A 72,089-nucleotide genomic window follows, 5' to 3' on the forward strand; every position below is an offset into this window, starting at 1 on the left:
GTATGTCTTTAATTAAAATGTATGTGATTTTGTTTAATTTTACATTTTTATTACACGCACATGGTCTCCACTTCTAGGCTCTGCCTATGTTCTTTTTTCCTTATTTTTATTTGTGTGTCCTACATGTAATAACATTAAAAGAAAATGGTAAGCATTGTTTAAGCTTGCCAAGGCCAGACACACTGGTTTTGCCAATGCTTGTTTTTTTTGTAGGTGTAGTATGTTAGATGTTGTAACCTTACATTTTTTTTAACCTGGCTTTCCCATAACAAATTTATTATTTGTATTCTTTAATGTACATGCTACAGGAGATTCAATGGTTCTGAAAGACTATAAATGTTCTGTACAGACACACTTTTTTTATCAACTTCAAAAGGTGAGAGGCTCAGAGATTACAACACATCTCCTCACAAAGGGAAGGAAAGGAAAGGAGGGGAAGGGATGTACAATGGATAAGCCAGGAAAAATACAAAGCAGTAACAGTATAAACCATAAGGTGTAGAAGTCTCTTAATTTCCCATACTTGGAGTACATCCTTGGGAAGAAAAAGCACATATGGATAAAATAGAAAGGCAATAGAACACATAATTGATACGCCTTATTTAATACAATAGTCTTTTATCCACCCAGGCATGGACATGGTTCTTTGGGATCTCCTAGGAGCAATACTATCCCTCTCACCCCCTTGGGCATCAATATCAGAAACATTGTCGTGCCTATGAGGGACAATTTTGTCAATGCTCAAGGTTTGCCCATTAGCAAGGTGTACTACATTTCTGCCCACTTTTGCTACCTTGATGGGTCCTGAGAATCTTGTAGCCTCCCTCCTACGTGGTTTGGGAAGGTCCATGCGAACCCAATCACCTCTGAACGTGCAGGATTTAACATGTTTTGATACATCATACCTGTTTTTGTGCTTGGATTGGTGATCAACCACCCTTTTGTTAATCTCGTCACGATCTACTACACATGTATTTTGTCTTTTCAAACCTGGAGGAGAGAGTCTGGTTTTGGGGACTCTATCCTTCAAGGAACTTAAAGGGGAAACCCCTGTAACCATATTTGGGGTTGAGCAATAGGCCTAAAATGTATCTTGCAAAGCATCTTTCGCTGAGATTCCCAAGATCTCCGCTCGCTGTAGACACTCTTTGACTAAATGGTTCATGCTTTCCACTCACTCGTTAGCCCGGGGACAATATAGAACCGTTTTGTGATGAGTAATGCCCATTTCAAATAAGAATTCTGTCATGTTTTCATATGTAAATTGTACCCCGTTATCTGTAACCAGGATGTCTGGGATACCTTCTTTGAAGAACACGTCCCTCAAAAAGCAGATGAGTACCCTGGTGTTTATCTGGTGCACTATCCCATCATCGTCGCCAGTGTTACAAAAAGAAGACGAAGCGCAGTAAGGTTAAGAATCTTCTTTATTCGTTCCTTTCACCATCACAGGTTCCAAGCAGCTGGAGTCAGCTGTGGAATGTTCACAACACTTAGGTCGGTATATACCAAGAGGTGGAGGGAAGGGGGGTGGCTGGGCATGCCAAGTACAGATTACAACAGATACATTAAGTACCCATAGCACTGCCCGCTGTCTTTCTTGTAAGGGAAGCAATTACGCTGACACCTGACACAAAAAGACAAGAGCAAGCGGATAAATGACCTGAATTAAACGACTTGGAGAGTACTTAAGAAATTAAATTGTTGCAGGCTGGACTGGCAGCTCTCTCCCAGCCAGGCCACATTACAGCAGCTGATGAGGAGTTTTGAGCCTATGGAGACAGGAGGGGTCTAAAACCCATTCAGTCAACTGAGTGTTGCAACCAGTGGCGGCTCCTCCGCTAATGTAGAGGAGCATCGCCCCACTGCTTAAAAATAAAAAATAAAAATGATAATAACGTATTGTTATTATCATTTTATTTATATCTATTGGAATCAGTGTCGGGCGGGGCTGGCAAGAGGATGAGGAGGAGTGGTTTGCCCTCCTTAAGTGGGCACGACTACTTGGCCGGTCCTCAGGAGTGCTTCCTGCTAGCAGGAGGGACTGGAAACCAGAAGAAGTAAGAGGATGGAGAAGAGGCGGTGGCTAGCCAGCCAACACAGATAAGTCTTTTTTTCCTCCTGAATGCCCCCTGCCTCCACTCCACCCTCAACCAGTGGCAGCCACTACTGGGTGCGGCTCTACTATTGGGGTAAGAATTGTGACATTTAACTCCCCTCATTTATACCAAGAATTCCAATCATTATCCCAGGGGTTGCATTCTGCCAAGGGTAGGTACCACCTTGACACATGCCCTGAATGCCTACAATATGCCAAGAATTACCGCCATTATGCCATAGCGAAGATTAAATCAGCGGTAGACACCAAAGTGTGATGCGCCTTCACAATATGTCTCAAATTGCCATTAGTAAGCACAAACACTGCCATACGGCACAGAGCAAGTGAAACAACAACTCCGACCAGCTCAAAGCTACTCCCCGTAACAAAATTTTGAAAAAGTGGGGATAAACAATATTTACAATAAAGTTTCATACAGATATTAACTAATACAAACATAATAATAACAATGAAACACAGTTCCCATGGTTCTTATTGTTATCTACATACAATATCAGAAACCTTACATAAAACAACGGTACAGACCCAATGTGCCAATGTAACTCTTTGTTAATTAACCTTCCATATGGTCTTAGCAGCCATGCGGGGTGGGCATTATGCCTGCACTTGTTTTTCTAATTGCGGTTGCCCGCTCCGCATGGCTGCGGTATTTAGTGTATTTGTCATTACAGGTGTTCACCCCGTTTTATATTTCAATCCGAGGGAGCCTACCCCTCATTGTCCCCCCAGGCACCAGAGTGGTGCCCTCTCCCTCTCCAGAGCGGACCCGGATGTCAGCAGGCCGCTCCTACGTTGGGGACATGCTTGTTTAAGGAGCTGAGGTAGCTCCCCAGCCCCCCTGAGGTTACTGGGGGCCCGTGTTCCCTCAAAGCCATTGCGCTCCAACGATGGGGGCATTTATTTCCCTAAGGAACCAGAGTGCTCCAAGGCACACACTTGTTTCTGAGCCAGAGGGCTCCAACGCGGTGCACTGGTTATTCCTAGAGCCTAGATGGCTCCCAAAATGCAGCTATGTTTGTTCCACAGCCTAGAGGGCTCCAACCTTTTGCGCAGTTGTTGTTCTGAGGGCCCCTGTCGCAGTTTTAAGTTCCCAGCAGCCCAGCAAGTAGTGGGCAGCTGCACGGTTTAGGTTTTCCTTTCTAGGGACATGTCTTTGGACTCAGGAGTGAGTCGCACTCCTTCACCCCTACTTTGGCCTTCGACAGCTGCGCAGTACTTAGTGCCAGCTGCAGCGTTTAGGCCCTGTTCTTGTCCTCAGCTGCCAAGCAAGTAGTGGGCTGCTGCTAGGTTTAGGTTTTGGCGCAGTGGCACAACCTGGACTCTAATGTGATTTTTGTACTAGAGTGATGTGGTGCTAGGAAATGTATTGAATTCAGTATGTTTTTGCGCAGCCTGTGTTTTATACCACTAAACTGTGGTTCATGATTATGAGGTTATTTTGCATTTCTTGTGGTTATGCTAGTGAGATGATGTCTCCCTTTGTGATTTACGCCCCTAAATGGGAGTTATTCTTAGGAGGCAGGGTCTAATGTGTTTAGACTAGTGAGGAGATTGCCTACTATATTTATACTGGTTAGGCCAAATGTGATTTATGTGTAATGTGCAATGCCTTTATGCCTGTTATGTTATGTTGTTGTTATGATAAATTATTTTATAATGCGCACAGCTACCCAACAAGGGTTTCCCAGCGCAAGCCAACAGAAGCTCAACAATGGTCTGACATTAACAATGTTGATTAAAAAAACAAGTTTTTAATTGTTTACGGGAGTTGGGGAGCAGCTTCTCCCTCCGCATTGCAGCAGGTAAGGAATTCCACATGGAGGGCCCCAGCGGAGAGAAGGATCGACCACACATTCTTGACAGCTTAATCCTAGGAATCACAAAAAGCTCATCCGAAGAAGAGCAAAGTAGTCGAGAAGTAGTCATAAGGGCGAACCAGTTCTTCTAAGTATTTAGGAGCAGAACCAATCTTAATTCTGAACATGTAACACAGGGCCTTAAATTTTATATGATGTTTTACTTTAAGCCAATGCAGTTCTCTCAGAGCATTAACCGTGTTAGACATTCTAGGAAGTCCACATAGAAATCCGGCTGCAGAATTTTGCAACACCTGAAGCTTACGCAATACATCTCTGTTAGACCCCAAAAAAAGGACGTTGCCGTTGATGGAGCAAGGATTCGCACGTAAAGCGACTTGCTCTGATTCAAGAACCTCGCCTAACTTGTAATCATACTAATTCAACCTGTCCGTCATTTATTTAGCGTTTTCCCAACACGCGGGTGTCCCCAGGAGGCTTGCCTGTGTGTCTTTTCATCCTAACAATGCTTGCACTACGGAAAAGGCTGCTTTGCAGAAATCCAGTCTGCGCATGCGTCGGTCATACTCACGTGATGTGACGCACTCGCATTCTGGAGGGACTTTATTGCTCATGCGCACTGTTGCAAACATGGCCGCTTGTCTCTCACCACGCTCTCTGCTTGCCACCGCTGCTTCTGCCTATCTGTCTTTTTGCACTAAACTTTAATGCTATAGATATTATGAAATAAGGGGTGCAGTAAAGTCTATAACGGTATACAGTGTGATCATTTTTACGTATGATTCTAATTTGTTTTCGCTTACTTTTCATGTACCGTGTATCTGGGGGCCGGGGAAAACGGGAGATGCACCATACTTGAAGCTCTTCTGAACCCTGTCACGTGACATGGGAGAAACCCCACTGCGCAGAAGCTAAAACCAGCCAGCTGGCTCCTGAAGCTCGATGCGCCTGAGAACCCACCTCGAAGACACGGAATTTTTCCTTGACTGTGCAACAATGTATCTGTAACATGCTCTCTCTCATTGTCTTCTATATTCCTATGCCTGGGAACGTGAACCCAAGGGGCGGGTATGCAAAATTGAATAATTATGATGGGAACACTGAATTCTAGGAGGTGACAATGACCAAATCACCTCTCCTGACCAATCATAAAGTGGGAAACTGTCACTTGCAACATTTGTGGGTGGTCTAAGGGTCCCCAAACCGTATAACTGGCCTAGTGTAGCTTAGAGAAATTGTCCGACTTGTCCGGGTAGCAGACCTGTCACTGACCCTACGAACTCTATAGGTGATCACTCTTGAGTGCTGCGGAGCACTCTGTCCATACTTTCCACAAACTCCTAGGGGTGGAAATAGTTCTAAGTGCTGGCGAAGCACTTTGCCGGGGAAATTCGAAAACCCAATCGGGGTTACTGGCGGATTACTTGCAGAAAGGGGTAACGCAGGCGTTGCATCCGAAGCTGTGGGTGTTGGTCGTACCTTGGTGAGCCCAGTCCTGACCCAAATCCTGAGGGTATCCTGTCCTGACTGTCCGTGAGCTGTACCTGCTCGCATTCTGGTATTCCATTCCTTGAGGGTCCTTGTCCCCGTCTTTCCAAACTGACCCGTGGCCAGGGTTAGTCCTCGTTCCTATCTAGGTAATTATTAATCTGTGGGTTTACATCCTCCTATATCTCTCTCCTTTTCTTAATAAAGCACACTTGCCTGTGATATTGCTCTATCACCTTTGAATGCAAATTATATACAATGGTTTATTAGAAATGTTCCATTTCTCTCCCTACCTGTAGGATATTATTAAAATGTCGTATTAAATTAGTGTGTTCCATTTTTCCCTTCCCTTTAGCATGGTTGCAGTGAACTTAGTAAGAATAGCATAAGTAGCTTAGTTTAAGTACACAATTTTTGGTCCTGTTCATGTCCCCTGCCCTAGCTTAAACTTATGGTGAACAACTCTGTTCCTACTTCTCATACCCTGTAGTGTTCTCACTTACCCTAATGGTACTTGCCCTAATCCATAGTTACATTGTGGTATTAGTTTTAATGATTGATGTGTTACTTTGTATTTGGCTTGTCGTCTTGGCATATTCATTCTGAAATTTCTTGATAAATCTTTAAAACTCATCAGGTGTCTGTGGTCATTTTACAGTATAAAGTGTGGATGAAGGTATAAAAGTGTATATGAATTCTGCTCCTTTTAGGAATCCTGTCACCTGTCCACTGCTAGCTCCTGGATCCATCAGGAGTAATGTGCCTGTGGTAAGTCAGGTACATGAATAGTAAGTGGTGCGAGAGTCACCCCCCGAATTACTCATAGTAGCATGTAAGAATCACCCGGTTCACGCAAACAAAGTCATTGTATGCACGCCAGGGCCCAGTGCGTGGAAAAATTGGTCAATTCGGTGACCCGAGTGACCTGCGCGCTCTATCAGTAATTTTCTGGTAGCAGAGCTATGGTTAGGACTAGTTAAGCTAGGTAGATAGGATAGTTGATAAACAAACCGTGAAAATAAAATGTGCTGCTGATTTTTTTATGCTGTTTTATTGATTATATTGATTCAAATATTGCGCAATCGTTTAGAGGATTTATATGTATATATAAATGATTTTTTTTTTTTTGCATTGCTGCTATAAGTGTTATATGTGAAATTAATCAAAAGTGTTTGTAAGTGTTCAGTGTAATCCGAATCCATGGGGAAGTATATAGCTAACGGTGAGCAGAATCCGGTTGGCTGTCAAGGTCCCTTGTTATGAGTTATTAGTGCAGGGTTAGGAATACCTGGAAGCACTAATTAGGATCTTTTTGCATCTGAATAAATGATAGCCACGAGTCCTTTTTTATAAAACTTCCATTGCGATATCACCTAGTAAGGGTCACATACGGAAGGAGTAGTAGGGTCTCCGAGGCTTGAATGGTAAGTAAAATAGTCCGCTGGTGAAAGCCTGACTTAGTATATATCCCAGAAAGAAGTGGATGAGTCAGGGGAATAACAGGTTCTATATTACTCGAGTGAGAGGTTAGGCAGAGAAGTCTATCCGGAGTGAATGAAAAGTAGACAGAAGTGGTTTACTTGTAATGAAAGAAAATTTTTCTATCTATTTAGAACACTCAGACACAGTGGCAAACGTTGTGTGTTGTTAACTAAAATTTGCACTCGCACTTTAGGAAAAGTTAAAAGTTTCCGTTACCTTGTGAAGGAGGGAGTCGGTCGAAAGACTGCTCTGACGTCACTCCGTGCCGCGCTGGTATTGGTCAAGACAGTGGGTGTGTAGTGAAGCTGAAATTGTAAGGGAGGGGTGAGTGCTGGAGCGTGAGACCTCGTCTCGCGAAAAGGCCGCGCACCCATTGGACAAGGGCTTTTGAAATCACTGTGTTGATTGGCTGCCGCGAAATAAAAGTCGCGCTAGCATTGGAAGCACAAAGGTAAACAAAATTAATCAGGCCGAGTTAGAAGCGAGTCTGGAAAGGTGTATGTGGTATCCCGAGTTTATACCTAATCCACAGTACCTAGGATTTCATAAGGATCAGATTTTACGAGGTAAACCGCACATGATGTATGGAATAAAAAGAAAATTGTCCTTCACCGATAAAGTAAAGAATTTTTTTAAAACTGACAAGCCCATTAGAACGAGGGAGGGTGTGATCATTCCTCCACCAAATACTCCTGCCTCTTTCATGATGTTTGATAAAGGGTATCATACTTGTATATGGTTAGAGAACTGGGCAAAGTATACTGCAGATGACGGAGTCCTAGCATTCCCTATGGAGGGTACGTTTAATGGCAGAATCCTGTTTAACTTGAGGACCCGCATGAACGAATTACATCCCAGACCCATATTGACCCAGTACGAAGCCCTAGAACAATGGGAAATTGAGGCTTTAGAGAGAGATAGACCCCGGATGGACAAGGGAGTGAGCAAATGGTATCCGAGGGTCCATAGAGAAACCAAAGAGCAGAAAATGAAACAGTGGAGGCAGAATATGATGGTTGAAGGGTTATTTCCCATGATGATATTTCCCATGATGGGAGTACTTGAACAAAAGAAGGGAAAAACCCGCCACTTAATGGCTATGGGAGACTCGGAAGATGAACATCTAGAAGACTTATTGATGAAAAACCCACCACCCTATGTAGCAGAGTCAGAGCCTTTGAGTTCCCCAAACCCGTTTTCTAAATATCCTAAATGTAGAAGGAATAGTGAGACCGATGGAACGGGTACAGATAGTAAGACCAGTGATGGGGATGGATTTTGCAGACCCCATTCTACAGTCCCGAATTACCGTCCTTACGGAGAAGACCCCCCCCGGTTGGTTACTCCGACAGCCCCGAATATTTACCCTACTTTGGTACCTCAAGTATTGCATGATAATTCTGCAGACAGGGCTTTGAGAGAGCGAGAGAAAGAAGCCCTGGCGAAACAGCGAGATGATTTAATTCGGACCATAGCTCAGATACATCCTCATCCAGATTCCCTGACTATCCCAGTAACTATCGGTCCGGCTATTCCTCTGTATGGGGATAGATTGGCCAGTCCTCAAACTCCTGCTATAACCCCGATGGTCCCAAATGCTAGTGTCCCAACCCCGAGAAGAGAGCCACTCATAGATGATGATCAAGAAAGTGAATGTGAGTCGGTGGTTTTGATGGATCTGCCGGTAGGAGGACCTGGACCCAGTGTATCGAGGGCAAGAAGTCAGAGTAGGGCAAAAGAAGTTCTGATTGAGAGCACATCTGGGGTCAGAAGTGCCACGGTAGTAACTCCAGAAGAATTGGACAGATGGACAAAAGAGTTAGAGAAAGAGACCAAACCCCAACCGAAACCCTTAGAAATTTATAGGCTAAGGATCGAAATTGAAGAACTATTGGCCGGAAATGTAGGATTAGACAGGTTAAACTCCTTTAACGAAGAAGAGTTACTGTTTATCAGCAAGAACCTTACCCGAAACACTAGATTACTACATGAAAGATTAATGGACACCGCTGTTGACATGGGAATCGATGCTAGTAAATCCAAAATCCTTCAGAAACCCTACAGAGTGGATTTTTCAGACAAAGACTTAGAAAGCTTGAATGTAGTAGGGAAACAAATCCAGATAAAAGAATTACTGAAACTCCTACAGAAATGGGGGGATGTAGAAAAATGGAAAACCAGATGGGCAAAGAAAAAGGAAGACAGTAGGGCAAAATCCCAAACTTCAGAATTCGTGCTCAAAGAAATAGGTCCCGCAGAAAAATTGTGTCCCATGAGAGAAGTCCCTGGGGGAAAATATGTCCATGTCCCTTGTTCCCGACAAGTTATTGTGTCCTTTACTAATGACTTCCCAAAACTACGAGAGAAGCCAGTCGACTGGTACAGACAGGTCGAGCGCTTCATAAAGGTTCAGAAATGTCTCCTGAAAGACCTGGATGGGTTTTTCGACATTGTAGTACCTATAGATTTATGGACTGAATGCAAAATTGAAATTGATTGGCCCAATGATGAATATCCGAGAGACCCCAGAACCGGGGCTCCCTCACCCGAAGTAATGAGGAAGTATGACCAAGCCATACAATACCTCAAGAAAAAGGTGCCCGCAAAGGAAACCGATTGGACCCGGATAGATAGAACTACCCAAGAGCGCGATGAAACTGTCCACTCCTTTTATGAAAGGTTGCTGCAAGTGTTCAAAACTTACAGTGGAATCGATAATGTGGACATGAAGGACATGACCCATTTCAGTTACAGATTTGTGCTGGGATTAAGGCCTGAAATATCCCAATGGATTCGAGACAATAAAATCAGTTGGCAGGGAAAGCCTATAGATGACGTCCTTAAATACGCAAAGTACTGCGAGGATGAGATAGAAAACAAGAAGAAAGCCCTCAAGGAGAAAGTTATGTGGGCACAAGTGAAGTTGGCCGAACAGCAAGAAAAGCAGTTAAGTAAACTGAATTCTACTAATAATGCCCAGAATTCCAACGCTGGGGGAGGAGGGAAGCCCCGAGTAAAAATGAGTCGAGAGGAGGCTATGAAAAAGTTCCCCTGCCACGGGTGCGGTCAGATAGGGCATTGGAGAGACGAGTGTCCACACTTACAGGCCGGTAATGCCCCTGTAAATGGTTTAAATCCACAGGTGCAGAAAGAGGGGACGAAAAAGAACCAGCAACAGGTAAAGCTACCTCCAGTACCTCGCGCTCCTAGACAAAATTACAAGAATCAGGGTCTGCAGAATGAAAGGGCGGAAATATGGGAAGGAGAGAATGAGAGAAATGCAGCAATCCCACAGTACTTGTTAAACGATTCTTTCCTCTGTGATGAACAAGATTGACGGGGCCTGAGGGGGGAGGATAAGGAGTGCGTGCTTGGCGCCTCCTTACCGGTAGACCAGACTGGACCATACATTGAAGGAAAGGTTGAGGGAAAAGACGTCACCTTTCTGTTGGACACTGGTGCTACCCGGTCCACTGTGAGAACAGTGGATGTTCCTAACCTACCCCTCTCGGGAGAAGCAATCCAAGTAGTGGGTGTCTCCAATCAAATAATCAGTACTCCAGTAACTGAACCCATGGAAATCTCTATAGGGAATTTCAAAGAAATGCACAGATTTGTGGTCTGTGATTCCAGTCCTGTGAACCTGTTAGGACGCGATTTGTTGTGCAAAATGAACTGCACCATCTTTTGCACACCAAAGGGTGTCGAAATTCAGACCCCCGATGAAGATGGCTTGTACAAACTGATGTTAGTGAGACCTGACACTGATATTAAAACCTTGTCCATTGAAGACTTACCTGAAGAGCTGCAATTGAGAGTGGTACCCGAAGTATGGGATTTCACAGGAAAGGATGTAGGCTTAATGGCAAATGTGGATCCGGTTAAAATAGCAATAAAAACAAATGCTGTATACCCCAGAACAAGACAGTACAAGATGAGTGCAGAAGTAAAAGCAGGAGTCGCAATTGAAATTAACAGGTTGCTTGAAGAAGACATTATACAGGAAGTAATGAGCAGTCCCTGCAATTCGCCCATCATTGGGATCAAAAAGCCAAGTGGAAAGTACCGGGTAGTGCAGGACCTGCGCAAGGTAAACCAGATTGTTGTACCTTGCTGCCCCATTGTGCCTAACCCCGCAGTGATACTATATCAGATTCCTTGGAATGCAGAATGGTTCACTGTCATTGACTTGTGCCATGCATTCTTTTCCATCCCATTGCATCCCGAAAGCAAGTTCCTTTTTAGTTTTGAATTTGACAGCCATATCTATGTCTGGAATCGTGTCCCTCAAGGGTACACTGAAAGTCCATCGATTTTCAACCAGATCCTAAAGAAATGCCTTGAATCTTTAGTACTGCCAAGAGAGTCCGTTTTGGTGCAGTACATAGATGACCTTTTAGTGGCATCTAAAACTCAAACTGACTGTGTCACAGACACTATCGCCTTGCTAAATCACCTAGGAAAGGGAGGACATAAAGTATCACCTGACAAATTACAGTTCTGTAAAAACTCAGTGAAATATCTGGGGCACCAGATAGAGAAAGGGATCCGAAAAGTCACTACAGAAAGGATCAAGATAATTAAAACCATGGACCTACCCCGAACTCAGAAAGAGGTAAGAATGTTCCTAGGAGTTGTGGGGTACTGCAGGCAGTGGATTGTAGGATTCGCAGCTTTAGCCAAACCTTTGATCAAAATGACCAAGAAAGGAGTAGAAGACCCCTTCAGTTGGGACAGTGAAAGCATGTCCGCTTGGGTAACATTGCGAAATTGTCTATGTACCGCTCCTGCATTAGGTATGCCCGATTATTCCAAACACTTTGAACTGTTCTGTGACACAAGAGAAAATTGTGCTCTCTCAGTCCTGACCCAGGAGCATGGGTTGGTCAGGCGTCCCGTGGCCTATTTTTTGGCCACTCTAGATCCAGTGGCTGCTGGATTACCTGGATGCCTGAAGGCAGTAGCTGCTACTTGCGTCAGTCTAGAACAGAGTGAGAATATTGTCATGGGACATCCTGTCACCGTATATGTTCCACATTCTGTTGTTATCCTACTGACAAGAACCAAGACCCAGTATCTCACACCTAGTCGGCTGACTAAGTATGAGAGAATTTTGATTGGTGCTGAGAATGTGACAATTTCTCTGTGCAATGTCTTAAACCCTGCAACACTGTTACCTGTTCCTCTGGATGTAGACGCCGAGGATGAAATGGAACATAACTGCATCGATTTAACAGAATTCAGCACTAAGCCCCGTCCTGACATCCGAGAAATAGCCTTACTTGATGGGGATCTTACAATCTTTATGGATGGCTCATGTTTAAGACATGAGAGTGGAGGTCTGTGTGCTGCCTATGCTGTAGTCACATTGACAAACACCCTGGAAGCATCTTACCTATGCGAAGTGAAATCTGCGCAAGTCGCAGAACTCATCGCGTTGACAAGAGCATGTAAGAGGGGTAAAAACAAAAGAATAACTGTATATACCGACAGCCAGTACTGTTATGGGGTTGTTCATGACTTCGGCCAATTGTGGTTACAAAGAGAATTCATGACTTCCTCAGGTACCCCTATCAGGAATGGAAAGGTGGTACAAGACTTACTGGAAGCTATTCAATTGCCCAAAGAATTGGCTGTGGTCAAGTGTGCGGCTCACAGATCCGGAAATGATGATGTGACAGCCGGAAACCGATACGCTGACCAAATCGCCCAGTTTTGTGCCCGACACCAAATGTCCCTCCAAATTGGGTTATGGAGTGGAAACAGCTGCCAACTGATGTTGTTTGAAAATGTGTCAACGTGGGAAGAATTGAGAGACTTACAACAGGCAACAGACAGGGAGGAAAAAGGTAGATGGCGGGCGAACGAATGCAGAGTAAGGGATGATGGTGTGGTGGTAAACTCGACTGGGGTGCCTGTACTGCCCGACAGCCTGATAGATCCCATGGTCAGGATGATACATGAACCAACACATATGGGAAGGGACGCAATGTGTTGTGTGTTTGACAAAGTATTCTATAATTCAAAGTTCAGGAACCAAGCGGAAAGGCTTTGCCAGAGGTGCCTAGTGTGTCAGCAATTCAATGCAGGAAAGAGGACTGTAGTGGAACAAAGTACCATTGGAAAGGCAGCAGGTCCCTTTGTCAGGATGCAGGCGGACTTTATAACAATGCCCAGATGCAAGGGATATAGATATGTCCTGGTCATAGTGTGTCTGTTTTCCAGGTGGGTGGAGGCTTACCCAGCAAAGAAAAATGATGCCCTAACAGTAGCCAAACTATTGCTCAGGGAGTTGATACCTAGGTACGGAATTCCTGAGACGATTGAAACAGACCAAGGTGGGCATTTTGCCAACGATGTCCTAGACGAACTCTGTACAGCATTTAAGATGAAGCAAAGGCTGCACTGTGCATACCGTCCAGAGGCTTCTGGAATAGTTGAACAAATAAATGGCACACTGAAGTCCAGGCTGGCGAAAATGTGTGATTCCTCCAAATTGAACTGGATAGAAGCTTTGCCCCTTGTGCTGATGAGTTTGAGAAGTATTCCGAATCGAAAAACAGGCCTGAGCCCCCATGAGGTGCTAATGGGGAGAGTGATGCGACAGGCATGGGTTACCTGGACACAAACTGCTAAGCATTTCTGATGATTTGGTACTAGAATACTGCAAGCAGCTGGGTGACCAAGTGCGTTCTCTCTCTCACCAGATTGGAGAGACAGCTGACGACTGGCCCAAGACTCCAGCACATAAACTGCAACCAGGTGATTGGGTGGTGTTAAAGAAAGACACCCGGAAGAGTTGCCTTAAACCAAAGTGGGGAAAGCCGAGGCAAGTGATCCTTGTCACCACAACTGCTGTAAAGTGTGCTGGTGTACCGAAGTGGATCCATGCCAGCCACACGAAGCGGGTAACTGGAGAAAACGCGACTGAAGCTGAAGGCAGCTCAGCTGAGGAGACTCCCGAAGAGGGTCCGGATCTCGCTGACATCGAACTGCCGAGCACAAGTCGAGAAGTTGATTGGTTCCCTGCCGACGACCAGGTTCTTGATCCAATACGAACCAGGAAATACTCCTACCTAGACAGTGAGTGGGATAGTGCAGGTGAGACAGAACTAGAGGACGAAGGTCAGGTCAGCGAGACTCACATCACACCTGATCAGGAAGTAGGCCAAGTAGGGACAGACCAAGACATCGATACTCCTCCTGAAACTCCGGAGTCTGGAAAGGGACAGATAGTGGTCAAAGTTGAAGTTCATGCGGAAGAAAATGAAGGGAACGAAGTGCATGAACAGGAGCAGATAGAAATAGATGAACGTGTTCAGGAATCAGAATCCAGATCGCCTGAAAGCAAAGAACACATACAAAGCCAACCTGAACAAGGCCAGCATAGAAACCAGGCAGAAGAAATAGATGAAAGACCTGGGACTAGTCAGACAGGAAGGGAAATAGACACTGTCAGACAGAAAGCACAAAAACAAAGTGAAGGCAAAAGAGTGCATGAGGAAGGCCAAGTTTCCTCAACCACCGAAGGCCACAGAAGCAAGGGTGCACCCCGATACGTCAAAAGGCTGAGACTCCGAATAAAGACAGTCGAAGAAAAACTAAAAGACCGAAAAAGGGCTGAAAGTGAAAGAAAAGCTGCCCGAGGCAAGTCTCTGAGAAAAAGCGACAGAGTAAAGAAACAGAACAGGCTGTATCGGAGCCCTGAATGGACATACTTGGTGTTGGAAGAAATTGATGAGCCCAACCCCAGTGGCAAGAGTGACGAAGAGTCCGGTGCTGATCAGAGTACTGACGAAGATCCTCCTTGAAGAAAAGCCGAGTGAACCCTTGGTGTAAGAAAATAAAGAGGGGTTGCAAAAGCCACCTGTAAGCTATAATGTCTGACTCAAACGTAACTGGAAGATCCAGATTTGGGTGTTGCAAAACTTGCTGTAAAATATGCTTGTGTAGCGTAGCTATGTTGATAGTGATGTGGATAGGACTAACAGTCTTTATACCTTTTATGATAAGTAAAGATCCTAACTTGTCCCCTACTGAACCTGAAACGTTAGACACCGACGTTGTACATACTGTAGAGACACCACGAAGCTTAGAACGGCGTGACAACCCAGTTAGTCTGAAACACACAAGACAAAAATTAGAAGCATCAGATGAGGGCGGACTACATTTTCACAAGATGAGAAACCGGACACATTTAAATGTTTTCGCTAACCTTTTAGTGCATTATGTAGAGGCTATGGAAATAGAAGATTGTTATGTCTGCATGAAGCTACCCACTTCTGTAGCTGAAGGTGTGACATATCACCACTTACCCCTAACCTACGGAATTTCCTGTAGTATATTGGCAAGCTTGTTTTATAGAAGCACTTTACAGTACTACTATTCCAATGTTGACGTAATATTTTCTGAACTTCCTATCAGGGGGCACCTGAACCTTGTACATATTAGGAGTGAGGTAACCCGTTATATGGGAGAATATTTCCTGACTATAGGTGACATAGACTTGAATGAAGCGAGACAAGCTAATCTGACCTGTTCTTTGCAAGAGCAGGAAAAGATGTTTATAAAAATGGCAGACAGAAGGAGGGAAAAGTTTCAGAAAAAGGCAAATGATAAAAAGGATAAAGTCCCTAGGTGGGCAGAGCACATGGACAACACCTCGCACGGCGAAGCTACCCCTTCTTTGTTGCTGGATTTTGAACGGAAAGGGAAACTTTGTCTACATAGAGAAAGGACAGAATATTATAACAATGTATTGATTGGTTCCAGCGAGTGTGAACATAATTACAAGGTAATTGGAGGTTGGGGATTCAAAAATGGGTCAGAACCTGTGTTTCCCGGAATTTATTATATATGTGGGAACAAGGCTTATTTCAAATTGCCGGATCACTGGTATGGAAGATGCTACTTTGGCATTGTCTTCCCGAAAATATACCATGTGAATAATGCTGCTGGAAGCAATGAAGAGACTAATGGCTTAGCGCGTAGAAAGCGAGAAAGTGTAGGCGAAATTATAGGTGATATCTTTAGTGCACTGATACCTGGAATGGGGGTAGTTCTGAATACTCACAGAATCTGCAAGTTGTCTACAGTAGTGGATCGGTTATCAACTGACACTGCTGCTGGATTCCTGCTGGTCAATACTGAGATGGTTGCGATCAGATCAATGGTTTTACAGAATCGCCTTGCTCTTGATACCTTATTAGCAAAAGAAGGCGGAGTCTGTAGAATGCTGAAGGCGCAACATTGTTGCACCTACATACCTGACAAGAGTATTGAACTTAAGAGATACGTAAGAAACATAACTAATTTGGAAAAATAACTCAAACCATTGGAGGTTGACAGTGCCTGGACGAGACTGACTGGAGGTCTCTCCTCTATAGGTAGTTGGTTTTCTAACTTAGGTAAAAATCTTCTGTGGAAAATACTGATGCCAATAGCTGGGATAGGTGTGGTTGCACTGATCATATTCATTTGCTGTAAATGTAAAAAATGTAAAAAGTACCCTGTGAATAAGAGAGGAGTGAAGAGAAATATTGATGAGTTAGAATTAGAAGAATTGAGGAATCAAATCTACAAAAAGGTGAAGAATCACCACTCTCATAAAGAAGCTGAAAGAAAAATCAACAATAAGTTTGTCGAAATTGAAATGCATGATATGGAAGAATGAAAGTTGGCATCTGTTTCCTTTATAGTGATGATAGTAAATATCATCAAAGAGGGGATTGATGGAGCAAGGATTCGCACGTAAAGCGACTTGCTCTGATTCAAGAACCTCGCCTAACTTGTAATCATACTAATTCAACCTGTCCGTCATTTATTTAGCGTTTTCCCAACACGCGGGTGTCCCCAGGAGGCTTGCCTGTGTGTCTTTTCATCCTAACAATGCTTGCACTACGGAAAAGGCTGCTTTGCAGAAATCCAGTCTGCGCATGCGTCGGTCATACTCACGTGATGTGACGCACTCGCATTCTGGAGGAACTTTATTGCTCATGCGCACTGTTGCAAACATGGCCGCTTGTCTCTCACCACGCTCTCTGCTTGCCACCGCTGCTTCTGCCTATCTGTCTTTTTGCACTAAACTTTAATGCTATAGATATTATGAAATAAGGGGTGCAGTAAAGTCTATAACGGTATACAGTGTGATCATTTTTACGTATGATTCTAATTTGTTTTCGCTTACTTTTCATGTACCGTGTATCTGGGGGCCGGGGAAAACGGGAGATGCACCATACTTGAAGCTCTTCTGAACCCTGTCACGTGACATGGGAGAAACCCCACTGCGCAGAAGCTAAAACCAGCCAGCTGGCTCCTGAAGCTCGATGCGCCTGAGAACCCACCTCGAAGACACAGAATTTTTCCTTGACTGTGCAACAATGTATCTGTAACATGCTCTCTCTCATTGTCTTCTATATTCCTATGCCTGGGAACGTGAACCCAAGGGGCGGGTATGCAAAATTGAATAATTATGATGGGAACACTGAATTCTAGGAGGTGACAATGACCAAATCACCTCTCCTGACCAATCATAAAGTGGGAAACTGTCACTTGCAACATTTGTGGGTGGTCTAAGGGTCCCCAAACCGTATAACTGGCCTAGTGTAGCTTAGAGAAATTGTCCGACTTGTCCGAGTAGCAGACGTGTCACTGACCCTACGAACTCTATAGGTGATCACTCTTGAGTGCTGCGGAGCACTCTGTCCATACTTTCCACAAACTCCTAGGGGTGGAAATAGTTCTAAGTGCTGGCGAAGCACTTTGCCGGGGAAATTCGAAAACCCAATCGGGGTTACTGGCGGATTACTTGCAGAAAGGGGTAACGCAGGCGTTGCATCCGAAGCTGTGGGTGTTGGTCGTACCTTGGTGAGCCCAGTCCTGACCCAAATCCTGAGGGTATCCTGTCCTGACTGTCCGTGAGCTGTACCTGCTCGCATTCTGGTATTCCATTCCTTGAGGGTCCTTGTCCCCGTCTTTCCAAACTGACCCGTGGCCAGGGTTAGTCCTCGTTCCTATCTAGGTAATTATTAATCTGTGGGTTTACATCCTCCTATATCTCTCTCCTTTTCTTAATAAAGCACACTTGCCTGTGATATTGCTCTATCACCTTTGAATGCAAATTATATACAATGGTTTATTAGAAATTTTCCATTTCTCTCCCTACCTGTAGGATATTATTAAAATGTCGTATTAAATTAGTGTGTTCCATTTTTCCCTTCCCTTTAGCATGGTTGCAGTGAACTTAGTAAGAATAGCATAAGTAGCTTAGTTTAAGTACACAATTTTTGGTCCTGTTCATGTCCCCTGCCCTAGCTTAAACTTATGGTGAACAACTCTGTTCCTACTTCTCATACCCTGTAGTGTTCTCACTTACCCTAATGGTACTTGCCCTAATCCATAGTTACATTGTGGTATTAGTTTTAATGATTGATGTGTTACTTTGTATTTGGCTTGTCGTCTTGGCATATTCATTCTGAAATTTCTTGATAAATCTTTAAAACTCATCAGGTGTCTGTGGTCATTTTACAGTATAAAGTGTGGATGAAGGTATAAAAGTGTATTTGAATTCTGCTCCTTTTAGGAATCCTGTCACCTGTCCACTGCTAGCTCCTGAATCCATCAGGAGTAATGTGCCTGTGGTAAGTCAGGTACATGAATAGTAAGTGGTGTGAGAGTCACCCCCGAATTACTCATAGTAGCGTGTAAGAATCACCCGGTTCACGCAAACAAAGTCATTGTATGCACCCCAGGGCCCAGTGCGTGGAAAAATTGGTCAATTCAGTGACCCGGGTGACCTGCGCGCTCTATCACCGTAATCCAGGCGAGATGTTAGAAGTGCCTGGACTACCATCCTTTTGGTGTCCACAGGAAGCATCCAGATTGTTTTTCTTAGCCATTTTAAGATTGTGATACCTCTAAATGTGTTTTCATGCTTAGGAGGTTGCTTTGCCTAGTATAGTTTATACTAGTGAGTTTATGCGTCCCTGCGTGATCTATGCCTATGGTTATTAGTATTGCGTAGTGTGTACCTACCTGTTACCAGTGGTTACTGATTGTGGTCTATAATTGTTATTTGGTGTTACAGTTACACTAAGTGCTGATCCTGACAGTGGCCCACGTGGACCTGTCCTGTGTATATAATCCCTTGTGAATATTGCCTGTGCCAGTTGGCACAATGTATATTGTGTGATTACTATCTGATGTGTTTTGAGAATACATAAGTTATTTTTATATAACCTTGTGTGGAGTTCCTTTTGTAGTGAGCCTGGGATGTTGTTGCTGTGTGCATGCGCAAATGCTTTACACATTGCCTCCGGGATAAGCCTGACTGCTCGTGCCAAGCTACCAAGGGGGTGAGCAGGGGTTATCTTGCCATGTGACTCCCTTGCCCTGACTAGAGTGGTGGTTTTGAAGGACCGGGTTTTAGAACCCAGCGGCGTCAGGGAAAACGCCCGATGCCTTCGAGTTCCCCTGCCTTGGCAAACAGAGACACGGGACGCTTCTTGATGACGTCAAAGACCAAAGTTTATTGGCTGCTACCAGGAACAGAGATTTACGAAGCACAACACGTGTGGTTCGCTAGAGACTGCACAAATTCGATGAGCGGAGCATGGTCTTTTATGCCAAAAATCACATTCCAAAGGTGGTATCGGTTACATACAAACTGACCAATAGAAAAACGACATTTCAAACATATCGCATGACGACAATCCCACTTTCCGTTGTCCAGTCCACCAGAAATGACCAAGCACATTCCAATATTCTGTTCGATCAGGCCAGACAAACCCATCATAAAACCTCAACCTAAGTCAGTGATTATGTCGTAAAGGAAGGAGCAGAAACAGATTGGGAGCAAGATAGAAAGGTGGGTGAAGTGTGCTGTAAACTTCGGCATGTCCTGCTCTTTGATCTTTATCTGACCAGCTGCTTAACAAGGAACTGGCTCAGCGAGGTCAGCCTCGGGCAAGGGAGTCAGTTCGGCCAGGTCATTCAGAAGTCAGCTAAGGTGTACTTGTCCCAAGGACTCGTTCGGCCGCAGTCATCAGCCTATGTGAGGGCAACCACACAAAATGGCTGCCGTTCACAAAATGAAACCCGAAGGTTCAAACGAAATCCCTAAATAAATAGTGTTCTCATTGATCGATTAATGCGAAAACACTCGTACATACCGCATTCATGATTTGCGGTCCGCTGACACCAAATTCATCTGTTTCCGACGACCTTTATTGAACGGGTTCGGAACCACCGAACCTCAGTCCCTCAAACTACGAAACTACAGTTTCTGCCTGGCTTTGGCGCCAGCCTTAGCCAACCAGAAATCCCAGTTCTAACACTACCTTCATCCCATCCTAGCATAAATATCTGCTCAGTTTACATGATCACATCAATCAATCAATCAAATAGTACTAGTTGGGTGCGATTTATCACTCTGGGGCTATCCAGGCGGTGCTGCAGATATCAGTCCAAGGATTGAGTTGCTTCCTGAAGTGGTTCAGGGAGGGTGAGGTGCGGAGGTGGAGAGGGAGAGGGAAGGTGTTCCAGGCTTTGGCGGCGAAGTGAGAGAGTGAGCACCCTCCGGTGTGGCCGCGATGGATGCGTGGAGTCTGTACACATAAATATATAGGCACTGTGTTGGCCTGCAGAAGGAGAGCTTCTATTTCAAAGTAAGTTAAACAAACTCCTGTTCCCCCTGTTACCCACGCCAAAACTTCCCTTCTACATCATGCGCACAAGACTACTGAGTTTGATAGGTCTGTTCACGGGAAATCACAGGTTTTTGTAGTCTACAAATGAGCATATTTCTGTATGGCGCCCATTGCATATCATGTGCCGTCATACTCGAGCTTCCAAAACCAATATTCAAGTATAGAGGAAATCTAATTTTTAGGATTCCTTCACTTGCTACTCGATGCAGAGTTGATCAAAGCTGCCAGCCTATTGTTAACCACAAACTGTGGGCCTGATTCACAAAGGGAACCCGCAATCGTGGCAGAGGCCCCGCACTCATGGGGACCTCTCCGCATTCTGGACAGAATCTCCACAATGAGAATTATCATAGCGGACATTCCGCCCCACACGCTTCCAACCAGACACTGAACATGGTGTAGCATGCTACACACATGGGATATCACTTGAGAATCACACCTAGGGGTAGTAAGCACTATGTAAATGTTAAAATAATAACAATACCATACCTTGAGTGAAAGTATAACTATCTGACCTTAAACTGACTCCTTAATAAACTGAGGGCCCTTCTTACCTTCCAGAAGCAGCCTGCCCCCGAGACAATGCACATGCTGCACTCAAGCCTTCTTCTTGACTCTGTCCCACCACCACCCACTGCCTGTCTCAAGACCCAAGGCTCTGCAGGCCTCAAGCATAGAAGACAAACAGAATTAATTGCAATGGATTAAATTAAAATACATGCAATTTAATTTAGTTTGAATTGACTACTCTATATAACCCCGTAGTCCAGGGGTGTACTGGGAAATTTCTGATGGAACACGCAAATCAGGGGGATTCTTCCCCCTTCACCCTCCTACTAGGTCTGCCACTGATATCTCATTTACTGCTTCCACCCCCCTGCCCGCACAATTTTTGACACAGCCAGAAAATGAAGTGGTAGGTCAGCATATCGTACACAGGAATATTGTCTGACATAAACATTGAATCCTAACTATTTTTTTATAAACAAATCCCTATCTGGTGTAGATTGTATACTATTATCTCCATTGAGGCATTATTTTTTAGGAATTTTTAGGAGATTACATTTATGTCAGGTGACATTTTGACAACAATATTTTGCTACCATCCCCTCGATAAACCTACCAAGCAGGCTTGTTTGGTAGGTGGAGCGACCCAACGAGGGACGAAGTAGCTTGGGGCTATTGCTGGGGTCACAGGCTCCAACCTGGGGCAGAAAGACCCACTGTATCTGTATTGCTTCTCTGTTGTAAACCTAAGGAGATTGGAGCTCTTTTGTCAATACCCTTGGCTTATTCCAGTTCTGTAATCCACTTGCAATGTAAAACTTGATTCTAAGCTTTGACTTTCACTGGTGAATCTTCAGATGGATCCAATTGTCAGGCTGCCGGTGGAGACATGCTTCAGATGGGCTGCTGGGCAGAGCTGCTGCAACTGAAAATGGAAGCTATTGAGACGGCTAATTAGTTGTTTTCAGTAACATAAAGTCGCATTATCCAATAGTAAAGCTGTTCCATACCTGCTCCAGTTACCATAGAAATTGCTGCAGCGGTCCTATGTGAATGGAGACACCCCTGAGTGCACCAGAACCGAGGCACACCCGCCAGCTGAATGCAAAAACATGAGCAGATAATGGAGCCTCACACTAGAAACCAAAGCAGATGCGCAGAGAGCATTCAGCAGCGACTGTTGCCTAAACAATTCCCTCAAATTTGGGAATGAACTCTTAAACTGACCTGTGAAATGCTCAAAGAGTGGAGAAATAGTGAATTACACCTGTCCCTGATCTGTACCTATGTTTAGAATTAAAGTGCTGTAGCCCAAACATTATAATTTTTAGGATGACAAACTATTGCAACCTGCTTAGCTCTAATGCACATGAGGAGGCGATTTTTTTTATGTAACTAAAGCATTGGGTGGTAGCGCACCGTCATTTACAGACAGCACACTTTCCTTTGAAATTGCCTCTAAATTTAAAAAAGACATCTCTTATTACTGAAAAACTTTATTGCACACACATGATCATTTGTGGAAATTGTGTTTCAGTGAATATTTATCATTTGTGCATCACCAAGTAAAAGTGTCTTGATTTGTTTTGATACTACTAATATTTTTTTTCCATCATACTTCAGAATTAGAAGAAAAAGTGCTTCATTTTTGCTTCCAAACTGCGGAATGTGTACAGCGCATTTACAGTGATTTACATTTTGCTGTGCGTTGTTGAGAAAAGACCTCCTGCAGCCTTTTCCTTTCACACTCCCTGTACCCCAGCAAGGCTGTCACATAATTCACTTTACTTTTCATTTTCAGACTGCAAAGTCAGAGAAGTTTGTAAACACCAATCCCCATGTTAGCACGTTGGCCGCGGCGCTAATTCTGCTGCGGCGCTGGGGAGGTGGGGGGGGTGAGCGCGGCACCGCCATGCTCGTGACGGAACTATGCCGTCATGAGTCACGGGCGAGCTGTGCTCATGATGGCGGAGTTCCGTCACGATTCCGCCCACTCACTAATTTGCCCGCACATGCGGGGAATCAGGGCCGGGTGGGCGGAGCGGCCTCAGCATGATGGAACCACGCCGACATGAGCACACGCCGCCCATGGCTCATGACGGCGTGGTTCCATCATAAGCAGGGAAGGGGTTAAAAAGATCAGCAGCAATTTGTCAGTTGACATAGCCTGACATTTGACTTCTGTCTTGGAAGCGCAGCAAATGTGACAAGATGAATTCAGAATTTGAAGGCATCTCAATTTATTGCTTGGACTTTCACTACTCAATATGAATCAGTCTGTGATGTGTCACGACCTACAATTTGAGAAACACTGCTGTAGGCACTATACCAATTCCAACAACGGGGAGAGGGCCTCACAGCAGGTAGGTCCTTTTACTAGGTATCACAGTGGCAATCACAATCTTGCATCTGAGCCCCTATGAATTATGCTGTATTCCGTTTTTCTGTGCACCCCCCCTCCCCCCCCCACACACACACACACAGACACACAGTACTACCGTGAGAGGCCTTTGACTGCTGGCAATCGCTGTCTGAAAGCCTGGGTCAGTTCATTTGTGATGGTAACATTCAAACATCAATTGAAATTCAGCTATTGCAGGTCTTCCTTAATCTTTTGTTGGCTTTCTCCACCTTTGAGAAACAGCCTGGTGACACTTAAGAGGTCTGATGGGGTCCAAGATATCTGCAGGACATTATCACCCCCTTCGGCGTCAAAACTGTAATGTACGCTGACGACACACAGCTGGTGGTTTCAATCAACCAATCAAACACCAGCCTAGAAAATCTCTCCAGGTGTCTAGAAAGTGTCTCCCAATGGATGTGTGACTCTCGACTCAAACTAAATGGTGACAAATCGGAGATTCTTCTACTAGGTAATCCAAACAAACTTCCAGCAAACCTCTCCTGGCCACCCTGCATGGGAACTCACCCAACACCAAAAACCGAGGTTAAAAGCCTAGGCATATGGCTCGACCAGGACCTTAATTTTAAAACCCAGGCCAGAAAAACCTCAGGGACCTGCTTTGGCCTTATCCGCATGTCCAGAAAGATCCTCCACCTGATTCCCTTCCAGTCCAGGAAGCTACTGATGCAGGGGTTGGTTAGTTCCAGGTTAGACTATGGTAACGTCTTGTACCTGGGAGCCCCGGCATCAGTCGTTCAGAGACTACAGGTGGCCCAGAACGCGGCAGCTAGAACCCTAACAAGAACCAAAGCAAGATGTTCGGCGAAACCAGCCCTCAAAAGCCTGCATTGGCTTCCAGTGAAGGAGCGAATCACCTTCAAATCGTTGTGCATCTCCCACAAGATCATGCACAACAAAGGCCCCCCAATCCTCAGACCCCTGATGAAACCCCACCAGTCCACCAAAAACCTAAGATCTGACTCACTTGCCCTTGCTAGCATCCCAAGAATAAAAAAGTCAAGACCCAGAGGCCGCTTGTTTGCCTTCAATCCCCCAAAACTATGGAACACCCTACCGCTTGCCATGATGAGAGAACATAAACTCCTCTCCTTTCGGAAACAATTAAAAACCTGGCTCTTCCCTTAATTCCAGTCTTCCTTTCCGCCCCTCATCCCCTCTGGAATACTAGGTCTTGTTAGCGCTGGGATGCCCGAGGGTAGCTATGTGCTCTACAAATCCCTACTCAAACTCAAACTCAAACTTATAAGTCTACCTCCATCTCTCAGGTTTGGCACTGTCATAATGGTAGCAGTGCATCTGGGTGTTCATCAGAATCTTCAATGTCCACATCTATAGGGAAGACTAACTTCTACTGGGTGGGGATCTTCTCTCTGAGTCCCTTGCTCAGCATTGAGCTACAGTTCCAAAGCTTTCTCATGTGATATTTTGACTGGACATGTGTCCACTCTGAGCTTATATCTCTTGAAGGGAAGGTCCTAAATCAATCTTATTTTAGATTGCAAATGGAGTGTGTGGTATAAGCCTGTTCTCTTATTTTTACACGTGCCAAATTGTTGCTTGCCACTTTGCCATGTGGTACACTGCCACTTGCCATCCATATGCCATGCCTTCTGCTCTTGTTTACTCCCCTGCCATGTGACTCCCTCTCTTTGAGCCCTCTTATACTGCCCTGCCTGCCCACTGGTGGGTTCTACTTGTGGATACCGACTCCAGCAGCTGTTTGAGAAAGTTCACAACATCTATGAAGTCCCCTCTCTATCTTCATTGATCTCGTAATTTATTTGAATGGACAAGAAAGGGTGAGGCAGTGCAGTCTCAATGTTTTTTTCTTTTATTTCTGCGACTTGTAGTCCTGCTAATAAAATAAACAAGACTACAGGTCCCAGAATTCAAAGAAAAAACCTGGCCTGCAGCAACACATCAATCATGGACCTGGTGCACTTCGCAGGGCTGCTGATTGGACAACTGGAAGACCTTCGAAGCCTTTAAATTACTAGGGAACAGCTGATACTTAGTTTTGGCCATGTAGCTTTTGACTAACCTGTTTCATGGCCATTAACTTTCCGCTACCTTCCTGTTGTTTCCTTCTCGCACAGGTGCCACTGAGCCAGGACCGGACTGGGAACAGAAACCGGCCCTGGCAAACTGCTCATCCGTCCCCCCCACGCCCCCCCCCCCCCTCCGAGGTGAGGGGGAGTGCAGCTGAGCAGTTTGCGAGGGCCCGTTTCGGATGAGTTTGTTACAGGGGGCCGGTATTGCTGACCCCCGGTAACAAAAAAGGCTCCCCAGGGGCCCAAACCGGCCCCCACCCTAGAGGCCTACCGGGGAAACGCCCGGTGCCCGCTATGGCCAGTCCGGCCCTGCACAGAGCTATAGCAATCCATTAAGCCTGGCTTATTCCAAAATAAGTAATAACGAGCATTGGCAATGACAATAGGTTGGCTTTAAAGGAATGCTGTATGATAGTTTGAAGCATTACAAGTAAATAGCATGGGAATAGATACATATTTCTGTGGAAGCGAAGAAATGCAGAATAATATTGGTGTAAGTTAAGGGCGTGAGGTGATAATTGCACTGTCAAGCCGGACCTAAAAATGCGTTTAGTTTAATGACTGCCCACCTCCCGTTAGTGCTGCTGCCAGAGAAAAACACCATAAGTTATCTAGCTCTCTAAGACACTTTACTAACATTCCAATGTCCGATGTGTGCCCCTGAAAGTTCAAGCTTAGGTGGATAAATAAAATGATCACAGCTCCTAGAGGGCAAGCACTCTTTTTGTGGAAGCACACAACTTCTGTCCAATCAAAACATGTACTCCTGAACCAAACACGTGGGGGGAGCCAAAGCACCTCTTCTGGTGGTTCTCACAATAATTGTCTGGCAACTGCTGGGTTGTATAGCTAGGGTAACCAGACATCCCGGATTTACCTGGACAACCATGTTTTTTAGAGGACTGTCCCGGTGTACCAACACTTCTTTATTTTAGGTAAATGTCCCTGTTTTTGAGACAAAGGACAGGTCACTCTGCATAGCAGAATGGAAGATTATGCATCTACATTCACCGGAGCCTTTGAAGACTGTAATGTTAAGTAATGTATCTGTTTACCGCTACCTGCTTCCAGCAGAGACAGAGTGGGGCAGAGGACAGGGAGAGTTCAAGGTGGAGGGATCCTGCCACAGACATGCATACACACAAACACACAGTTACAAGCGTGGGTGTAAATAGGTGTGTGTGTGTATATATATATATATATATATATACATATATATATATATATATATATATATATATATAACCTACTGGTGGTCACCAGTAGGTAGTTATAGTTAAAAACTAGTTTCCATAGGAAATCCGCAACATTCTATTTGGAATAACTTTGGCGCCAGTGGACGAATCTTTGCGAATTTCTCGAAGAAAATGGCCTGCTCTGCTCCGCTCCTTCCCTGAAAGTTTGGGGGTGATTCGTGCAGCGGGGGCCGAGAAAAAAGGGGGGTCCCAAAATGTGTTTTCCCCATCCAATTTTCCATAGGACCTTTAGCCAGGGCTACAGCCCGAATGGCTGAACGGAATTACACCAAATTTGGCAAAAAGGTTGAGTTCGGTTCGCATATCATGCTTTTTGTTAAATGGTGTAAATCCGTTCAGTAGTTCCTGAGAAAATCCAAAGTAAAATCGTGAGTATATCTATAGGCGCTTACAGTACGAGTGCTGTACGAGTACTGTACAAGTACTGTACGAGTACCATACGCGTACGTACGTGTACCTTTCCAAGCACGAGCTGCATGCTGATTGGCTGTCAACAGTCTGTCAACACTCCAAACCAGGAAGTGTTGGCAGCCATCTTGTGCCTCGGTAGACTGAGGCACAAGAAAGCAGAAAAACAAACGTGTAGAACGCAAAAGGGGGCAGGGTAGGAACACCCTGATCCCCTAGGCCTGCTCAGGGGGGCTCGCAAGAACCCTCAAGGCCCCCCCAAAAAATGTGTTTTTTGACAACAATCGCGGGGTTCGCGTACGTACGAGTACTGTACACATACCTACGCGTACCTTTTCGAGCACAAGCTGCATGCTCATTGGCTGTGAACACTCCAAACCAGGAAGTGTTGGCAGCCATCTTGTGCTCGGTAGAACGAGGCACAAGAAAGCAGAAAAACAAACGTGTAGAATACAAAAAGGGGGCAGGGTAGAAACACCCTGACCCCTAGGCCTGCTCAGGTGGTCCCACAAGGACCCCTAAGGTCCCCAATTTTTTTTTTTTAAACCCGGTCTATTTTTTTTAAAATTACCCCCCTGGTGGGACCAAATCCCGGGGGCATAGTGAAAAAGAAGTGTCCCCACACTGTCTCGGGGACCACCACCCCCGGGGCAAAGCAACACAGCCCCCTGGCGCATACTGGAGGTTCCTGGTGGGCTAGTTGGCCCCCATGGACCTCCAGTATGCAAGGGGAATTAGCCCCTCTTCTGCAAACGCTCCCGGGGGCTGCGTTGCAGAGAGGTGTAAAAAGGGGCATGGCCTCATTACACCTCTCTGCAATGCAGCCACCTGGCACATACTGGAGATTCCTGGTGGGCTAGTTGGCCCCAGGGACCCCCAGTATGCAAGGGAAATTAGTTTCCCCTCTGCAAATGCACCCGGGGGCTGCTTTGTAGAGAGGTGTAAAAAGGGGCGTGGCCTCATTACACGTCTCTGCAACGCAGCCTCCTAGCGCATACTGGAGGTTCCCGGTAGGCTAGTTGGCCCTCAGGGACCACCAGTATGCAAGGGGACTTAATCAGCCAACTTAGAACACTCTACAAGGCGCGTTAGCACAGTGGTAAAGGTAGGGGGAGGGGCTTGAGGTGATGTGAGTGCCAACATGCCCTGAGGCGCGTTTTAAATTGGGGAATTAATTCCTGTTCAATCCAGAGGTCCCCAAGGGGGTAACTAGTCCAACAGGTATCTCCAGAAAGCGCCACGGAGCTGTGTTGCAGAGTGTTGTAAAAAGGGGGTGTGCCCTTTGAACGCCTCTCTGCAACACAGCTGCCTGGCACGTACTGGAGGTACCTGGTGGGCTAGTTGGATCACAGGGGACCTCAGGAATGAAGAGGAATTAATTCCCCAATCTAGCTCACTACTATTCCTGAAAAGTAAATTTAACTGTACTTACCAGTAACTTGAATTTCCTTCCATAGGATATCATTGCCTGCTATATAAAATATATATAAATTAAAAAAAAATTAAATACAAAAAAATTACAATTTCAATATTTTTAAAAACATTTTTTTTAATTTATATATAGTGGAAATATGTAATGTAATTTAAAAAATAAAATATCTAAAAATAAATAGTTTAAAATATTGTAGTAAATCAGTATAAAAAAATATAACAATTAATACATTTAAAAATGATCATTTACAAAACCTTTGAAATTCACTGAAAAAACCATAGGTTTCAGCCACGTTATAGTTAAAAATGAGCATTTAAAAAACCTTAGAAATTCACTGAAATAACCATGGGTTTCATCCATGTTATAGTTAAAAATTAGCATTTAAAAAACCTTAGAAATTCACTGAAAAAACCATAGGTTTCACACACGTTATAGTTAGGAATTAGCATTTAAAAAACCTTAGAAATTCACTGAAAAAAACATAGGTTTCACACATGTTATAGTTAGCTGGACATTTCACTCATACAAAACCATTGAAATTCCCCCGTTATAGTTAATTCAGCTAACTATAACTTGCGCGCCCGCAATGCACTGCTGATGACGTCACATATTACATCACTCATGACATGGTCAGTGACATCACTCATGACATCTCAAATGACATCACTGATGACATCACTGATTACATCATCCGTGTGAAAGACCTCCTCTCAGCGTAATATAACCCTTGATACACACATTCAAAAAAAGAAAGTAATTTTTTTTTAAATGGAGATACCAATTCCAGTTAGAACAACCTATTCAGTAATTCCAAAATCTACATACACATCCACTCATTCACTGATTTTAAGTTCTTTTAAGCCTTTTATAAAGTTTAAATTTGTCTTTTTATTCTTCCAGATATGTGAAAACTTTGGTAAAATTTGGGTTTAATGAATTGTGTATCAGGAGGTGTTACACTCTTTAAACCTTCTCTTTTTTCTTTTTAACAAATATGAATTTTAACTATTTATGACGTAGGAATATTTTGTCTGCTCGTACTTTGTCCGATTCTGTTTGCATTTTGTTTGTATTGTTTAAAAGACTATGGTCTAAATAAACAAGTTTCTCTCTCTCTCTCACTCATTCACTAACAGTTCTATATAGGCACTCATACATGTACTCACTCATTTTATGTACTCATACACCTATACATCTTAATACACACCGGCACTCATCTATAGAGTTACTCACACACAAACTCACACATGCAAATAAACTATCAAACATCCATTTACTTGCATATACAGCTATACATCCCCCTCTACACTTACTTCTACAGAATCGTACACATACTTACTCTCTTAAACAATAACTTACGGAAACACATACTTATTTATACAGGAACTCTTACAATCTCTTGCTCTCACATATACTCACTTATATACATCAATACTCACATATACCAGTTAAACACATATGTAGTTACTCATAAAGATACTATTGAGACAGTAATTCAGTCACTAACACACCCATACACACACTCATCCATCCATACAGTCCTGCACACATGCTGTCGTCAAAACACATACAAACAGTGAGTCACCCATTCATGCATCTATGCGGTAAGTAATAGCCCCCACCAAACCATACAGACACTGATACTGACACTCTAAAAACCAATTTTTGTTGTGTAAACAATAGCCGATATACGGCATGATGAGAAATATGAAATGTTATATGGCATAAAAACAGATGTATGCTGACAAGCCATAAATGAAAATCATATTTAAATGAATGAATTAACAATACAAATACTGATTGCAGCAGGTATGCTAAGTAAATCATTTCTCGGACGAGAAAACACCACTGCAATATGGCATCTCACATGTAAATGGTGTAGTCCATCCTCTATGTTGATAATCATGTGATCGGAAATGCCGTGACGGAAGATGAATTTTGTAAATAAAAAATGCCGGTTTTTAAGCGTGAATGTATAAACATTTGAAAAAGGCAGTAGACGAAACGCGTTATGTTTTGCTGAAGAAAAAGATTAAAAAACGGATGAACATAAGCTCTGCGAGTGCCTATCTCTTGTTGTTGGACGGAGAGTGAGCGAAATAAGTAACACGGCTACACCGCCGCGAGAACAGCACCCATTCGGGAGTGCACTTTTTCAGTGCAGGAGGAGCGGAATATATATATATATATATACACACACAAACCAAAAAGACTCTCCAAACCTACAAACAGCAAGAATAGAGTATCGGACTCCAATAGGTAGAATGGCAAGTTTTTTATTCTTCATACTCCTCCGTAATCTGACGCGTTTCGAGCCACAAGTGCCCTTGATCACATACGGAGCGCAGTCCGTCATGATTTTTATATCTTTCTTTTTCTTACATGCCATATATATATATATATATATATATATATATATATATATATATATATATATATATATTATATATATATATATATATATATATATATATATATATGTATATATATAACCACATATGCATTTACAAGCCCAATGTGTGTGCATATTTGCATATTTATATATGTGGCTATGCAAAAAAACGGGACATGTATTTAGTCCTACATTTATGTCTGGTCTGTCCCGGTTTTTACTTCTCAAAATCCCGGTCACCTTACCTATAGCCAGACCATAAAAGCTCTGTGGAGATGAAATGCTTTGTAGATTCTAATGGAGATGTGTGCGTGGACCAGCACTCAGGCGCGTTTCGCGTTCTGAGAGAGTTTGTGCATACCTCGACAGCGCCCAGAGCGCCAGCAAAGTAGTGTGTCTGAGATTAAAGACCTCCCTGCTGAAGAGAGCTGTAAAATGGCCCTATCAAGCGACGAAACAGCTAAAAGAGCCCAAATAAGAATGAGAATATATCCTAGAGAGGGAAGCTTGGCAGATAAAGTGCTCATAAGCAATATAAATTCTATTTTATTTTAAACGCGACACCAACGCGGAATGACTGATTAATCCGCCGCCTCCACCAGCCACACACCTCCGAGCATCGTCTGTTTAAGTGATTGCAATAAAAAAACTATTACAAAAAAAACCCACAGGACCCACTCCTCCTCCCTCACTGCCAGGCCTCAGAGCAAAATTTGACGGATTCCTGAGGTTTAAGAGCTCTTCATAGCTTCGCCTTTCAAGAGATGATTTCATTTTCCGCTCGGGAGGGCAGAGCGAAGGGAGGAAAAAGATTCCCCTCTGACTCGGGGCGGCCATTAGAAACAAGTCCCGCTGGTGCTCCGAGCGCCCGGTTTATGACGTGACATGACGGTATTTAGCTACATTATTCGAGGAGAAAAAGGCCATAATTTTCGAAAATGAAAACCCATGTTAATTTATGACGAAAATGTTAAATACTACACTTTTCTGAGGAAAGGTCTACTCGTGAATGTCACAGAGTAACTGTTGTATACTTTTGAGCACACAGAATTGCAAAGCATTGTCCCTAGCAGACCGCACCAATCAGAGATCAAAGTAAGTGCCGCTGCGCATTAGTAAAAGGGTCTCTAGCTATTTGAAACTACCGATCTCCATTCCCTGTGCAGGTCGCAAACCGACCTGCATTTGAAATGGGGTAGAGATCCCCTTCCAGGGAGTGTTTGACAGCCCGGGGGTGCTCTACAACCAACTTTCCCTCTTCTGATGATGCCCTGAGAAGCGGACTGACTTTGGGCCACCTTTATTTGGTGCACAATCACTGCTCCTCCTGAATGATCTTTTGCTTCTGTGCCCATGTCTGTAATATGGCAAAGGCAAAATCTTTCCACATGTGCATACGCCACGCACATGTGCACAGGACCCACAGCATTCTGCCTATCAATTGTTCTTTTTGCATTTGTTGCCATAAGTGGGAAAGGTTTGCCCAGGCATGGGTCCGTTCTCACTGCGCCATTGGATTCAAGCTAGCCTAGCTAATGAGGGGTGATGCTCCGAAACCAGTCCCAAGATGCTTGTTTCCAGTACAGGGAAGACCTGGCTTGGCAGTTCGGGCTGGACTGTTCCCATGAGGAACAGGGTCAAGGCTGATTTTCAAATGGGTGGGTCCAAACTGGGGTGTTGTGGTGAACAAAAGAACGATAGATTAAACCTAAGTGGGAAGTGCTTGTCCAGATGTTGGTCCCATGTTCACTGTGCCAGCCACTGGATTCAAGCTAACCTGGCTGATGAGGGGTGATGCCCCAAAACTGGTCTCAGGATGCTTGTTTTCAATCCTGGAAGGACCTGGCTTAGCAGTTCGGGCTGGACTGTTCCCATTAGGAACAGGGTCAAGTCTGATTTTCAAATTGTTGGGTCCAAACTGGGGTGTTGTGGTGAACAAAAGAACAATGGATTAAACCCATATCTTTGGGACTGGGGTGAATGTTTGCAGTGTTCAGCATTCCATTCCTCAATTGTTCCTTTTGCTATTGTCGCCCTAAGTGGGAAGGGTTTGCCCAGACGTGGTTCCCGTGCTCACTGCGCCACTGGATTCAAGCTAGCCTGGCTGAAGCCCCAAAACAGGTACCAGGATGCTCGTTTCCATTCCAGGGAGGATCTGGCTTGGCAGTTTGGGCTGGAGTGTTCCCACGAGGAACAGAGTCAAGACTGATTTGCATATGGCTGGATCCAAACTGATCTTTGTGACTACTGGTGAATGTTTGCATTGTTCAGCATTCCATCCATCAGCTGTTCCTTTTGCTCATGTAAATGAGGGAACGCCCCTCATGACTGTATCGCACAAAATGTACATATTAAAGAAGGGAACGCTAAAGCTTCTGTGGTCCGTTCTACAATATCAAAGTGCCCTTGCTGTGCAAAAAGTGAGTATGTTGTGTAGTTCCTAGGAGTCCCCCAGGACCTGTGCATTTTGGATGACCTAAACTGAGGGCTCGGTGTCCCAATCGCTTCCAGACACCCCCCACAGGATATGTCACCCATTAAACTAGCTAGCTGTACAGTGCCACTACCACCCACCTGTATTCTACAGTGGTGTAGATAGTTTCTGGCAACCACTGAACTTGACAACCCTGATTCCTCATGTATCGTGGAAAACAGTACAGTATTTTTCGCTCAAACACTCGTGCTCGCTTTCTCTCAGAAAATACACAGGATGGCGATTAGGACATTTCAATAAGTATTTTTTTGGTCCAGCGATAGCCTTGTCTAAAACATATGTGCTGCGACAATCAGGAGACAGAAGCATACGAAAGAGATTGCTAGTGCCAATATAGTAATAGTAGATACATTTCTACCATAGTGCTAACAAGATGAACATATGCCTGAATGTACCTAGCCTAATCTGTATGTGTAGATGTATGTGCATATAGCTATGTGTATCTGTAGCCAAGAAACCCCTTGGGATGAACCAGCCCCCTCATCTGATGGTTTAGAGTGAAGGACCCCGTCTTTGCATTGAGGATGACAATCCGCAAGGTATGTCAGACCGCTGCTTGTCGAAGGTTCAGCATGCAGGACCCCCACTCAGCTTGGAAGAGTTCTCCTTTGATTTGTAGGGTGCAGTGAGGCTGTTTAATACTAAAGTGTTCACTCCAGGGTTTTTTCTAGAATCAATATGTTTTTAACTCCTAGTATGCGTTGGACGGCCGTCCGTCATCACAGTGGGCGTGTGCGGAGGATGGCCGGGCCGTCAGAACCCACCCACTCATTATTTTGCCAGCACAGCAGCGGAATTTGTGCCGCGTTCAAGGGGTTAAAACAATCATGGATGTTTTGAAAACAATCACCAATGTATTTCTTAATAAGTGCAATCATGCACACCTGGCTGTTGGCCAAGGGCGAAAAAAGTGGTGACCCTTATACATAATAATTCTGCCGTACCGGAGGACATATTTATGTACGTCATGTACAGGGATTGTGATAGAGAACCTAGAGCCTGGTGTCGAAGAGACAAGAGCAAGCTACTAGGTAAAAGGTCACCAGTTTGGAATCGTTATTGTCGTGTGGATGGGGCAATGTATGTAAAATGGGGTATACAGGACAGGACCATCCTAAAGGACATGGCAGGTACAAACATCCATTGCATTACCAGGGCACTTACTGTAAAACAGCCCCTCCCATTCATGAGCTGAACTACGTCAAAAGTAAATTGGAACCATTCACACATACATACAATGCAAAAGAATGCGCCTTAAGGAAATGTATATTCAATCACTCACTCAGTTGGTTTTTGTAGAGCGCGACTTGTCAGCAATGGGAGTCTCCAGATGCTGGGTTTCTGTGAGCCTCGGTCAGAGAACCAAGTGAGTTTTTTCCTGTAGTCTTCAAGCGCTGGGGAGGTGCGTAAGTAGAGCAGGAAGTAATTCCAGGACTTGGTGGCATGGTAGGAGAAGGAACGCCCTCCGCAGGGGCTCTGATGGATGCGGGGAACCTGAACTAGGTGAGAGAGGAGGAGTGGAACTCTCTGATTAGTCAGTGGAATGTCATGCAGTGGTTGATGTAGAGAGGTCCTGGATTGTGGAGCAACTTATAGGCATGTGTGAGGAGTTTGAAGGGGCATCTTTCTTAGATGGAAGCCAGTAGAGAGCTTTGAGGTCAGGGGTGATTCTTGTTCTTCTGTGTGGGTTGAGGATGAGTCTTTCTCCTGAGTTATGGATGGTCTGGAGGCAGTTGTGGAGCTTTGGTGGTTTCTGTGTAGAGTGTGTTACCGTAGTCAAGGCGGCTGGAGACGAGGGATTGAGAGACCATCTTCCTGATCTTGACTCCGTGGGTTCTGGCAATTTATTCATGGAAAAAAAGGTAGTAAATCAGTACTTGAGAGCTTTTTCATTGCAAAACATGAGATGCATTATTTGTAGCATCTGACTGAGATTTTTTGGCCAATGCCGAAGGTATTTTGTTTTATTTATTTCACTTCAGTAAGGATTGGCACTCAAATTAGTGCCTGATCATCAGATGGCTGCTATTTTGTCCCTGTTAATTTCTACTTGGGAAGCCTCATCTATTATTGACATTTCACAAAAGAACTATACCCGTGGAACAGGATCATTGCCTAGAAGAGGCCATGAGGGAACTCCACAAGTTTTTCCTTAGCTATAAACTCACTTGTATACAGCAGTGTTCTGCTTTAGTCTAATATGAATTAAGTGTTGGAAATGATCTATAAACATTGCAATGACATATTTAGGTCTTGTGAAAGGTTTCAAAAGACTTATTGCAGCCTTACCAAGAACATAAAGTGAGCTTACTTTACCTCTTTGTTTCTGAGCTCTATACTCAGCTGTATACAACAGTGAACTGCTTTGGATTAGTGTACATTAAGTGTTGTTAATGATTTATAAACATTGATATGACATCTTTAGGTCACTTGAAATGTTGCAAAGACCCAGTGTGACCTTACCAAGAGCTTTCCTTGGGCTTACAACCAGATCATTCTTAGCATTGGTTGGCTTAATTGTCACTCTAATTTGCTTGCTTCCTATTCAATGGCTTGCCTTTCTCTTATTGTGTTTGCCCATCCCCTGAGCACAGCTTTTTTACCAAACATTTGATGGGCTGACTTGTATTCTTCCACTGATCACTTGTAGGGAACTACTTTTTACTCTATCTCTCTCGTGCTTCTCTCCCCATGCTAAATAGCCTTCACCAGCACTCCATGCTGCTCTCTCCCTCATGGTTGCCACAGATAGGTACTTGTGACAAGCAGGGACCCTCTCCTCTAGTCAGGGCGAGGACAAGGTACTGTGACTGAGTCTGTTGAGATTTGAATGGGCCCGGGCCACCGCGGTCCGCTGGATTTGTTAGACTCTGTGTGCTTTTCAGCAACGCTGTTGCCGGACAAGGTTACAGACTTGCACAGAACCTTGAACTAAGCTATTTTTTTAAACCTGAACTCTTGAAATTTGATAGTACTGTGGATTCTTTTTGTCGTTTATTGGTCTTTTGATAACTCTATATAAAATATAACTTATTTTTGATATAAAACCTGTGTGGTGTCCATTTTTAGTGTTGTCACTGGGTTACTGTATATGGTCACACCTGCTTAACTTACATTGCCTCTGAAATAAGCCTTGACTGCTTGCGCCACACCGCCTAGAGGGTGAGCAGGGGTTATTTTGAGAGAGTAATTCCCTTGCCCTGACTAGAGGAGAGGGTCCCTGCATGTCACAAGTACCTCCCTGTGCCAACCAGAGACTCCTATTTCTAACAGTTTGTATCTTTATTAACACCTTCTGTGCTCGTGACGGAACCACTCTGTCATGAGCCACGGACGCGCTGTGCTGGTGACGGAGTGGTTCCGTCACTGCGCGGCCGCCCCGCCCACGCTGCAGGAATTCCGTGCCTGCGCGGCCGTTCAAATGAGCAGCTGGGATCGTGATGGAACCACTCCGTCACAAGCACAGCGCGCCCTTGGCTCTTGACGGAGTGGTTCCGCCACGAGCAAGGAGGCGCCGCGGCGGAATTACCGCCACGGCCAAGTGGTTAAAACCACGTGCACAATTCTACTGTGCATCAAACCCTTGAACGTCCATAGCAGTTGAAGGATCTGCAGAGCTGACTTGCGGATAAAAAAGAAAAATCAAGTACTGAATCTTCAGTTGACACTAATCTTGGTTTGCATCTAAAGGGTAATTCACAAACAGCAATCTGTAGAGCATAAAGTAGTACTACAGTATTACTACCTACTACATGACGTAATTCATGAACCTAAATGTGGAAGTCTCCACCTCCACATTGCCTATATTTTCCATGAGGATATCTCTGCAGATGTAAGTTTACTACTTAGTAGTAAATGTGAGAGGGACTATGTGGAGTTAGTGGAAAAAAGAGAATATCTACTACTAAATGGAAGGGGTTTCATGAAGGGATGAGGAGGGGTTGAGGGAGGGGTAATGAGGAGTTTAGGGAGAGGCATGCTAATACGAACACTCACCCACAAAAGAGTAGCACGATTGATATTCACAAACTGCACCTCTAAAGTTACTACTGCCCTAAAGTGACAAAACAGTAGTCAATGTACGCCAGCCCAGCCTTAGAGTACATCTGACATCACACAAGGCCACTCACATGGTACTGTAACACACTGCATAGAAAATAACAGAAGCAGCAACTTAATATAAATCCTTATAGGAAATAATGTTAGAATATTTTAATTGAATTATTTCAACATTTTTTAACAAAACTGCAACTATTAGAAGTTTTCTGCCATGTAAAAGTAATTTTGTGGTATATCTGTTACAGTGCTCCTGTCCAAAAATATATATAGGAAGCACCACCCTGCCTGTTCACCAATGAATCCTTCAACATAGGCGGGCGATTGTCAATAAAGATAGAACGTATCCCATCACTCGGCATTTCGAGTCCCATCACCAAAGTAACCCAGTGAGTCTGCAGTATACATGCATAGCAGAGGTCCCCAAGAAAAAGAGAGGAGGAGACAGGAAAAGAGAACTCCAAAAGCTAGAAACATACTTTATTTTGGAGTTCAACAGCAATGAACCATTTGGGCTCAATGTAGATGAGGACCTTTATACATGCCTATCCTGATGAATACAATGAAGAGTTAACATAGGAGAATCTGCACATAAGACTATGACCTGTTTGTTTTTAAGAATAATTCTATATTTTTACAGTGATAATACTCTGATAGGACTTGTGTCATCAAGTTGGGATGAATAGTTCGTCCAATATAGGAACTACTATGCACTTGCAGGAAACAGGGAGGAAGCACACTCCAGACCTCTCAGCCAGATCGCCCCTTCGCATTCTGGTACATGCAGTTCGTATGATTCAGGACAAAGTTCGTAAGTATTTCACCAAGGTTGGTGCAAGTAGGTACTTGGTATAAGGTATCTCTAGACACAAGTCATGGCTTGTGTTTCTGGATGGTATCCAATATAGGAACTACTATGCACTTGCACTTTATGATATTTTTTGCACTGCACTCAAGTGGAGTGTAGAAATTTAGAAGAGTGAAATGTTTACATAGAGAAATTATATCTAGTTTACATATGCACTTGCACTTTATTTTGTATCAAGGCACTTTATTGAAGGTTGTTTACATTGATGAGAGTGATATGTTTGTTTACATGAGCACAAGCACTTTTAAGATGCTATTTGTATTTTGAGAGCTATGATTTTAAAATGATTCTAGATTATTGTAAATGTACCTTCAAATGGATATGAGTAATGACCTGTCTAGTAATTGTATATAGGTCATGAAGAATTATATCTATTCATAGTCACGCTTCATAGTGAATTAATTTGGAGTGTAACTAATAAGGATTGTGAGATGCATATTTGTACGGTTGCACTGGCACTTTAAAATTTGTAATAATGAGTAGCCAACTGAAACAGGCACTTGCCGTTACACTTTGAACCTTACTGAAAATTCCAAATTCTCTAAGCACTTGCACTTTCTTTGAATTATTAAAATGCACAATTTAATTTTTTTTTGAAATAATTTGTGTTTCAAATGAAATGTACAAAATTGAGGAAGTGATATTTCCAATTAATAGTTGTAATTTATGGTTATAAAATTCCATTTATTTTAATACAAAGCAACAATAGAGAATAAGAGGAAAGCAAGCTTGATTGAGAAATATATATATATGTGAGTACTGGCAGTAACACATTTAAAAATGGCCGCTACGTTCTATCAGGCAGAGTCCCATAGGTGAAACATTAGGTCCATTGTCGATTTCTATTACCACTGTGTGTTGTATTTTAAGCTGAAAAAAATGTTGGTCAAACATCGTGAACAAGGGAGCCTGACTCCTGAAACGCGTTGATGTGAACTCGTCATTGAAATAAACTGAGTTTGTTTTAAAACCCTATCTTGGAGTGCCGGATGGTTGTCTGTTATATTTTGGATGATCCTATGTCCGATATATATATATATATATATATATATACTAGCAGCCCGTCCCGACGTTGTCCGGGTATGAATTGCTGCCGGCCAGTAGTATATTGTTTTGTAGGATTTCGTTTTGATAGCATTTCTTATCTGTGACAGGCCTGTGAAAGTCTCCGATTCACAGTGCACTGCTGATGCACTTAAGAGTGCGCATTCAGTAGTGTGTAAACTTGAGTTTCCCTACTTTATTTTTCCTTGCAATATTATCTAGCGCGAACTCGACAACATGGAATGAGCACAATTTACATTACAGAAGAACACATTCATTTGTGGTAGGCACGGGGAGACAAAGCGATTTGCCTGGAATCACAGGATGTTGAGCTGATGCCGAGATTCGAACGTAGCTCCCCAGCTCTAAAGTTCGCAATTCTACAACTTGTGGCGGGAGGTGTGTCTAAAAGTGTATGTCAGTGCTGGCCATCAATGAGAGAGACCTGTGCATTTTTCAATCGGGTGGTGAAAAAATATGAGTATGTTGCTGGAGATGTGGGCCGCCGTGCCACCATTTTACTTAGCGCAACTTTCTTTCTGCATACCAACACTCCGCATACTTTCATTACGAAAGTACCATGACTCCGCAATGCCATTATAACGCATGGCATTACATTTTATATGCTTTTACCACGCATACATTTACAACGAAATTCGTTGTAAATGGATGAATGGTAAAAGCATATTTTTTTAATGTTTGGATAAGGTAAGTATGGGTATTGGTGGAGAAGTGTGGCTCAATGATTAGAGCGGCAGACCCTGATGCAGAGGTCTAGCCCGGGACTAGGGTTCAATTCCCCGTCTCGGCGGGTCTTGGGCTCAAAATTCCACAGACCTGACAATTCTCGCCTCGGTGCCTATTCCAATCATGGAGTCCCACTCTGCAACTCTGGACAATAGCTTGCTTAATCTCCACAACGGCCCCCACAACGCTAAGGATGCCTGGCCTCCACCTTGAGGGTGCCCAGGAGTGGACGCCTCACAGGGAAAAACCAGGATGGGTTCCACAGCGGTATTCGTACAAGCGCCTTGAGACCCTTGTGGGTGAGTAGTGCGCTATACAAATATCAATTTACATTTATATAGGTGTATATGTTTTGGGGTACTGAGGTATATGTTTGGGGGTGTTTGGGTATTTTAAGGGTTCAGATATAGTTTTGGGTTATGGGGTACAGGGGTAGTTTTAGGGTTTAGGGATAGGTATGGGTTTTGGGGTACAGGGGTATTTTTAGGGTACAGGGCTAGGTTTGGGTTTTGAGGTATAGGGGTATTTTTAGGGTTCAGGGGTAGGTTTGGGCTTTGGGGTACAGGGGTATTTTACGGGTTCAGGGCTAGGTTTGGGTTTTGGGGTACAGGGGCATTTTTAGGGTTCAGGGCTAGGCTTGGGTATTGGGGTACAGGGGTATTTTAGGGTTCAGGGGTAGGTTTGGGTTTTGGGGTACAGGGTTATGTTTAGGGTTCAGGGCTAGGTTTGGGTTTTGGGGTACAGGGGTATTTTTAGGGTTCAGGGGTAGGTTTGAGTTTTGGGGTACAGGGGTATTTTAAGGGTTCAGGGCTAGGTTTGGGGTTTGGGGTACAGGGGTGTTTTAGGGTTCAGGGATAGGTTTGGGTTTTGGGGTACAGTGGTATTTTTAGGGTTCAGGGCTAGGTTTGGATTTTGGGGTACAGGGGTATTTTTAGGGTTCAGGGGTAGATTTGGGGTTTGAGGTACAGGAGTATTTTTAGGGTTTAGGGATAGGTTTGGGTTTTGAAGTACAGGGCATATTTATAGGGTTAAGATGGGTTAGTGTTTAAGGGTGTTGGGGTATTTTAAGGAGTAAGGGTGGGTTATAATAATGGGGTGCAGGGGTATTTAAAGGGAGCAGGATGGGATTAGCACACAATATGAGACATGGCATGAAGGGCGGAACGTACCACACGCCCCCAGCGTTTGTCACGCCCTCAGCACACGCCCACAGCACAACGCAGACATGCCCACAAGGGACGACTTTGCTGGAACGGTTCTTTTACCTTTTAAATGTATATGGTGGGCGTCTGCATAGCCTATGTCCTTCTGCTGCAAATGCCCTTTCCAACGCTGTATTGGGTGTTGTAATTGGCGCTGTGGTTCCTGAGATTACCTGCCTCAAAGGTTTGGGATCTCTCTTTATTATATTAGTATGGATATATATATATATATATATATATATATATATATATATATATATATATATATATATATTCTCCAAAAGCTATCCACCGATAGCGCAAGTCAGCACTCAACAAAGGATATGTTTCCCAAATTATCACGATTTATTTTCAGAAAGCAGCATTCATCGCACAACACCAACGCGTTTCGCAACCCACTGTTGCTTGATCACGGTAGGGATAAAATGTTACGGTTCTCTTTTATATTTTTAGAAAAAACCGCCTCAAAAACAAATAATGCTGATCTCACTTCCTGTACCACGACAGGAAGTAAACTGGGAATTGTAGTTTTTATAAAACAAAGTGTCTTGGTTGGGAACAGCGATGTCATTACATAGCAATTGCATTGTTACAATATGTATAACATTTCAGATGAAACGAGGGGGACCGGAGCCACAGGTAGATATTGGCCGCTCTGCAGCAAACCTGTCTATCGCTTTGGAACTATTTTAGTTTTTATTTCAACATCATTGGTGCCTTGAACATTACGGACACGGCAGTGACCCACTGGGGTGTCTTAACGGGACTCAAGCCTGGCTTAACATTGAGGGACTACTATAACCAGCAAGCCATGCAATCTGTGAACGCCCACATGGGTGGGGCTTGTGAATTGAAATAAATGATGTCCTGCAAACGATCTGCTTAGTCCGTGCACTATTGAAATGAATTGCCTGCCAGTGATCAAGGGTTGTTAAACTCGAAACGCGTTTGGCTTCATAAGAGGAAGCGCAACAGGAGCGCTGTGTTGCAACCGCCTGTGGCAGCTGTGTGGCTAACCCCCTCGTGTGTGACTGCTTCAGTGGGGCAACTCTTTTGGTTCATGTAAAGCGGCTCGTCCGGCCGCGAAGCAGTCCCGCCGCCGTGGATGGTGGATTCTCAAGCCCTGTACTTTTGGACTTGTCATGAAACGAGGGGGACCGGAGCCACAGGTAGATATTGGCCGCTCTGCAGCAAACCTGTCTATCGCTTTGGAACTATTTTAGTTTTTATTTCAACATCATTGGTGCCTTGAACATTACGGACACGGCAGTGACCCACTGGGGTGTCTTAACGGGACTCAAGCCTGGCTTAACATTGAGGGACTACTATAACCAGCAAGCCATGCAATCTGTGAACGCCCACATGGGTGGGGCTTGTGAATTGAAATAAATGATGTCCTGCAAACGATCTGCTTAGTCCGTGCACTATTGAAATGAATTGCCTGCCAGTGATCAAGGTTTGTTAAACTCGAAACGCGTTTGGCTTCATAAGAGGAAGCGCGACAGGAGCGCTGTGTTGCAACCGCCTGTGGCAGCTGTGTGGCTAACCCCCTCGTGTGTGACTGCTTCAGTGGGGCAACTCTTTTGGTTTATATATATATATATATATATATATATATATCTCCCAATGTTGCTCCTGCTGGAATGGAAATCCTTCGCCTTGCAAGGGGTGGCTCGTAACCGGCGGAGCGGCCAGAATAAATATCCAAAAAAGAACGGCGTACCTTCGAGCACTAGGTTCGTATAAATAACACAGAGAGTCGGGTCCTTTAAGCCAAAATAGCGACGTTTATTCAAGTCATAAACAATAACGTCAATAACCTTCCTAGATACAGAGGTTTTTGTTGAAAATGGCAGAATTGAGACTAAACCTCATCGTAAAACTACAGCTGGCAATTCAACACTTCTTGCCAATAGTTCCCACATAAAACATCTAATAACTAGCATCCCCTACGGGTCGATGCTCAGATTGAGGCAGATCCACAGTAAGGATTGTGATTTACTTATGGCCCAACAAGAGTGTAAAATAAGATTTATGGAACGAGGCTACACTAAAGCAATGATCAACACAGTCATTACAAAATCAATGAAAAAGGAGAGGCTGGAGTTGTTAAAAACAGGCAGAAATAAGCTTGAAACTAGAGAAAGAGAGGAAATACATAAAGAAAAAAGTACTACAGACAAAGAGAAGGACAAATCATTTAGAATTATTGTCTACTACAGCCAACAGCACAAAAAGGTAGAATCTATAATTAAGAAAAATTGGCCTATACTGCTTAGCGACCCGATAATTGGACCTAAACTGCCTAAAAAAACATCTATAGCGTATAGCAGAGGGCGCTCTATGCGAGATGAACTCATTAAAACTAGTCCTGAGGTCATCGAACCAGCAAATTGGCTACAAAAACATGCTGGTTTCTATAACTGTAAGGTTTGTAAGGCATGTCAACAGGGTACAAATAAAACATCCTATGTCACACATTTTGATCAGAAAGAACACAAAATTAATAAGCTACTGACATGCAAAACAGAATATGCTGTCTATATATTGTCCTGCCCCTTCAATTTAGTATATGTGGGGAGCACGAAGCTCCAAGTACACAAAAGAATTCTTCAACACTTAAGAGCCATAAACAATCAGGACAACACCTATCCAGTAGTGAGGCATTTTAAATCCAAACGTGACTCAAATAGTCGCGACCTCAGATATTTTGTCATTGACTCTGTCCCTGCAAGTAGGAGAGGGGGGAACAGAGAGGGGAAACTACGGCAATTAGAGACCGGATATATTCTAGAAATTAACACAAAACAGCCATCTGGTCTTAATATGTCTGAGGATCTGTTTACATGCCTCTGAATGTTTGCAAACTGATCAACTGTTTAAATCATCCCATTGATTTTACCTAAATTCTAATGAGTTTTTATACCTATTTATTGAATATTTATGAATTGTTTGGAGAAATCCTTTTACTTGTGTATCTTCCTTTTTATGCAAATTCATGTACAATTATTATAGACTAATTCTTATCTAATTTAGAGTATAATTTCAAGGCTGAGGCTATACATTAATTTAATTGTATGAATGTTGATATACATGTGGGGATTGTCTCCAAATCGTATTTATTTCTATTTTTATTTCTATCTCTGTAGGAGTATATAATCTAATTGTAAAACTCATTAATACATTTAGCACCCCTTGACTGAATTACATCTGCTCTGTGATATAATATTTAGTATTTAAACCAATATTTCTAAAAACTCTTAGGGGCATATTACCAACAACTAGCGATAATTATCGCTATGTTGGTTTACCGGCGATATTTTTATCACCGAGCTGCGGCGCTTTTTATCACATAGGAACCTTGCTATTATCAAGGTTTATCTCCTAAGTGATAAAAATCGGGCGAAATGCATGAATATCGCTGAAAAGTCAGCGATATTCATGCAATACCGAACTCATGCTCTTAGCCATGTTATCCACCTACCATTGGATAACATGGCTAAGAACTGCTCAGGGGCAGGTGTTAGCTTTTGGAGATATTCGCGCTTAGCGCGAATATCTCCAAAAGTTGGTAATAGGAGATAGCGATGTTAGCGACTGTTTCCAGTCGCTAACATCTTGGCACGCCCACTTTGCATGTCATTAGTGATAAATATCACTGACATGCAAAGCGGGGCCCAAGATGGTCGCTATCTCCTACTAGCTGTCGCTAACTGGTGTTAGCGGCAGCTAGGTAATAGGGAGATAATTTTATCTCCGCTTTCTTGGCTTTTGAAGCCAAAAAAGCGGAGATAGCCCCCTTGATAATATGCCCCTACGTCTTCCCAAATAGAACTTTGCCCTGCACCTAGCAATTTATATAAAAACTCAACCTCTAAACGATACTGGGGCTCCAGTCTCGTTTAATAGAATGCAATGTCCCCTGGCTTTGACTCAAAGTATTTACACAGTTATTAAATGAGTCGTTTAAAAAGCCAACATATATTGATCTTCGTGCTCAAGATATGAAATGACTACGAGCATTCTATTGGAATGACAAGGTCATACTTTGTTGCACACCTTTTTTTGCACAAGCACATCTTGCACTTTCACTTAACTTTTTACACATTTGGTTTTAATACTAAAGAAGTTATTTTGTGGAATTTTACAAAATGAGGCTACTTTTGTGCTTTTATCTATTTATATTCAGCAAATATTATTTGTATGTTTTTACCTTGTATTAGGATTATGTACAATATTAATTTGGCAATTTTTGCACAAACTTTATTTAAATAGAAGCATGAACAAACTCAAGCAAAGACATATTACATATATAATTTGAGTAACTGTTTTTCTATGTCTATTACGCTTTTAGCCTCGAAATACCAACGTCATAAACAGGTAAAACGTATTTAAACAAATGTGAACTCTTAAACTGTGTTTGTTATGTGAAACTCAGAACATTGCCCTGATATCCCATCTGCCCGCCAAATATATGTGAATGTGCTGTACATGTACCTAAAGTGAGTAGTGAGTGTTAGTACTGAGGCAAGGGAGATCCATTTTGGATGCCCTGGGCCTTATTTATGAGGGCCTTGCGTCAGTTTTGCGCCGCCGGTGTGTCACTTTTTGTGACGCACCAGCAGTGTAAAAAATGCGCCTTGTTGCGCCATATTTAAAAAGTGACGCATCTAGGTAGATGCGTCACTTTTTAAACCCCTGCGCCACATTATACCTGCGTCAGGTATAATGTATGCAGAGGGGGCGTTCCCCCACAAAAAGCCTCATAATAGTGACGCAGTGAAATCTATGAGATTTCACTGCGTCATTTTTTGTACGCTGTTGCGTCAAAATCTTGTGCCTGCCTCACAGCAGGCGTGAGACTGACGCAAGCCCTTTCACATGGGGCTTTCCCCATGTGAAAGGACGCATTGCTGGAGTGCGTCACTTTTGTGACACACTTCAGCAATGCGTCACTTTTGCGCTTACAGATACGTCAGAAATACTGACGTATCTGTAACTCCTTGCGACATGATGCATCATACATTAAATATGACGCATCAGGAATGTCGCAAGGAGTGCGCAGTGAAAAGTGACGCGTCGCTGTTTTCACGCAGCGATGCGTCACTTTTCATAAATAAGGCCCCCTGTGTTTAGCATGGCACAAGGCGGATGGTGAGGATAGCTACCCAAAAGAGAGGAATGGTGGTTCCTGCATTCCTGTAACTGGAGGGTGGAGGCCCAGATACTGAAGAGTGTCTTGTTAGCAAAGAACTGCTAATTAGCCATTCCAGAGTACTGCGTTTTGGTGGATGGTATGGGTGAGTTGCAGGACTCCTGCTTCTGTTGCTTAAGGTAGGACGTTTCTAGGCAGGGCCTGGCAAAACTGATTGCCTCAGGAAGGCTCATGACAACCAAATGCATAGAACTCAGAGTTCATTGTACCCATGGTTTGAATATTCCTGCCTTGAGCTAGCCCCCTTGCTGCCAGCTATATAAATCTTTGTAGAAATGTTGTGTATACATTTCTAACAAAACCACACCTTTCAGGAGTTTCAATGCCCTTTTGTCTCAGAGATCTTCTCCCTGAAGCATGGGGTACCACAGGGTTTGGCTATTAGCCAGACTATGTTTAATTTAAATATGCTCCCTCTGGCAGATGTGGTGGAATCTTTTGGTCTCAAAATAGTATCTTACATCAATGAAACTCAGTTAATTATTTCTCTAGATCAGGATGACGGACTCTCTGCTACCAACTTTAGGAACTTCCTGGGAGGTCTTTTCACTGGATGGACCGCAGTTGCCTGAAACTAAATGCCCGTAAAACAGAGGTGATGATTGTAGGATAACAACCCTACATTTGGTCCACGATGTAATGGCCTGATGTGTTGGGACAGGCAAAGTCAAAAAAACTTGGGAATATGGTCTGATAACAATCTGTCTTTTGGCGACCAGATAATCAGCCGTGCAGGGACTTGTTTTGGAATTATAAAGATGCTGCATAAGATCCTGGGGTGGCTTCCTTATGCAGATAAAAAAAACTGTAGTTCAAGCCCTACTAGTGTCCCGATTGCACTGCTGTAATGTGCTCTACCTTGGTATTACCAAAGGTAGAATGAGAACACTCAACGGGTCCAGACTGCGACAGCAAGGATGTTGCTTAACATCCCTAGATTCTTGTCCTATTGCCCTTAGTGAATTATATTGGCTTCCAATAAGGGAAAGGATCTTCTATAAGGCACTATGTTCCGCTCATAGAAATCTGAACTCAATGGGTCAATGGCATTTATTACCCCTGATACAATCATATCAGCCCAATCGCTGCTTACGGTCCTCTGATACTGCCTTGGCCGTGGTTCCCAGGATAGCTCAAGGGGATCTACGAGGGTGTCCGCTATCTTGCCACTAAACTTTGGAACACGCTGCCGTTAGATCTCAGGCAAGAACGGTCTGAAACTATTTTCAGGAAGAAGTTAAAAACCTGGTTTTCACACAACTCTAAGACGAAACTCCTCCAGGTAGAATCCTTTGCATCTACCTTTTGTGTGGAATCCTTAGCGCGGGGATACTCTGTTGGAGTACCCATTGTTCTATACAAATTGTCTACATACACATACATAAAGAAGTGCAAAAAATTTTTTTTGAAGCAAATCAACACAAACTATTTCTGAAACTTTAGACAGTGGATCCACATCACTTGTCTGGGAAATGTGTAAAAAAAGTGGGGACGTGCCTTGCTGCAGAAAGAGGGGCGCGGAAATCGTGGCCCAGAATCCAGAAAGGTGGAGAGACGTCTGTCAGCGCCAGTGGGCATTAAAAAGTCACTGCTGCTCCCCGCAGCACATGATTTGCTTTGCTGCAGAGAGGGGGCCTTGGACTTTGTGACTCAGAATTCAGAGATGCGTGGAGGAGTATGTCAGTGCCATTGAGACCTAGAAAGATCGCCGCATTTCCCCGCAGCACAAGACGTCCTTTGCTGCAGAGAGGGTGCCTAGGACTTCATGGCTCAAAATCCTGAGAGGAGGTTAGTAGTCTCTCACCGCCGGCAAGTGCTAGAAAAAGTGCTGCTGTTCCTCACAGCATGAGACACTTGCAGGGCGTGCCAAGTCCAAGGGCAGTCCCATCGCCAACTGTCAGAACCAAGAATAGTCTGGGCTTTGGTTCTTTTGATCTAGCTTTTCTTAAGGAAGGAAAAATTGTATATATTGATAATGGGTAAAAGGAAAGCCCCTCAAATGACTTAATCGATAACCAATTACCTTACGTCAGTTATGGGGACAGTTAATAGTGAACTAGATGTGGTTGAGGAACTAATAGATTTAGTACAGCACCAGTCCCGGGTCTTGTCTCCGACTTTGTCAGTTACTGAAGGAGAACTACATTCAATGCATGATGGATATAATCCTCCTATTGACAATAGGCATATTGCACTAACAAGAGGAAGACATTGTACCTTACAAAACCCTTGTATGATTAATGACTCGACTCTCAGTTGGAACTTATAAAGCCTAGCTTCATCAATACAAATACAAATTCCCCTCTCTCAAAGAGGAAAAGAAAGGACACGTATGCCAAATTCCCAAGAAAAATGGCAGATACCTAGAGGAGGGAAAACATTCACAGCATGTCTTAAGTACTGAAGGTTTTCGCTGGTCTGTAAAAGGCAGGGTAGGCACCTCAAAGGATTTAGGTCAATACACTTGTTACGCCTCTCTTTACAAATAATGTAATTCTTTTCTAAATATAATTGCATAATATGTTACAGAAATGTTGTTTTGACATACAGGGGCATCTGGATAAAAATGAGGAAAAACTAGATTCAAGAAAACCTACCTACTTAATCAGTGTCACCATTGTAACTGATCTACTATGAACTCTATAAATTCTGGTTTAGAAAGAAACAAAGATCACCCGTCTGAAGGTTTTCTTAAATCCAATCAGTCATTAGTAGGCGGGCTGCAACAGATGAACCCTCAAGATACAAACAGACCAAATCATAACAATACATTTCCTTCTTTGCTCATTAAGTCAAACACTGAGGGCCCACCTGCGCTGCCTATAATGCCTACCTCCATTTACCTCCTGCCTGCACTCCGTATGTACTTTTTAAAAAAATGTCCCTTCTTTGGAAGCAGGGAAGATTGATCTGGAGCCGGACTTAAAAGAAAAAGTAGCACAGTGGTTGACAAAAAATTCTGTTGGTCTGAGGACTTGCACACAAAAATCTTCCTAGTTATGAGGGTTAAGCGGGTAGGCAAGATCCGCGTAAAGCTAATGTAGACTGTATGGTATTAAACTTCAGAAAGGATTGTCACACTTCTGATGAACCCCTTCAGTAACATGTCCATTTCAACAGAGGGTATTCAGGCTCTTCCATTGGGGTTCTTTTACAAACCAAACAGGCCAGGTCATCCAAATATTGTACATGAGCCACCGAGGGAGAGGGCTTGCCTAGGAGCATTTAATATCAAGACAAAATATTGTTTCAAGATCCTAATCAATCCTAATTTCTGGACACCGGATTGGTGGCCAGACACTTTGGGTCCTCTCCCCACGCCCAGCAAGAAGGTAAAGAACCTGGGAGTGTGGGTGGATCAAAATCTCAGTTTCAGGGACCAAGTAAACACAGTGGCCTCTGCCACATACTATGCTCTCAGGTCCTGTAAGAAAATCATTCCTCTTTTAGCTAAAGACTGTCAACATACAGTCATTACAGCTCTCACTATGGCTAGGCTTGACTATTGTAATAGGGCCCGATTCACAGAATGAACTTAAGACTCAATCCTAAACGTACTACTATTTTAGTATTCACAGAATGCACTTACTACTTTTGGCATTCACAGAATGAACTTACTACTTTTGGTATTTACAGAAGTTAGGATTTTGTCTCAAGTTTGTCTTAAGACAAACTTAAGACAGACTTAAGACAGACTTAAGACAGACTTAAGACAAACTTAAGACAGACTTAAGACAGACTTAAGACAAAATCCTAACTTCTGTGAATACCAAAAGTAGTAAGTGCATTCTGTGAATACCAAAATAGTAGTAAGTTTAGGATTGAGTCTTAAGTTCATTCTCTGAGTGCCAAAAGTAGTAAGTGCATTCTGCGAATACCAAAATAGTAGTAAGTTTAGGATTAAGTCTTAAGTTCATTCTGTGAATCAGGCCCATAGTCTTTATTTTAATGTCCAAGAAGGACTTATGCATAAATTGCAACTCTTGTAGAACACTGCAGCCAGACTGCTGTCTGGTGTCTCAAAATACGCTCCAATCTCCAATGAGATTCGGAAGCTTCACTGGCTGCCAATTAGGAAGCGTACACAGTTCAAAGGCTTGTGTCTGGTCCATAAAGCCCTTCATGGGACGGGTCCAGCTTATCTAACAGAGCAGTTGTATTGGCATACACCAAACAGATCATTGCGCTCTTCTGATGCTAAATTGGTACATGTGCCCTTTGTAAAAAAGGCCATCTGGGGTGGCAGAAGCTTTGTAGTTGGTGCAGCGAAAGCATGGAATGATCTTCCACCCCACCTCAGAGGCACAACCAACTTGTTGGCTTTTAGAAAGGCATTAAAAACTTGACTGTTCACAAGATAACGGCTCTCCGCTCTCATATTCGGATAAGACTTCACACAGCGCCAGGATACCTTTGGATAACAGATAGCGCTTAAGAAATGTTTATAACAGAACATAACGTAAACTCTGCTGATGAGCTGGATTGTCTTAATCCTGATGGGGATATCAGTGATACCTATATTATAACTATGTTAGATGACAATTGTGGCCTTGCCAGAACCTCTCACATAGATGGTGTGGATGTTAAAATCATACCCAGGGAGGGTTTTGCCACGGGAGGTGGTGTCTCTTTCCTCTCTTGGAATATAGCAACACCCAGACTGGTTAATTTCTGTGAATACCTAAAATGAAATATGCGTACAGGAAACCTGGCTGATTGCCCCTTTTGTTGTTGATGCGTTTCATACTTATTGCAACCCTGCAATTCCATATCCGGCTAAAATGGGTCGGCGTAATGCTAATGGTAAACATGCCCTTTCTGAAGGTTAAGGAAATACACTGTTCCACTTGGTTTCAAACTTCACTTTTAACTTTTGGGGGTCTTAAGAATTTATTAATGATTAATTTTTACTATAATATCTTCAACCACAGATGTACTGAGGTTGTTGATGAACTCGATGAGTTCATCACATCTTTCTTCTCAAAGACTAGTTCCCAAGTTTTTGTATTATGGGGAGGGGTTTTTTAATATTGATGTTTGTAAATTTAGGAAACAGACGGCCTGCAGGTTAGCATATATGATCAATTATATTACTCATTTTAGTCATAATCCTCAGAGGGAAGCTCTTAATAGGATTCTTAATAAAAACTATTTGTTGTTCTCAATGAACTTAGTTCCTAAACATAGAATGCTACTCTCAACTTTTCACAGAAACGGCATAGGTAATACCATTGATTTTATTGGAATATCTGATGACTTCTCTATTTATCCTGACTGTGTGAGTGACCACTTTCCACTATCCATAGAAAGGAATTTAAACTTAACAAGAAATAACAAACAACAAAACTTGGAGAATTAGTTTACCATGCTAATATAGGTATAGGAGTAAAATAAATTCTGAACATTTTGTGCAAGAGCTAATTCAGGCAGAAGAGGCCACTTTTCAGCTCTGTTCATCCTCATTAGTTGAATTTATGTCGATTATCAATGGATATACTACCATTTGTCATAGGGTGTCAAGCTGTTGCCGACTAGGAAAGTTAGGAAGAGCTCCCTAATATGCAGATAGGTTGATAATACATGCTCTGTTGCTCACTGCAATATTAAAAAGGCATTGAAAGCCCAGAGTCAAGGAACTTGTAAAATTTGCCGGAAGGTACTATTAAGAAGCCTTTACCCTCAAAAGGGGAAACATTTGAAAAGAGGGTTGGGATGACTTGGAAGCAAATGTGAGGATGAATGATCAAACTTTGTATTTGGAAGTGATGAATCACCCCTTCTTTAACTATCTTAATACTCCTAAGGTAGAATATTTAATTTCCGTGGACTGATGGGGGGAAACAGCGTTTAGATTGCATGCGATACAGCACATGCCATTACAATGCATTTGTTGCAATGAAAGTGTTGTTACCTCGTGAACCATTACATCGCAAGTTGTTACAAAGAGTTGCTGTATGGGGCAGAAGGTGTTGGATTTGTAATCCAACACCTTCCCTGCTGTTCCACAAACTGGGGTAGGAACAGTAAATTATACTATTCCTAAATCCAGCACACCCCCGACAGCAAGTCACTGTAACGACTTGCGATGTAATGGTTCACGATGTAACAACCCGGTCATTGTAACGACTGAGTTGTAATGGCATACAATGTATCGCATGCGTAGTAAGATATATTCACACCAGGGTAGTGTATACTTTAACAAAGTTTTTGATTCAGGAATTGTTTCCAACAATTACCCAGAGGAGAGCCGTCAGGTCACTGTAGTTAAGGCAGCAGCTGCTTTATTGAGCCTTTCAATAGAGGTTATAGAAGTGGCCACCGCCATAAAAAATAGTCCAGCAGGCAAATAGCCCCAGGTCCAAGCGGTGTGTCAATGGATCTCAAGGGAAATATAGATTTGTGGGCACCATTGATTACAAATGTTTTTTGTGCATCAATCACTGGCGCCATAGCCCTGTCTTGAAAGAAGGCGATTATTGTTCTCATCTATAAGAAAGGGGGGAGACCCAACTGAGTTGTTATAGATCCATTTTCTATTAGATTCCACTTCAAAGATTCTGTTTAGGGTTCTTCTTTCCAACTTAGGGCCTGATTATGTGTTTGGCGGACGGGTTACTCCATCACAAATATGACGGGTAGCCTGCCCGGCGTATTACGGGTTCCATTATATCCAATAAAATATAATGGAACGCATAACACGGCGGACGGGATATCCATCACATTTATGATGGAGTAACCCGTCCACCAAATTTGTAATCAGGCTCTTAGAGGATTGGGCAGAAACTAGCAATACCCTTTCCCCAGTCCAATATGGTTTTCGGGTTGGGATAGGTACTGCTAAGTAATGGGTCAATGTGTCGCTCATAATTGGGAAATATGTCAAATCCAGGAGAGGTGCTCTGCATTTAGCATTCATGAGTCTATACTGTGTGTTTGGCAATGTAAATCACTACAAACTAAGGAGCATACTGCAATTAATGGGATTAGACATGTCCCTTGTCACCTTGCTTAGACTTTGGATTGCAAGGCCTCGGTTAAAATACGTCACAGCCATAATGGGGAATGTACTGCTCCAATTAACTCAAGTAAAGGCATACAACAGGGTTGTAACCTGGTCCCTTTTAATTCTTAATTTATATTAACGGCCTGGATCAATATTTAATTAATAAAGGGAAAGACATACCACAGATCGGTTTCGTGTTTCTATATGCGGATGATGCTGTATTGATTGCACAAACAGCTAATGGGTTACAACTTGCAACTACTACTGGAGTCTTTTACCATATTTATGTTTGATTTAGACCTAAGTGTTAATTATTCCAAATCATTCACAATGGTTATTGGTCTCAAACATAGATAATTCAGGAGTCATTAATCGGAGGAGTTAAAGGGGGAGGGGTCCCCTTTAATAACTTGCACCTTTCATAACAGTGAAAGTTGGGCATATTTTCTTAATATTTGAGCCTAACAATTACAGGGATCATTTATAGCAGGCTTCCGCTTCTGAACCAGGCTAGGCTCCAAGCTAGTAAAGGTGTTTTCCTTATTATATACAAGCAAGTGTAGCCCTAGTAGGTCCTTACGATGCTGATGCCTGGGGATACGTAAATGTTGATCAACTCCAGACTCTTGAAAATAGATTGGTGAGTCATATTCTATCAATCCCGCACTTAGTATCTACTTATATAGGCCATGCAGAATTGGGTTTAAATTATCTAGTTGATTCAGTCCAGCTCGCTCTATTACTGGTATGGCTTAAGGTCTGGAGCACCCCGGAAGCAGTTTTTAGTAGGCAGGTCATGAAAGATTGATTAGCTCTGGATAGATTGGGGCCGATCCCCTGGTTGAAATATATTAAGCAGACCAGTGAACAACTAGGTGTAATTGATCTTTACACAAATCCTGCATTCATTTCCCCACCATATGCGTGAAATATTAAAGGCCCTCTTACCTGCCTCACCTGTAAATGCACCATCAACCAAGAGCTCAGCACTATGGTTGGATATACCGTTCCTCCCAAGGGCAATATTCATCACAAACAGGTGTGCTGAGGCCTTATAAACGCAAGGACCCAAGCAAAAAAGGCTTTACACATCCAGGACTTTGATAGACCACATCTATGACTGCCTCTTTGTCACCGAAACATGGTTAACAGAATGCTCCTATCCAGATATATTGCAAGACCTTCCTCATGGCTACACCATCTCTAGATTGGATAGAAATGGTCAAAAAGGAGGAGGAATAGCTATAATTTATAAGGACCATCTGAAATGCTCTGTCACCAATATCACTGAACTGAAGGATGCAGAAAGTTTCTGCTTTAGTTTTAAATTGGACAACTGCACCACACTCATAGGGGCTCTTGTGTATAGGTCCCCGGGATCAGTGGGTACGTTTTTAGATACCTTGGGAGAAAGTCTAAGCTTCCTTGTGGTTCCATACACAAATTTCACAATCCTAAGTGATTTTAATCTTCATCTCGAAGCTATCAATACAAAATCTTTCATAGAAATCATAAACACATTGGGACTAAAACAACAGACAAAGGGGTTCCACACATCATGCCGGATATACCCTTGACGGGATATGCACTAATGCCGGTAATTTAACTGTTACCCCTCCAATCACTATAACTTGGTTAGACCATAAGTTAATTCCCTTCAAATTTGTCTATGATAATGTCCAAATAGAAAAAAATCCCTGCAAATCGGGCCCCACACGGAAATGGAATTGCATGCTCTCAAACCCCAACTTACAGAGCATGGCAGAAACCACAAGAGCTCTCCTCACCGGAAATCCGGAGACTGACAATAACCTTTTTAATGAATGGATGTTGTCAATGGTCAACACTTTAGCCCCACTAAAGAAAACAACTATCAATAAAAAAATCAGCCCCTTGGTTTACCCCTCATGTGAAAGCCTTAAAAGGACATTGCAGACAAGCAGAAAAACAATGGAGGAAACACTATGATGCTGAAGATCTGAAGCTCTTTAAACTAACACCCAGAGCATACCAGCAACAAATTAGAACAGAAAAAAGACACACTATGCTAATCTAATAAACAGGGCAGATGAAAATCATAAAACTATCTTTAATATAGTGAAGCCTAGATCGAGAATTCCCTCCCTCACAGGACCTATGCGATAGCAGTGCTGAGTTCTAAGACAACAAAATCAAAGATCTAAAAAAAGATTTCATAAACATACCACCCCATCCAAACATAGCCCAAGAGGCAGGAACAAAAAGGGAACTCACATGTTTTAAGGAGATAATTCTAGAACAATCCAGGCAGGTCATCCTCTCCTGTAAGTCAGGCTCACCTTTCGACCATGCCCCCTGACATGCATTGGTGAACACTTTAAATTCCGTTATCAAACAGATCATCAGTACCACCTTTAGGCTAGCAAAAACCCTGATATCTGGAAAATTGCTGCTGTGAAGTCAAAAAAAGAAACTTCCCAACCCCACCATTCTTTCCAACCTCAGACCTTTTTCACTACTACCGAACTTTAGTAAAATTGCAAAGAAATTAGTCAACGCTGAACTTAATGACTTCCTGCAAGAAACCAATACCCTGCACCTGAGGCAATCAGGTTTCAGACCAGGCCACTCAACTGCATCAGTGCTGCTCCACACCACCAACACCCTAAAGTTTGCCTTGGATCAGGGCAAGGAGGCAGTACTGATTCTGTTGGACCTATCTGTGGCGTTCAACTCTGTCTCTCATAACATCCGTAGAGACAGATTGGAACACAGCGGAGTCAATAACAAGGCACTGGCCTGGATTACATCTTTCCTAGATAATAGACATCAGATTGTAACACTAGGAAGTTACAAATTAGGAGAGAAGTGGTTGTCATCGGGGGTGCCCTAGGGCTTATCCTTGAGTCCAACCCTCTTTAATCTGTACATGACACAACTTCTCTCTCTGATAGCTACCTTTGATGTTGAATCTATTGCATACGCTGATGACACTCAGCTGATCCTCACTCTTGACAAAAATTCCACAGCGGTGGAAGAGAAGTTCCATCACTGTCTCCCTGCAGTGATGGACTGGATGAAACTTAATCATCTTAAATGTAATAGCTCCAAAACAGAAATTTTGCTGTTTGGAAAGTCCAATGTAATTAGACCCAACCAGTGGTGGCCCACAGTCTCAGATGCCCCACCCACAACAGAAGATACAGTCAGAAATTTAGGAATAAAATGCGGCCCCACACTAAGCAAGCACTTGCTCTCGTAGGCATGTGTTTCCAAACTATAAAAACCCTCCGAAAATTCTTCGACCTACTCCCGCTGCTTGCCAGGAAGACAGTTGCAGTGGCCCTAATTTTATCTCTCTTGGACTGCTGCAACAGTTTTTATGTAGGAACGAAAAAGACAGTCGTAAAAAGATTGCAGGTGGTCCAGAATGCTGTGGCGAGACTGGTACTCAAACTCCCCAGGGACTCTTTCTCAGCAGCTGCACTTAAAGCGCTTCACTGGCTTCTGGTCCATAAGAGTATTCTTTTTAAAATCTTGACCATTACTTACAAAGCCATCAGTGAACCTGGACAAAAATATCTTTGATCCAGAATTAAGCCATACACCACCAAACGTACTCTGCGGTCCATTTCAGAGAACCTGATAACAGTACCCGTTTTCAAATTGAAAACCCGGGGTGGGAAGACTATAGCAGTACTAGGGACAGATGCCTGCCCACTTAGCTGAGGCACACACAATTGGAACCCACCTTCAGCAAGCTCCTCAAAACATGGATCTTTGCTGCCCCAGACCACCTGGCGCTATCTCTTATTTAAACGCTTCACTCAGTCACCCTCTCCTCTATAAAAATCTCCTAGATGTCCTCTTTTCCGCTAAGCTCCAAGATGCTACTTGGAGTGAATGTCGCGCTATACAAAAAACCCTTTCATTCATTCATTCATTTCTAAGTCTAAATAATGTGTCAATTGTAAATTGTAAACTGTGTATATTTACAAATGATTATTGTCTGTTCATTATGGATTACAATAACAAGGGTAGAGACATATTTTTTCCGAATTCGTAATTCACAATGTAAGTTTTGTTTGACCAGGTTCAGACTGGGCACCACACATTTTTTATGTGCATTTTTCACACAGGGCACTCAGGGCCCGATGTAGGTAAAACGCATTTACCGATTTTAAAATACCGATTTATACCGAATCGGTATTTTGAAATCGGAAAATGATATGTAGAGGAAAAAAATCGGAAATATGCCGATTCAGTAGTAATCGGTATTGTGATTCGATACGTACCGATTCGGCAATTACCGAATCGGTATTTACCGAATCGGCGAATACCGAATCGGCAAATACCGATTCCGTAATAGCAATACACCCCATGGGCCAAAAGGCCCATAGGAACGCATTGGAAATATCGATTCGGTATTTACCGAATCAGTAGTAGCCGAATCGGTATTAGCCGAATCGGTAAATACCGAATCGGTAAATGTCGATTCGACGAGCAAGTAAAACTGAAACTAAAGACATCAGCCAATGAGGTGCAACCACCCTCCCCCACCCTAGCAGGGAGTGGCTACCCAGGCAGGTGCAACTCATTAGAACTTTCTGGAGAGGCAGCCTGAGCTGAGCATTCACAGTGAGCAGCAGTGGTAGCAATATCCAGAACTCTATGAAACATGGCAAGCAGCTCTGAGAGCCAGAAGGCAGAGCACAAGCGGAAGGCCAAATTCAGCAGCATGGAGCTGCAAGTGTTGGTGGAGGAGGTTGTGAGGGTACACAGGCAGCTGTTTGGGAGGCTGTCCCTCACTGTCCCAGAGGGCACCAAGAGGAAGCTGTGGAGTGAAATAGGGGAGAGAGTTAACGCTGTTGGTGTCACCCCCAGGAGCCTGGACGACCTCAAGAAGAGGTTTTACGACATCCGCAGCCTCACAAAGAGGAAACTGGCCGAGCTGCACAAGCAGGCAGGACTAACTGGTGGAGGCAGGAACCCGGCGCCACCCCTCACTGACCTGGAGGAACTTGTGGCGACTACCATTGAGAGCGAGAGTGTGGTGGGAGTTGGGGACCTGGACAGCTCATCCAGAGCTACAGCTAAAGGTAAGAAGCATGCGCATCTTGACACACCCTACCAGACACCTCCCCTTTAGCCCCAATGCACAGCCAAACCCCAGCCCAGTACTGCTAGCAACAGACATGACCAATGCATCATGGTAAATGAAGTCAGGAAAAGTAGTAAAAAATGCCAGTGCAGAAGCATAATAAAATGAACTGTAAATCTGAATCAAAGTATTTGAAATGAGATGTGCAATGCTTTAATTGTAGTGACTGTAATACATTAGCACTCAGTTCACAAATGCTTCTTTATATCTAGGGGCACCATCAGGCGGGGGAGCAGCAGGTACACAAGCTCCAGCACCATCAGCCAGTGCGGTGGCAGGGCCAAGCACCAGTGTACCAGCACAAGAGGAGGAGGAGGAGAACAGCAGTGCCCTGGGCAATGAGGAAGACACTGGACATACCCTCACATTTCCCCACTCCCCCCGACTGTCTCTGATGCCCCATTTCAGTTCTCCCCAGAGAACTCACCACCACAGAGCCAGCCTGCACCTGCCACATCTCCTGCCTGGAGGATAATTGTTGCTCCATTAAACCTCATGGAGGGAGCAGCGGGTCAGGCTCCAGCAAACAACCCTGTAACACCTGTGGCACCCCAGCCCACACAGCAGGGCAGCAGCAATCCCCGGAGGCCACGCACATCCAGCACTGCTCTTCCAGCACGGGAGGGCAGCGTGTTCCAAGGGCTGGAGGGCAGTATGGTCAGGATCCAGAGGATGCAGGCAAAATCAATCTTGGCCTGCCAGCGCCAATTGCGGGTGCACAACCTGCAGATGGGGGAGATGGCACAGGGATTCAAGACATTTGTTGATAGCAACAAGGACATAGCAACAGGTCTTGGGCGAATGACCACTGCCATCACCCAGCTCTGCAATAAAATGGATGAACACGAGCACTGTCGCTGCAGGGATGCCCGCGTGCAGAATAGGGCTATCAACCGCCTTGCTGCTGCAACCGCCCAGCTATGCCAACGTGGGGCAAACATGGGGGCCTGCCTCACCCAGAACACGGCAGAGGTGACTAGGGGCATGGCCCGCATTACCACCGCCATGGAGGCACTGATAATATCGAACACAGTGGTAAATCCAGCCCTGGACCTGGGCGAGGCTGGGGACAGCAGCAGCCGCAGCAGCCCGGCCAGCGCAGTGTCTGAGCCGCGCCGGAGCAGCAGGCGCTCAGCTGAGGCTGCTGGACACTCAGAAGGGGGTGAGCCACATCCTAGTGGGGCTGCTAAGCGCAGCAAGAAGTAAGACTGCCAGGGCGGGTGAGGCAACCCGGACAATTTACATTTACCCACATCTTGTTTACCTTTTCATTTGTTGCACATCAGTGCAGTAACGTTGTTGCAACATTATTAAATCTTTTTTTTCAAACATCCATTGACCTGTCTGTGCATCTTTACTCACTCAGAAATAGTTTTCTGTAATCTCCTCACGTCTGTATCTGCCATCACTTGGCGTAGACACCCCAGCAGGTTGTGTTTGTGGAACAGCAACGTCGTCGTCATGGTCCTCGTAGTCTGACAACTCCACCTCAGTGCCCTTCTTCACTGCAAGGTTGTGCAACATTGCACAGACAGCTATGATCTTGCAGCAGGTGATGGGGGTATACTGCCTTGCACCTCCACTCTTGTGCAAGCATCTGAATCTGCTTTTCCAGATGCCAAAGGTCCGTTCTACTACATTCCTTGTGCTTTTGTGGGCCCGGTTATACCTTCTTTGGCTGGGGGTAGAGGGGTTGAGGTAGGGGGTGAGTATGAATGAGCGGAGGGCATATGCACTGTCGCCTAGAAGGAAAAGGGGTAACATTACTCACATGCATACATGTATTTTACTTAGCTAATTTGTGTTATGGGGGTCTGATGATGTGTCTCACCTAGGAGGTATCCTTCTCCAAATTCCCCAGCCGCCAGCCGTGCATAGATGCCGCTGTGTTGAAAAATGTAGGAGTCGTGGGTACTCCCTGGAAATTTTGCTACCAGGTCTGTGATGGTGCACTTCGCATTGCAGATCACCTGCACATTGATGGTGTGCGTAGACTTCCTATTGCGGTATATGTATTCTGTGTCAGCAGGGGGGCAAATCGGAATGTGCGTGCCATCTATGCAGCCGATGATTTCGGGAAATTGTGCCATCTGGTAAAAGTCTGCTTTTGTTTGTACCAGTTCCGCATGGGTTGCAGGGAAAGATATGTATTGGTCCATCCTCTGTATCATGGCGTCAAGGAATTTGTGGAAAAACCTTGACAGGCTGCTCTGGGTCACACCTCCTACGGTAGCTACTCCACTTTGATAGCTGCCAGACGCAAGCAGGTGTAGGCTGCAAAGCACCTGCACGTGCGCTGGGATGGCGTGTGCCCTTGGGGTGGGGTGGTCCAACAGTGGTTTGAGGTCCCTGATGAGCTCCAGAATGGTGTCTGAGTCCAGCCTGTACCTCTGTAGGATCTCTGCCTCTGTGAGCATGAACAGGGTGATCCTCTGTCTGTAGACCTGTTCCTCTCTTTGCCATTCCCTCTCTCCTTCCTCCTGTAGCCGTAGCCGCCTTGCAATGACATAAAATGCCGCCATCCTGCAAGTTGCAATGCATTTTGGGTCTATTTTTATAGGTTGCAGTTGGTTACCACCTGATTGTAATCCATGGTAAATACCGAATTTGAAATACCGATTTTGAGGCAAAATCGGTATTTCTATGCTTCCCTACATCTCAATCAGAGTTTTGCCCTGTCCGAATCGGTAATTTACCGATTCGGTGTCACTACTGATTCGGTACATGGACCGATTCGGTATTTTTATCGAATCGGTACGTTACCGAATCGTTCTTTTAACGAATCGGTGTATTTCCGAATCGGATTATTTCCGATTCGGTAACTATTCCGATTCGGTATATATACCGATTCGGACGATTTCCATCGCCCTACATCTCGATGGCTGGATACCGATCGGTAAGGGCCGAAAATCGGTATTTTCGGCCGTCACCGATCGGTAAAGGCCGACCTACATCGGGCCCTCAGTCCCTCCACAAATGCCCCTGTGATAACCTGTCTCCCAATTTGCTGTTCACTGTATGATATTTGATACTATTTAATACTCTGGTGTATAAAATCTTTACTACCTATTTTATGGGGTGCGAATATTAGACACCACTCATCTGCTTTGGTTTATTTACAACAGCTTGGTTCTTTAGAAATATTCTATGCAGTGTTGAATTATATTAGGAGTGCACTGACTATTAAGCATAGCTTTGAGAGACTACCTCTATCCTAATTATTGATATATTTTTGATATCTTTTACCTTTATGATTGCCTTTAACTGTAGAAATGTTTTAGAGTGCTTGATTGTTTTAACTAATTTAATTGTTGTGCTACTAAGTGCTGTTTGTTTTTCATTTCTTCTGCCTGTAAATTTACTGTGTATTCTGTTCCTTGTAAAAGGTTTTAAATGTGATATGAATGTATGTGTTTTTATGGTCTTAAACAGACCAAAATAAAAGAATTGAATTGAACTGTGTAAAATAGTGGGATCCAAACCATTGCAATGTTTTCCAGTACCAAGCTGTTCCTGAGCAAAGAAGACAGTGCTCCACAGAGTGCGGCTGAGTAACCAGGGCTGGTGTATGCCTGACAGCCAGTCTCTCAGAGGTGAGCAGACATCAACTGGTCAACACTTTGTGCTGAAGATGTTGACAATCAGCCTAAAGGGCCTAGACACCTGTCTGCTGAGAGAGGGAAGGAGTGTGCCTGGCCCTGCAGCAGGAGAAACTCTCTCCCGGAGGAGAAACCCAGTGTGCTCCCCCATGAGAAGCACCAGGGAAAGTGGATCAACCAAGAGAGCAATCCAGGAGTGACCCGTAGTTTAAAAGGGATCTAGAGCCTCTCTGCCCAGTTCAGGAGTGAGCTGTACCAACACTATACTGGACGACATCTAAGCACGTAACATATTTGTCTGCCGCAGCTGCCAGCAAAGAGAGGAAAGCTGAATCACTGCCAAAACGAAAAATCCTGTATAACCCAGAGGCTGCAACTACCACTGCTGTGAACTGGACAGTAGCTGACCAGAAGGACTGTACTGCTGAAGTTAGATGCTGCTGCTCAGGCCACATTCCTGAGGCTGTCTCACAAACCTTGGCTTGAACGAGGCATCCATCATGGTTCCAGCACAAAAGAAGAGTCAAGACCAATTCACCCACTTTAGACTATATAAAAAAGAAACAACAAAGACATGAAACAGCATTGCTTCTCGCACAGATGAGAAACTTTACAGCCATCTGCACCTGATCCTAATCTTTGCCTGAACTTTTAGAGGGTTAGGCAATGGGATGTCAACTGGAGAGGGAGGAAGAACCTCTCGCAGGAAGAGAGTGGGAGGACTAACGTTTCAATGTTAAAATTCAATTTAATACAACCTTGTATATTGTACCTATCAGATTTAGTACTACTGCAATATTTCCATTTCCATAAAATGAGCAGCAGTGGGCTGGGCATGTTATTGTATCTCTTGGTTGTTGAGTTCTGAGGCAGCGCACACCCATGCTGCATCCAATTGTAGCCTGTTACTGCTAGCCCTTGACAGCACGCTGTTGTGTGATTTACAATCTCTCATATGATGGATCTTTTTAAGTTGACTGAGACGCAAAGGGGAACACCAGGACCTGTTTGCAGTGTTTTGCCCTCTTTTTGCTTCATATGAGACCCCTAGATGCTGGTTTTCTGACTCTGAGAGTGCTCTGGGCTCTGCTGGGCAAGCCCTGGGCCTGTGCGATGTTTAACACACATTGAAAACACGCATTAGGATACACCATGTGTTAGGGTACCCCTGTGATTGGCATTGCCTCACCTATAGGGCCCTAGTACATAATATGGCAGGGGGATTTAAACTACCTTTAATTCCCTAGCAGATAATAGGGCATGGCAGTTTAGAGGCCAACAGCCCTTTCTGCACTTGCATGTTTGCACTGCTGAGAGTTTGAGGTCATTTTAAAAGCAGCCCTGTGTTGCAGCACTGCTTTTAAATGTAAATTGTGCCCAAATTCAACTTTGGTGGTGGGGCACTTACAAATTGATAACCATCAATATTGTGGCATATTAGGTATCCCCAGACCCCCTCCCCCCCTAGGTGTCTCAGAGGTGGAGGTGGGAGTGGGGGTGGGTGGTCAGGTACTCATAAGGAGGACCTTTAAAAAAGAGGTTTTATATGATCTAGGTATTGAGAAATTGCACATTTAATTTCCCCCATTGTAGTAAAGTGCTTCCTAAAATGGTCTTTTGGGTAGGAGGACTGCGGAGTGTGGATGTACATTATGTTTGCACATTCATGAACCCTAAAGTCTCCCCTAGGTGTCTCGAAGGTGGGGGGTCATTTACTATAAGCAGTGTCCTTCTAAAAACGGTTTTATAGTCGCTGGTGTTAGAGAAACTGGACTTCCCTATTGTAGAAACCCGGCCCCATAGGTTAACATGGCAATAGTTGGTAATGAATAACTATGGCTAGGAATTCACAATAAATATCATTCAAGGACTTGTATCGATACATTCAACAATATGCAATTATTGAATTTATCCTGAAATATACGGCCAAGAAGTTATAAGAGTTTTTTGGTCTGCAAGTCAAAATCAGACTTCCTGCAGTCTCCCCTGATTGGTCAGAGTTAAGAGGATAAGCCAGTCTGCTTTGATGAGGTGATAAGTGGCACATGGGGAGAGAGGCTATCTGGTAGGAGAGGGCTCTGCTACACAGGAATGCCATAGAAGGGGAGAGGGGTTGTATACCATGGAGGTTCAAAGGAGCATGGGACAGGCAGGGAATGGAGGTTCAAAGGAGCATGGGACAGGCAGGGAATGCCAGGCCTATCTACCCACCATCCTCTCTGAGCCCAGCCAGATGGCAAGCTTAAGGAAGAAATTTGCAGATGCCAAAACGAAGTAAGCTATGAAAATGACCCATACTGGAGGTTGGTTTAACTAGTTCTTGCTCCTCTGCTGAGATATCAGTCATGTTGAATTTTGGAGGAATAGTGTTTTCTGGCTTATGGTACACTTTAGAGGAAGTGGTAATGCTCTGGGGTGTTGCCCTTCACCTCACTGGACAGGAGCACCCTCCTGCTTGACCCCAGAGAACACTGAATTAGTATCTGAGAGGGGCAGAGCCTCTCAGATCTACTGCTTTAAACTAAGAGAAGAAGAAGAGTATATACTGTAACTGTGGTTTGCACCAACCAGGCCCTGCTTTGACTGACTGCGCCTGCTGCACAATGTGAAACTACAGCCCTGAAAACCTAACTTGCTTTAAGAGGAATAAAGAGTAGACATCCTGCAAGCAGCAGGTTAACAGAGCTCACCTAGACCGACACCAAAAAGAATCTCCAGCCTGGAGTGCGTTCTGTGGATTTGTAAGGGTTTTGTCCAAGTGGATTGTGGGAGCTGAAGACTCAAACTTTCAAGGGCCATCTTGGAGATTACAGACCCTTGGATTGTATTATGGACACTTTGGGACCCCAGAGGAACTTCAGGAAGAAGTTGCAGAAGTTTGGAGAACTGTGGAGCAACTTCGTAAAAAAGCTCCAGAGTGGGACTAACTCAACTGCGAAAGCCAAGCCGGCGAACTTCAACCACGAGCCGGCCTATCCCACTGAAAAGCTCCAGAGGTCGGACTTCCAGAGTTAGACTGGGAGCTCCCTGGAAAGCAAGGAAGTGACTGGTGAAGTGCATCAAGGGACCCCAGCAGAAAAAACTCCAGAAAAGTTTCTAAGTTCAAAGGTAAAAACTATAACCGAGACCTACCGAGAGGGTGGCCGAGCAGGGCTCCCTCGTAGTCAACCTGAAACTTTGATATTGTTCCGGTCTTGCGTGACTAGATGTCCCGATAGGCGCTTTTGGTTTCTAGGGATTATATTGTACTAATTCTTTAAAATTCTTATCTCTAGTTGGCTACATTGGATGCTTGTCATTTTGGTATTATTTTAAAGAGAAAAATATGTTCTAATTTTATAAATTGGTGTGGGTTTTTTATGGTGTATTTTTCCTTAATTATTTACTGAATTGGTGTTTTTAAATGCTTAACATACCCGTCTCTGAAGTTAAGCCTGCCTGCTCGCAGCCAAGCTACCAAGGGCTGAGCATAGCAATACTTTTAAGGGGCCTATTCTGAGCACTAGAATGTGTTAATGGTATCATTGCAAGTGGTAGACTCATATTTACCACTGCAACAAAATCCATTTTTCAACAGTTAGCAACAAGAAAATAATTAAACTTGTGTATGACTTATTTGGCCGCACAATAAGGACCAGGAATTAGAAATTGAAGTTAAATAGTTTTATTGGCAAATAATAATCAGTCCATTATATGTACATATGAATAGAATATTAAAAAGATACAGAATTAAAGTTAGCAAACTGAAATATCACAATAGGTTCAGTCTCTGTAGAATAAGATATGAAATAATCACAGCCACAACAATACAAACACTGAGAAATAAGAATATCTGATTCTCTCTCCTAAACATGAATACGTTCTAAAGTAATGTAATCAAGGCTCTAAGCTTAGAATAAGGATGGTTCGTAAAATAGGGACTCCAGAATTGCAATAAGTCAGTAGAGGCCCGTGGTGGGAGTGTTGCTGGGCGCTGATGTGGGGTGGGGAAGGGGCAGGGTAGGGGGTAGTAAACTATGGATTACGGCCAATTAGAGGTAAATAAATATATAAATAAATAGAATTAATTTTGTTGCACATGCTGCATCGCATTTGACGATGCAGCATGTGCATCAAAATTCGTTATATTTATTTATATGTTTACTTACCTCTAATCAGCCTTAATTTGTAGTTTACTACCCCCCACCCTGCACCTCCTCCGCCCCTCGTCAGCGCCCAGCAGCACTCCCACCATGGGCCGCTACTGCAATAAGTGTTTTGAATGAAGGTTCACACTTTCAAGAGTAAAAGAAGCAGATAGGTCTGTATCCCTCAAAGTCTAAAGGAATCTGCTCTAACTTCTAACAGAGTGAACACAATTAAACAAGTAAAACTTCAACAAAAATCATATCTTGTCCCACTCCACCAGGACCCAATCATTTCTCTTCTTGCGGTGTGCATTTGCAACATTACCAGAATTTCCCATCTTACAGAACTTGGAAAATTACTGCAACATTAAGCATTCTTCATTCCTGATATGCTTTGAATCAGAAGCTTCACCCGCTTATCATGCCTTTGCGCTTATTGCCAAGTTGTCCCTTCTGAAACCTTACTATCAAGAAACTAGTACAGACAACAATACTTATTTTCTCTAGCTAATGAACTCTTGAGAATGCACCTAAAAAAGGAAAAGAACACCTTAACCAAGCAAAATGCATTTAAAAAAACAAGACCTTTAGCCACGCTAACTTTAACGAAACATTTAAACGTGCACTTCAAATACATTGTTATACTTGTGCACATATAACTCAAGAAAAAATGCGAAGTGAGTAAAAGCATACAGGATTACACCTTCAAATATGACTTTCAGAATATATGCAAATGTGACTAAAAGTGTAAATGCAAAAGTGAATACAAAATACGTCTTCATGTATAAACTGAACATTAGGGCAAATGTTTATAAAACTATAGTTTCTGCAGTAAATACATTTCATTAATATGTTTAAATGTTCACACATGTTAGAAAAGTTATGGGACACAGTAAATATAGTGTCACATGTAAGTACATAAGAGCATTTCTATGACATGTAAGGGTGGAGTCTACATTACGCTAACCCAATCCCTCTCTGATGGGGATGTTAGCCATCACAATACTACACATATGAATCCTTATCAGGTGAAATCAAATCAAAACCTTAAAGTTCTCAACAATGTTTCAATGTCTTTATAAAATCTACACTGATTCTCCTCCATTTCCATATCACTTTTAGTTCTTTTCAACCGCTTCTCATGTTTTCCTTCCCTTCTTGATTTTATACTCTTTTATCCTTTGATGATAATAAAAAGGGATATGAGACAGATGGTTATAACAATAAGAGGTCTGAAGGATGTCTCAAGATAGAACCTGCTATTCCACTTCGTAGGTTCCAAACCATCTGTGTATTACATACAATCTATTTTCAATTTCTTTCAAAGCACCTGTAGGTTCTAATCCCTTCAACTCTCCTTTTAGATCAGTAATGTTCTTAATGTATTTCTTTAAGCATTGCTGGAACTTTAACATCTTGCAAACTCTACTCTCTTTCTCCAGAAGAAAGTCTAACGCAATTCAATTCAATTCAATTCAATTAATTTATATAGCGCGCTACATACCCAGAGGGTCTCAAGGCGCTTGGAGAAGGGTGGGGAATTACTTGTCGAATATCCAGGTTTTAAGTTGCTTTCTGAATGCTAGGTGGTTCTGTGTGAGGCGAAGGTGAGTGGGAAGTGAGTTCCAGGTTTTGGCTGCCAGGTAGGAGAAGGATCTTCCTCCCATGGTGGTTTTGTTGATGCGAGGTACAGTGGCGAGGGCTTGGTTGGATGATCGTAGCTGGCGGGAGGGGGTGTAGAAGGAAAGTCGTGTGTTGAGGCATTCGGGTCCAAGTTCGTAAAGTGCTTTGTGTGCGTGGGTTAGGAGGCGGAATGTTATCCTCTTATTGACGGGGAGCCAGTGGAGGTTTTTCAGGTGACCAGAAATGTGGTCTTTACGCGGAATGTCTAGTATGAGTCTGGCTGATGCGTTCTGGATGCGTTGGAGTTTTTTCTGAAGTTTTGCGGTGGTACCGGCGTATAGGGTGTTTCCGTAGTCCAAGCGGCTTGTAACCAGTGCGTGGGTGACCGTTTTTCTAGTTTCGGTGGGGATCCAGCGAAATGTTTTTTTCAGCATGCGAAGGATGTTGAAGCAAGATGAGGAAACGGCGTTGACCTGTCTGGTCATCGAGAGTGAGGAGTCCAGAATGACGCCCAGGTTCCGTGCGTGGTCCGTCGGGATGGGTGCTTTTCCAAGGGACTCTGGCCACCACAAGTCGTCCCAGGCGGAGGGGGAGGTACCTAGGATAAGGACTTCTGTTTTGTCGGAATTCAGTTTCAGACGGCTGTGCTTCATCCACTCGGCTACTTCTCTCATTCCTTTATGTAAGTTTGTTTTGGCGGTGTTAGGGTCTTTGGTGAGTGAGAGGATCAGTTGAGTGTCATCAGCGTAGGAGATGATGTTGAGGTTGTGTTGGCGTGCGATGGCCGCGAGGGGGCTCATGTATACGTTGAAGAGGGTGGGGCTGAGTGAAGATCCTTGTGGCACGCCGCAGATGACTTCAGTGGCCTCTGACTTGAATGGTGGGAGGCGGACTCTCTGGGTTCTTCCGACAAGGAACGAGGTGATCCATTCCAGTGCTTTTCCTTGGATCCCTATGTTTCTGAGGCATTGTAACAGGGTGCTATGACAGACTGTGTCGAAGGCTGCGGAGAGGTCGAGGAGGATGAGGGCGACTGTGTCTCCATTGTCCAGTAGAGTTAGAATGTCGTCTGTTGCTGCGATGAGTGCGGTCTCAGTGCTGTGTTTGGCTCGGAAGCCAGACTGTGAGGAGTCTAGGGATTTGTTGGTTTTGAGGAAGGCGGCGAGCTGGTTGTTGACAGCTTTCTCGATGACTTTGGCCGGGAATGGAAGAAGCGAGATGGGGCAGTAGTTTTTGAGTTCGGTGGGGTCAGCTGTGGGTTTTTTCAGAAGGGCGCTGAGTTCGGCGTGTTTCCAGCTTTCCGGGAAGGTGGCGGAGTTAAGGGAGCAGTTGATGACATCTCGGAGGTGGGGTGCGATGACGGAGTCAGCTTTGTTGAAGATGTGGTGAGGGCATGGGTCTGTGGGGGATCCTGAGTGGATGGAGTTCATCAGGCGGATGGTGTCCTCGGTGGAGATTGGGTTCCAGTCATTAAGGATGTTCAAGGGGGGTGAGGGTACGGCAGAAGGTAGGGTGGGTTGGTCTCCGGGTTGGTTGCCAAAGCTGTTGTGGATGTCTGCTATTTTGTCGTGGAAGAACGAAGCAAGGGAGTCGCAAAGGGCTTGAGAGGGAGTGATGTCTTTGGAGTTGGCAGTGGGGTTGGTAAACTCTTTGACGATGTTGAATAATTCCTTGCTGTTGTGGGCGTTGTTGTCAAGTCGGTCTTTGAAAGCGGCTTTCTTGGCGGTCCGGATCAGTTGGTGGTGTATGCGGATGGCGTTTTTGAAGACGTCCCTGGTGCTGGTGTTTGGGTCTTTTTTCCATGCCTTCTCAAGGGAGTGACAGAGTTTCTTGGATTTCTTAAGATCATCGTTGAACCAGGGGGCGTTTTTGCTGCCTAGTTTGATTTGACGTTTTTTTCAGGGGTGCTAGGCTGTCGGCGCTGTTGGTTAGCCATTGAGTGAAGTTAATGGCTGCTTGGTTGGGGTTCGAAGAGTGGGCAGGGGGGTTTTGAAGAAGCGATGAGGAGATCTGGTCGATGGTGATTTTGTTCCAGTTTCTTCGCAGAGTAGGTTGAGGATGGTTGTGGGTTGTGGTCTTTTTGTAGATAAAGTGAACGCAGCTGTGGTCCGTCCAATGGAGAGCTGTGGTGTGACTGAAGGAGATATGTTAGCTGGAGGTGAAGATAGGTTCGAGAGTGTGACCTGCGTGGTGAGTGGGGGTATTAACAAGTTGTTTGAGTCCGAGGTTGGCGAGATTGTCCAGCAGGGTGGTGGTGTTGCTGTCGTTGCTTTTTTCCAGGTGAAAATTGAGGTCTCCCAATAGAATGTAATCCTTGGAGGGGAGGGCGTGTGGGGTGATAAAGTCAGTGATGTCTTCACTGAATTGAGCACGGTGTCCTGGTAGCCTGTAGAGGAGGGTGCCTCTGAGTGTGGTCTTGGGGTCGGTGTGGATCTGGAAGTGAAGGTGCTCGGCGCTAGCGAGGTTGACGTCTGAGCTGGTTGAGATGCGGATGGAGTTCTTATGGACGATAGCGATGCCTCCTCCTATTTGCTTGGTGCGGTCTTTTCGGATGATCTTGTAGCCTTCCGGGATGGCAATGGTGATGTCTGGGGCTGAGGAGGCGTTCATCCATGTTTCTGTTAGGAAGGCGACGTCCGGAGAGGTGGTGTCTAGTAGATTCCAGAGGTCGATGGCGTGTCTGTGGACCGAGTGGGTGTTGAGCAAGATAATTCTGTAAAACCACAGACCCCATAGCTACCATTTCATTATCTACAGACAATAAGAAACTTCCTGTACTTGTTGCCAATTTATCCGCTATGGTGGACAACTTTCTAATGTTGAGATCATTCGAGATAACACCTGCTGAAGGGATCATTGCACCAAAAAGTCTCCCACATTTTAAGCACCACTACTACCTCATTTAAATCTAGTTTTTGTTTCCTATACAGGATGATTCAAATGTTCCACATGATACATTTTTGGGAAAACTATACCTAAATAATATGTACCATACTTTCCCTTAGGAAATTTTAAGTAGGCATGCTTCCACCAAACAAAATAAACCCCAAGAATAATGGGATCTTGTCATACCCAAAACAGAAGCCAAATTCCTAGGTGCTCAAAAATATGGTCCCAATCACTGTCACCTATGAACTTAATTTTAAAGGGTGATTTTTCTGTAGTCACACATCATTTTTCTTTGTGTTGGTAATCTAGAAGTGGTACAGGCATAACTCCTGAGTCTCTATTTTCTGCTTCTTCCTTATCCCATGGTCCTTTATGTCTCTGATCCCACCATTTTCTCTATCTTTCATCTATTGTTCTGTTCCTTTCTTCAGTTAAATCCCAACATTTCGTCTCAACCTCAGTTAAAGAACATATCTAATTGTTTCTATGAGCAAATACAGTGTCCATTGTAATTTTTTGGTCTAAGGAAACTGTTAATTGTATCTATTGTCTTAGCATGAAGATTTCTATTCAAATGCTTAAGCGAAGGAACTTCCAGAAGTGCCAAATCATAATTTGAGTAATAATATTGGAAATGACCCTTCCCATAAAACAGACTTCACACAATGCTACACGTAACACCATGCGTAAGAATATAGTGATAGGTAATTCCCTTTGCCACTGATGCAGATAACTACATATAGATATACCAGTCCTTTGTATCCATACCGTCAATGTATTCATAAAGCAACTTAAAATAGACATTTGAAGAATAATCTCCTCTAGAGGAATCTACATGCAAAGCTTTATAATTTAGTGCATGCAAACTATTATCTGTAGGACGTGACATCTTAGGGGTAACACTAGGCTTTAGCTCGGTCATTGTGGAAAATGTAGGTAAAAATAATCCTACAAGTAGAACAATTAATACTACAACAATGGCAAGCAACACTCTTACTA

Source organism: Lissotriton vulgaris, chromosome 1_2 (assembly GCF_964263255.1).
Source record: "Lissotriton vulgaris chromosome 1_2, aLisVul1.2, whole genome shotgun sequence".
Taxonomy (NCBI): domain Eukaryota; kingdom Metazoa; phylum Chordata; class Amphibia; order Caudata; family Salamandridae; genus Lissotriton; species Lissotriton vulgaris.